Here is a 72,089-nt window from a genome sequence, read left to right as displayed (position 1 = left end):
TTTGTAAATGACATATCCAACAAGGGGTTTACATCCAAATTATATAAAGAACTCACATGTCTCAACACCCAAAAATCAAATAACCCAGTTAAAAAGTGGGAGGATGATATGAACAGACAATTCTCCAAGAAGAAATTCAGATAGCCAACAGGCACATGAAAAATGGTCCAATGGTCCACATCACTAATTATCAGGGAAATGCAAGTGAAAACCACAATGAGATATCACCTCAAACCAGTTAGGATGGCCTGTATTGAAAAGACTAAGAATAGTAAATTCTGGTGAGGATTTGGAGAAAGGGGAACCCTCCTACACTGCTGGTGGGAATGTAAACTAGTTCAACCATTGTGGAAAGCAATATGGAGGTTCCTCAAAAAACTAAAAATAGAAATACCATTTGACCCAGGAATTCCACTCCTAGGAATTTACCCAATGAATATTATTTCTCAGATTTGAAAAGATGTATGCACCCCTAATGTTTATTGCAGCACTATTTACAATAACCAAAATATGGAAGCAACCAAAGTGTCTATCAGTAGATGAATAGATAAAGAAGGTGTGGTATATATACACAATGTAATACTATTCAGCCATAAGGAAGAAACAAATCCTACAATTTGAACAACATAGATGGAGCTGGAGGATATTATGCTCAGTGAAATAAGCCAGGTGGAGAAAGATAAGTAACAAATGATTTCCCTCATTTGTGGAGTATAACAACGAAGCAAAACTGAAGAAAAAAACAGCAACAAACTCACAAACTCCAAGAAGGGACTAGTGGTTACCAAAGGGGAGGGGTGGGGGAGGGCGGGTGGGGATGGAGGGAGAAGGGGATTGAGGGGCATTATGAGTGGCACACATGGTGTGGCGGGGATCATGGGGAAGACAGTGTAGCACAGAGATACTCTGTGGTATCTTACTATACTTTGGGCAGTGACTCCAATGGATTATGGGGGGGACATGATAACATGGGTGAATGTAGTAACCACATTGTTGTTTTATGTGAAACCTTCTTAAGACTATATATCAATAATACCTGAATAAATAAATAAGTAAATAAATAAATAAATAAAATAGATAAAGTAAAAAAAAAAGAAACATATACCATTCTGCCCTTCAGTGACAACCATCCTTCAGCTCACTGACAAGAATCCTGCAGTGATGTTAACAATCCTCCAACTTCCTGAAAATAATTGCTTCCATCCATGTTTCCTCCAGTTGTGATGGAGTGGTATAAGGAGTGATTTATCCAAAAGGAGCCTTCTGTTTTCAGAAGCAGAAAGTTATAGTCCTCGTGATTTTCTCTGTGGCTTCCCTAAAATTTTGATGAACATCCTCTCTCCATGTCGGTTAAGATTGGATTCAGTTTAAGCATCTTCTTTTCTCCCAGAGGTAACGTAAGAGAATTATCCCAGTTTCTTAGGTTTCTGAGTGGTTTTCTCAGGAAGAAAAATGTGTTCCTGGGTTTTGGGTGTGTGGTACGAGAGGCCAAGTCACATGGTGTTTAAAACGTGGACCCTGGAGGAAGACTGCTTTGGTTTAATTATGTATTCTACTATTTATCTGCTGTATGGTCTGGGATAAGGTAACTAAGCTTTCCAGTCTTGATTTTCTTTCTAAGAATGGGGTAACAATTGTATTCACTTTGTGATGTTGAAAGAATTAAATAAATGAATGCAAGAAAGAAAGAAAAAAAGAATTATCCTGTGTATTAATCTCTGTGCAATTTTTAAAACACTATAGGAGGCACACACACAGAGCCTATCATATTGGTGAGACCAGTAGATATGATGGTGATTGTTTATTATCATAGTTATTATTATGATGATTAATATTACCTATTCTGATATTAAAAACATAATATTGAGACCAATGATACAAAGACCATGAAAATTAAATTCCTGTGACATTGCTGGGCAATTAAAGTTAAAATATATGAGTCCAAGAAAGATAGGTTATTAGTCAAAGTGGAGTATTACTGAAACATGGTCTGGTAGTCTACTAGCAGCATTTTAAACAATTAAAAAAATGTATTTTTAATATGTATTGTTTAATTGTAATATACATATCCAGTTTGAGGCAAAAGATAGATCAGAAATCTAAATGAGTAAAGCATTAAAAATTGTTAAATAATTTTGCAAATTTTTCCTAAAAATGGAAGTTTCTGGAAAGCAGAAATTCTTGTATGAAATAGTGTCATTACAATCTTGGAATAGCAGTTTAAAGGTACTCTGTAGGCCCTCTGTAGGTGCTACAGGCTCATTAATACAAATTGTAATTATGATGAGGAAATGTAATGTTTTTTCCATAAAAAACCTTAAGATTGTTCTGATATAAAAACAGAATAAGTTCGGAATGCAGATTCAAGATGGCAGTGTAAGAGGTGAGACTGAGAATTCCTCCCAAAACCACATATAGTGTGAAAATATACTTAATACAACTAGTCCTAAAACTGCAACAGGAAAGAAGGCTTCACTATACTGCATACAGTCCTCACAAACAGCAGACCTCAGGGTACCCTTTCATAAGAAACAGGGTAACGTATCAAAGCCTTGATCTGGCAGGACCCAAGCCCTACCCCCACCTAAGCTCACCCGTGGGAGGAAGAGAAACGAAGTGGGGAGGGGGTGGAAGCCTAAGACTGCTGAACATCCAGCCCTGGTGGTCTGCTTTGGAGCACAACCTACAGTGTGTGTGCTCTAAAGGTGGGAGTGGGGGTTGGGGAGCTGCGACAGGCAGAAAGCTTGAGACACTGAGATTCTGGCCGTATGTAGAGGATGGGGATCCACAGCCAGCCACTCTGGGACAAAGGAATTCCACTCCTAGGCATTTACCCTAAGAATGCAGCAGCCCGGTTTGAAAAAGACATTTGCACCCCTATGTTTATCTCAGCACTATTTACAATAGCCAAGAAATAGAAACAACCTAAGTGTCCATCAGTAGATGAATGGATAAAGAAGATGTGGTACATATACACAATGGAGTACTATTCAGCCATAAGGAGAAAACAAATCCTACCATTTGCAACAACATGGATGGAGCTAGAGGGTATTTCCTACCATTTGCAACAATATGGATGGAGCTAGAGGGTATTATGCTCAGTGAAATAAGCCAGGCAGAGAAAGACAAGTATCAAATGATTTCAGTCATCTATGGAGTATAAGAACAAAGAAAAAAACTGAAGGAACCAAACAGCAGCAGACTAACAGAACCCAAGAATGGACTAACAGTTACCAAAGGGAAAGGGATTGAGGAGAATGGATGGGAAGGGAGGGATAAGGGGGAAAAACGGTCATTACGATTAGCACAGTGGCTGGGGGGACGGGGAAGGCAGTGTAACACAGAGAAGACAAGTAGTGATTCTTTAGCATCTTTCTATGCTGATGGACAGTGACTGTAATGGGATATGTGGTGGGGACTTGATAAAAGGGGGAGTCTAGTAACCATAATGTTGTTCATGTAATTGTACATTAATGAGAGCAAAAAAATTTAAATAAATAAATAAATACATAAAACAGAATAAGCTAGAATAAGCTCAATAGACTTTAAAGAAAACGTAAATGTGAAATAAACAATCTTGATGCTAAATATTTCTTAATAAACATTTCAAAGTATACTACAATCATAAAAAATGTTATTGATATCTAAAATTGAAAGTATAACCAAAAAAATGTTTCATCTGGTATGTATAATCATTGAAATGCCAAAAAATATATAGGATTTCTGTAAGTAGTTTAACTCCAAACATGTTCTCTCTGTGGAAATAGGGATATGAAAATTTTGTTTGTGAGTTTTTTAAAATCGATAATAAATCTTAGGACTAGAAACATAGTAAAACATCAGATAAAATAATAAAAGAGGATATTACATAGAAAAACAAAGTTAAATTTTTAAATGTTTTTTTTAAAAAGAAAGTAAAAGTCAATATGATTGGTTACATATGTTCACAATATTGCGAGCATATTTACAAGATTTTGCGTTGAAGTATCCAACAACATAAGAATAAAAGTTCACATCTCAAGCAAATTTAATGATTCATGAATATTTTAAATACAAAACTATTTAATTCACTATTATTATTTAATACTGATAAGTGTGCCACAAAGCAATACTGCCATTGAAAAATATTATATTAATATTATAAAAATAACTTTGTATTATAGTATTTCTATAATAATGGTAAAATTTCACATATTTTATCATTGAATTATTGTCATTTTCAACCAAAGTGGAAATGTTGCTAACGTTTTACCTCAAACATTATCTGAATTTCTCATATTGTATCTTTTTTAGCTGATAGATAACTAAATATGTCAATATATAACTAAGTATATATAGAAAAAAAAGGAAGCAAAGTATTATGTGACTATTCTGTGACTATTCTGATTATGAAAAAGGCTTAAGACTTCCATTTAATTGAATTTTACATGGAATAGAAAAGTGAATATAATATGTACAGCAGTATAGAGAAAAGTGTAATGCCTGTTTGACTATTTAAAATAAACTGCTGTCCTCAAACACATTAGAAGTTCCCTGGAATAAAACATATAAGCAAATGAGTTGGATAATGGCCTTATTTAACATCTGATGCAAGCAGCACACTTTATAATAACAAGTCTAACGGAAGTGCTTTTAGTGGGAAAACTCTTGATTACAGCCATCTAGAGGGCTTTTGTGGACATCTGTTGGTGGCTTCAGAGACATTCTAAAATTGTTTACTACTGTATGACCCCAGCCTTATAAATTTGATGTGATAATTACTAGCTAGTTCATTAGCATAGAATTCTATGCAACCATCTACCAGAGCATGAAGTTAGATTCATTTATAGTTACATATCTCATTTCAGATCAAGAAAGATAGATAGATGGCAACCGAATTTGAACACATTGAGCTAATGAGAAAATAAAAATTACATTTCATTTTATGTAGGAATAAGGTATTTGCTGGTGCAATCTAATAAAATAAAAAAAAGATCATGCCAAGACTAGAGTAAAAACTTCAAAGAGGACATAGAAATTGATCTGGACCTTGAAGAATTAGTTACACTTTAGCAGAAAATAGTTCTGTAAAATAAATTCATTAAGCCAAAATTACTCTCTCAGAGTAATGGTACAGTTAAAAAGTTGCATCAATTAACTGTAAAATTCACTCCCCTTTATAAAGTTAATGTTAGATTTTTCAAAATTAGCCCAAAGAGGTTTAAATACATATAGGAAAGAACAAGAAGATCTAAAACACATCTAATAGTTCAAAAAGGAATGAATTGATTGAATGGGAGAGGAGTGATTTAAAGTAAAGAACAGGTCTGGAAGTATAGACAAATCATCAGAGTGAAGAAGCATACCAAGCCCCAGACCTATCCTAGATATTCAGCCAGACCATAAAAAAGATCTCATGACCAAAATTGCACATATTTTTAGAGCTGTACTCTCAAATATTCTGAACTCTAATCAAAACATATCAGTAGAGATAATGGAGACATGTGAAGTGCACCTGTGCCCTTTCCTCTAGGCGCCAATCATATTAGCAGGTGAATCAGCTGGTTTGTGAAATATGTAATATTTCAGCACTTTTACTTTATATACAATATTGCATCATTTCTTAAAGAACATAGAGGACTTAGTTCTAATAGAGCTTTATCAAGAAGTCATAAGTAGTATTGATAATGACCTGGCAAAGCGTATCGCTACTGCTGTGAAGTTGGTACAGGTGATACCTTCATTGACTAAATAATATTTTGCTTTTATCACTCACTGGGCTTTTTTTGAAACATCTGGTAAAGCTCTCAGGACTATGAAGTCTCATCCACATTATCCAGTGTTTTAATTAAGGGAGAAACAAAGAGATAATTTAGGATAAAGGGCTAAAAGGAAAAGAATTACTTTATTTATAGGCTAATTTTGAACCAAGAATTGGTTTCACCAATGTTTTAAATCTCCCTAATATTTTTGTACTCTCTTTCAATTAAACTTGCATATCAACTGTTTGGTTACTGTCACTGTATAACAAATTACTTGGACATGGGGACTAAGGACTCTTTTTTTCTTTTGGAAGGAATTGTGTAGGGAGAAATGGGAGCAAAGACATGTTTAGTAATGAGCCTGCCAAGTTATGGGAGAAATACTAACTACTTACCAAATATTTCAGTCCTTTTACATTTTCCAGCATACTTAGTAGTTAGTTTGAAGCCACCTGAATTCATGTGGTTAGTATGGTGAGTGTGCCACTTCTGAGCTGAGGCAGATAAAACTGTAGTTCTGGCCTCTGTCTTGTTGCTCCTTGCAGTGTCTATAGTGGCCATGAGACGGTGGAACCATTATTGTGAAACATTCTGAAAGAACAATTACTGCATAGAAAAGAGATGGTTCCTAGCACCTCTAAATATAAACCAGTTTTCTCTAATGAGAAATATACTTTGGTTTTGCTGTACCACTTAACATTTGTCTCTTAAATTAACACTAATTACCTTGATTACTACAAACCTTTAAAGTATTGAATATTAAAAAGTCCCAAGTTTTTCCACATTTATGAAAAATATATAAAAATGTTATTGTAATTTAAAGTTACCAATAACATTACCATTTTATAATATGTATATTCTTTCTAAAATTTAAATATATTAAAAAAATTTTGCTGCATTTGCCATTATGAATGTCCTAAAAACCAAAATAAATATACTTGGGTGGAATAAGAAGGAAAAAGTTATACGGTGTCTTTTATATCTTTATGAAATGTTTTTTATTTTGCACTCAAACATTTATCATTTATAAGTGGCTTAATCAATTTCTCCACTGGGCACTGTCATGTTACAGGCACTCTGGTCACAGCCTAGAACATTATTCAACATCCCAGAGACCCCTCTACTCCCTGCCTGTCACTAGCAGTCACGAAAGATAATGATTATCCTGATGTTTTAATAATGCAGATTAGCTTTACTTGTTTTTACAGCTAAGTACATATAATAATGCAGACTGTACTACTTGTGCTTAGATTTATTCTTCAAAGATATATTTAGGAAACCCATCCATACTTTTCTAGTTAATTATAGTTTGCTCAATTTCTAGATTTTACTTGCTTTGTAACTATTTTTCTCTATTAAATCATAGGCACTGGGCTGAAACTACATATCTCTAGTTAGGTGGAACAGGACAATCATTTGCTTTCATGACTATTCAAAATAATACCTTAGCATGTTTTATAGCATTTGAAATAAAACTACACTCCCCATTTGTAAGAATTTACCCTAAAGATACTCTGACAATACAAAAATGTACACATACAAGGTGATTTACTACAACACTCTTCTAATTGCAAAAATATTGGAAACAACTAAATTCTAATTACATAATAGGGTATTGAAAAAATAGGTTATATCCACATATTTTCTACTATAGAATTGTTTAAAAAGAAGAAAAAAGGAGAAAGGTGTGTAGATAGATATAGATACAGTAGGAAAACCCAAGAAGTTATTAACTTAAGAAAAGGAGAGAAATGGCATGTATTTGCAGTCCAAAGACATAAAGAACTATAAAAATAAACTTTACATGGTAAGATTACTTTTTGTAGTGTTATTAGTTTAACATTGTTATGAAAGTTTTCTAAGTAGTGTAGGATAATGTTGGGGGTAGTTTTCTCACTGTAGAAGAGTGACATACATGTAATATGGGAAGGCTAGAAAGTAGCTACAGTGCTATGTTAGAGATGGGAGTTTTATTATGGAATTTATGATTTTAACACCCACAGCTATATATATATATGTACATATGTGTGTTTTTGTATAATATATACATATACATAAGTGCATGTATATTCCATTATTCTGCTGAAAGGGCCTAGAAACAATAACTACGAGCAGAATCAATAACAACCAGAATACTTAGACCCTGATTTTTATTTCTAAATATAGATTCTTAATAAAAATAACCAAAATGCCTTGGAGAAATAACTGATAAATTTAGATCTCAGGCACAGAAAGTATGAGATTCAAGTGCAAAATCTTGTTGTGTCAAGAAAGTAAGAGAGTTGTCAAAAACTTATAGGGCATTGTCAAAATGACACATGAGCTAGATTGAAGGGGCCGTGTCTAAACTCTAGGACACATTGAACATCAAAACACATAGTGGCAGATGAAGATTACAACTCATTGATTAAAAAGAAATCTATGAGTTCATCCAGATAATAAACAAATGAGAACAATTAAATAAGAAATGGTTTATAGATACGTGCATACCTACCTACATACATATATAAGAGAGAAATAATAGTTTCCATTACAGCAGAATATTAACTATTACAATATTAAAGAAGAATGATGTTAAAATAGCTTTTTTTGAAACCAGGATAATTATTTGCTTATTAATTATGTACATATTTTAAAATTTGTCCATTGAAGATTAATGAGGAGACTATTTACATAGTTCAGAAGTGCATGTAAAGAGAGAAAAAATTATTAAGAAAACATCAAAACTTAAACAGGTAGATACTGTGGAGAGAAGTATAATAAATGGATAACCCTGCATATTTTCTGAGGTTTGAAATGGTTTCAAAATAAAAATTTTATAAAATCACTGTATGAACCTCACTTTCTTCAATTTTATTTTACTTCAGAATCCAGGGTCTAAACATTAAAAAAAAAGGAAACATAGAAAGCAGAAAGACATTTCCATCAAAGAAAATGAGTTGGATGCATCCCAAATTAAAATACTAAATCAGGGATTGTGTTAGAAATAGGCAAGAGCATGAGATGAATTTTTCATTTATACTCTGTGGATGATGTGTTAGGGAAGTTTTTCTAATAGGTATAAGCTATATTGATGACTTGCTCCCTGAGAACAGCAGTAATTTTCACATATTTGAATGATTAATATTTGCATTAAAACTACAGGTTCAATAACACACTCAGTTAATTTTGGGCTCCACAGGATTTTAGATTTACTTTACACCATAGTTTCTTTGATTTATTTTCTATTAATAGCAGTTTGTGACATCAAATGTAATAAAATGGATTAAGCTAGATATGCTCCTCCTCCAGAATATGTGCTTTAGAAAAGATTTATTAAAAGCCATATCTAACTGTCTTCAAATACATTTTTAAAAATCAGAATGTCATATAAAGAGTTATTTTACTCAAATTCTGTAATTCTTCAGAGGCTTAGTTCATTGTGTATTTCTTTTTTAAAAATTACCTCATGCTCAGAAATGTCCCTTTTTCATTTATCTTTACTGATCCACCACTCTTTCACATGGATTCTATGCCACCTTCTCTTATAATTTTCAATTCATCATATTCTCCCATCATAATTAAGTACATAATAAAAATATTCATATTGGATTTAAGTACAATAAGATCAACTCAGTTATTCATATGCAGAAGATTTTGGCATTTGAGAATTTAACATTTTCCCTCTTCCTTTTTAACTCTTTTGAGTCATCTAGAGATCACAATAAAATGTCCTTGTATACAATTTGTGATGATGTTTTGAACTAAATTATGTAGACCATAAAATTAGCAGGTATATGCTAGACAAATAGCCAAAAATAATTTTGTATATTGACTTTCTATTAGTTTACAGTATAATTACTAACCACTAATCACATGCTTTGTTGTTTAGTCCCCTAAGATAACCTATGAATTATCATTGTTTTTGTAAGGTAATGAACAAAACAAAATTTAAAAAGTGAACAAAATAATAAGGTAACAATCAAAAATAAAATATGCCATTGTTCAAGACAAGTGACAGAGTTGAGATCAGATTCAAGTTTTGTGGGTGATGAACGTGTAGTGCATTGAGATCAGGACTCTGGATCCAAATTTATTCAGGGACTTGATACTATATTACTATCAAACAGACAAACTCCTGATATTATGTATTCTCTTTCACAGGTCCTCCCCATATTGCCCTGGGCTTTCTTATCTCTAATAAAGTGTTCATCCTTCTACTTCCTGAATCTTCTTATTATATACTGTACTGTTCCCATGACAGGGGTTTAACGTTTTGTATGCACTATTACTGAATATTCCTCCTCTACCTTATTTTGAAAGTTGTGCTGAGTCTTCATTGAGAAAGGCGCTTCCACAATTCCTCTCCTGGCTTTAAGCAATGTATTTGCCTAAAACTCTGCAACCTGTCTCAAGTTATCCATCAAGACTATGTCACTTATTTCATCAAAGACTGGATCTTCTACTCATAGGCTTCCTTAACATTCTAATTTGAAACCACCCTGAAAGATTTCAAGATAAAGTAGATGATTCATCTGCTTTTGAGTTAAGGACCATCTTTAAAGTAGCCAATGTAGTAGGAGTGATTTAAAATAAGTTAATTTTCTGATTCTTGGCTGAATATCAGTCAGGAAGTGGACATCTGAATATAGTTAGTTCTATAATGGTATTCAGAGTAAAACTGTTAAAGAAAAGTCTCTTATCAGTACATTTCTCTAACTTCACATACTCAGCCTTGGTCCATCTTCCCCTCAGTACTACAACAGCTCTATTTTGGAAGGGGTATATCATTTGGAATGATAAATCCTTAAGGATGTCCTAAACATTATCCATTATAAACATCCTCTAATTGTTACCTATTGCTGATTAACAGATCATTCTCAAGTTATAAATTGAAAACAATAACCATTTATTATTTTTCCCAGACCTCAGCCAAGTAGGTAATGCTGATCTTCCCTGGGCTCCTCTGTGTGTATGCAATCAGCTGTTGGGTGGGCTGAGGAACATGGACTAGGATGGCCTTCACTGCCATGACTAGGCTTTATTTCATATGGTCTCTCCTATACTGGCAGACTAGCCTTGGGTTTTCATTATGACATTGACAGGGTTCCAAGGAGGGAGGTAAAAACCTAAAACCAATTTTCAAGTCTCTCCTTACATCAAGTTTTCTAGTCTCTACTAGCCAAAGAATATCACAAAGTTGTACCCATCATTAGTATGGTAGAACAGCACAAAAAGTGAGGGATTCAAGGAGGCATGAAAATTGAAGCCATTCTGATCAATGCTTTTAATGATGAGGTACTTTAACTTAGCTAGTATAGACAGATTTGAGTTGAATAATTGTATCTGCAGAACTAGAATTCTGCTACTCAAATCATATCATGTAAATATTATAACTGCAAACATTAATAAGTTGTTTCAACATTATTTGTTTCACCACAAAAAAGGTAAATAAATGAGTTTAGGAGTTCAGAAGTAGGGGGATTCTTAATTGACTCTGGTCTATTTAGCATTAACTGGCATCCCTAGTAAACCGGGAAGACAACTGAGAGTTAATATTACCAGATATTTTTTAATTAAAATATAAACAAGGAATGCAGGGAAAAATTACATTTCCTCCGTAATGCTTTAGAACAAGAAATAGTAGAAATTCCTTGGCTTAAATGTCTAATTTACTTATGTAAAGAGTAAGATGCTATGACATCCCAAATTTTGGAAAATCTCATAACAACCTTTCTTGTTTGTGTATGCATCAAAGTACCAAGTTGGAAATGTGTCTTGAGAACCATACTGAATGTTATTGGCTGTGACTACTATCATCTTTCTTAATGTACAAATGTTCCTTTTTACCTCTTTTTTGGATGTCTGAGCAAATCGTGGCAGTCAACTCTGTATTTTATTACTTGGGGTTGTCTCCCAAGTAACCATTGCCTGTGACTTCACCCAGAGATCCTAAGCAGCAACTAAGGTAAAGAAATTATTGTCAGATGAAATGAATAAACATTTACATAAGATACCTCTATCAAAATGAAGGCTCTAAAGGATAAAATCATCTAGAACTGCTTAATTCTACAATATCTTCAACAGCAATAGGATGAGGATCCCTGAATAAATAAGCAATTCTGATTTTATCCACAGTAAATATTATGCAAAATTTTGGTTCTTACCTTCTTAATCTTATCATCATCATCTTAAACTTCCAGAGTATGTCAGTACCCCAACCCATGATAGTAACCTAAATCTATTACTTGCCCTTATCAAGCCATTCAGTTCAGTTCAACAACCCTCTCTGTTTCATCTCTATTCTTATCTAACCTGCCTTTAGTTCCTTTCCCAGACTCTTTTAACATAGTATTTGACAATGTATAATTTACTCAACTCTTTTGGCATAGTTGTTTCCAATAACTCCCTATACAACTTGGTCTCGTTTACATGCCTGACAAAACCCTAATGCTGGCTCAGTCCAATTACTTTTCCCCCATATCTATACCCAGGCTGCATTCCACAACTGGAGAAAATCTTAAGACTATCAAAATGAGTTCTAAAAAACATGGTTTCCAAATTTAGTTGAATATACTGTGCAATGTAGCTATCCTTATACTGGTGTAGTTTCTATGAGATATACCAGGTATTTCCACAGTTTCCCTTTTTAACTGAATGTGTCTATGTGTAGCTAAGTTTCTTGAATCTTATATTCCATCTGTGAAATAAAGTAATAACATGGTCCTTTGTATTAATTATTAAGAGGTATTTGCAAGATTTTATACATAGTAGCATTTTTTTGTGTAGTGCTGAATTTTTTTCTAGGATGCAATCTTAATAAATGCACTGGAGATGACAATTGTGAGTCTATGAAGTTAGGGTGGATGCACTTAAATTATTCAAGCATAGAGATACTTCTGATTGAGAAGACAATGGAATGTATGGAAGGTAAGATTGAGATGGACCTGAAAGCCGGGAGGAGCTAAGTATTACAAGAACAGCTGGGAAGCATGTTTGTGATCGAGTTTGTTAAGAAAATACTAATAGTGATAATATCTACTTTTGAATTTTAAACATTTTGCGTGTCTGTGCAGTGCCATGGAGAAATTAAGCAAGGTATAAAGCAAAGATGTGAGAATTTAGCGTCAGAAAACCCTACGTTCCTCAATTTACAACCTAACTACATCATGGCCTTAAAAGCAAATTACTTAAAACTGTGCATCAAAGGAGAAAGTGGAAGTGAATATGTAATAAGTACTCTTAAAGGCTATATAAACTTTAGTTAATTTTATCTAATAACTTGACATCAGCTGAATTACAGCTGGGAAGAGTAAAAAGTTTATTAATTAAAGTTTAATGTATAGCTCTGTTAAGAAGTACACAAATGCTATTTGTTAGTTTACGTAAAAATATATGACTTTATTTCATAAGTCAGATGGAGAAAATAATAAAATCTGCCCATTATCTTTAAAGCTAAGAAAACTGAAGTAAAGGAATAACCTGTAGTAAGTAAAGAATATTACATTAGCTCAGTAATGCTTTTAAAAGGCAAAAAGTATTTTACAAATAATAAAATCAATAAACATGAAAACAGGTGAACAAGCAACAAATGTGCTAGCTTTCGTTTCATGAAAGTTTATCATTTTGTGTTTTTGCTGCTTGCAAACATAAATGCAGACTACTTATGCTGTGAAATGGAAGTGACTATTTCAATTATCTTACTTGATTTCTGGACTCATATTCCCTTCAAGAGAAACTTAGGCAACATAGCATAAAAATCATTAAAAATCCTTAATTTGCTTAAGTAGTAAGCACTTCAGAAACTTTAAACAACAGATAGAATGTAATTAAAAATATAATCCTGATAATCTTAATTGTAATGAGGAATTTGAAAAATTGTTTAAGAAATTAACTCAGGGTCAAATCCTTTTGGTAAAAAATGGTTATATAGTCAGCGATTGACAGGGATAGACAGGTTGTGATCCCAGTGGCTTTTTTTTATAGTCATAGCATTAACTACTTTATTCTACAAGTAAATTCTTTGGATCAGTCTTTCAGAAACCTTTATCAGGTCATAACTTGGTGTCCTGCCTAAAACAATTGCCTTAATACTTGAAAAAAATAGTTATTGGTTCATTTGTTTCTCTTTCTCTCTTTCCCTATTTCTCTCATTCCTATGAATATAGCATTACTTATTAATTTATTTTTTGATAACTTTGACTTTTGATGTATTTAGTTTGTTAGCTCCATCCTGGCCAATCAAATATCTATTATCTTGGTTCAGATAGGCAAGTAAAATAGCTAAGTAGGCCTGTATTTTCTCTACCATACTTAAATATAATGTGCCTTCTTAAAATATGTTAAATGCCTCATCCTTATTTATACTCAGATATTTCACGTATTTATTATATGCTGAAATCATCAGTTATTCTGAAGTCTGTATCACATTTACTGTTTTAAAAAGTGCATGTGTAATTTTTTTTTATTATTCTTTGGTTATATACTCATGTCTACAAATATATCTACTTTATTGCCATGAGAGAAGTCCCTTTAAGACATTTCACCTCTGGATTTCTCCCCTTTAAAAACCAGTTATAAATAGCTGTCAAGATTTGTTTTAAAGTACCGTTATTAGAAGTTAGATAAATTAGTAATTTAAAATAATTTTTCTAGTTTTCAAGTACTAATCAGGCTAAATGTGCACTTGCATAATTCTTTAAAAACACTTGGTAGCATGGCTACTTTGGATCAATTTTTCTGACAGTTCCCTTTCACCAATCTCAAAACTTGTCAGAAGCTGAAGATCACCTTGTAGAAGATAAAAGCATCATAGTTTTCTGTTTATAATTACTATAATGTACTTAAACTTTAGTTCAATTTATCACTCCAAAATAATACATGAATTTGAAGTAAATATGATCCCCTACTTCCATTAGTTTAGCTTTGAAAATATCCTGGAATTTTACTTCTTTCTCACATTCATTTTACATCATAATAACTCTTCTCACTTTATGTCATCATTTTTGAACAATGCCAGTGAGTGTTTGCTTCTTGATCAATAAATAACAACTGAGACAATGTATAAATTACACTGTGTCTTTGCATTACATTTACGTACCAAGGAAATTTAGAATAATTCAGACTGGCTTGAGAAATAGAATTTTAAATGTTCAATTAAGTGAGAAAACAATGCCTATTCTTGGAATAATCTAGCAGACAATGAAATACATGTTGTTACCCATTGTTAAGCCTTTCAACTTCTATATAGTTTAGGGAAATCTATTAAGTTTAAGTTTTCTGTGCATTAATATTTCCATATGTTCCAGTAAGTTACACCATTCAACCACTCAAATCTTTTAGAATAACATACCACTTTCTAATTGCTGGGAGATTTCTAAAAGTGTTCTTGAGTATATATATAACAATTTTGTTCATTTCTGTCATCTGATTAGCATAATCACAACTCAAGGGTTTAGAACTCTATATTGTAAGTCACGAAAATAGATCATATTACCTTTTTATTTCATGTGCATATACACCCAGTGAATGCAGGCTTACTATAAAAACATTGAATTGGAAGGCTTCCTCTACCACCAAAAGTATTTTTATCAATTTATACTATTTATAAAATCATGTAAAACTGTTTATATCCTTGCACATTGTCTGTACTAGATATTGTATAGATATACTAGATATTGTGAATCATTTTAGTTTACTAATATTAGTGAAAATCAGTATGATTAATATTATTTATAATTACCTGAATATCAGGGAGGTTGATAATCTTTTATTTATTTATTTTATTTACTTTTTTAAAATTTTTATTTATTTTGGTATCATTAATCTACAATTACATGAAGGACATTATGTTCACTAGGCTCCCCCCTTCACCAAGTCCCTCCCATATCCCCGTTCACAGTCACTGTCCATCAACATAGTAAGATGCTGTAGAATCACTATTTGTCTTCTCTGTGTTGCACAGCCCTCCCCGTGCCCCCCCCCCACACACTATACATGCTAATCGTAATGCCCCATTTCTTTTGTTCCTACCCTTATCCCTCCCTTCCCACCCATCCACCCCAGTCCCTTTCCCTTTGGTAACTATTAGTCCATTCTTGGGTTCTGTGCTTCTGCTGCTGTTTTGTTCCTTCAGTTTTATTTTGTTCTTATACTCCACATATGAGTGAGATAATTTGGTACTTGTCTTTCCCCACCTGGCTTATTTCACTGAGCATAATACCCTCTAGCTCCATCCATGTTTTTGTGAATGATAGGATTTGTTTTTTTCTTATGGCTGCATAATATTCCATTGTATATACATACCACATCTTCTTTATCCAATCATCTACTGATGGACATTTAGGTTGCTTCCATATCTTGGCTATTGTAAATAGTGCAGCAATAAACATAGGGGTGCATCTGTCTTTTTCAAACTGGAGTGCTAAATTCTTAGGGTAAATTCCTAGAAGTGGAATTCCTGGGTCAAATGGTATTTCTATTTTGAGCATTCTGAGGAACCTCCATACTGCTTTCCATAATGGTTGAACTAATTTACATTCCCACCAGCAGTGTAGGAGGGTTCCCCTTTCTCCACAACCTCGCCAACATTTGTTGTTGTTTGTCTTTTGGATGGTGGCCATCCTTACTGGTGTGAGGTGATATCTCATTGTAGTTTTAATTTGCATTTCTCTGATGTGGAGCATCTTTTCATGTCTCTGTTGGCCATCTAAATTTTTTCTTTAGAGAACAGTCTATTCAGCTCCTCTGCCCATTTTTTAATTGGATTATTTGCTTTCTGTTTGTTGAGATGTGTGAGCTCTTTATATATTTTGGATGTCAACCCTTTATCGGATCTGTCATTTTCGAATATATTCTCCATACTGTAGGATAACTTTTTGTTCTATTGGTGGTGTCCTTTGCTGTACAGAAGCTTTTCAGCTTGATATAGTCCCATTTGTTCATTTTTGCATTTGTTTCCCTTGCCCTGGGAGATATGTTCAAGAAGAGGTCACTCATGTTTATGTCTAAGAGATTTTTGCCTATGTTTTTTTCTAAGAGTTTTATGGTTTCATGACTTACATTCAAGTCTTTGATCCATTTCGAATTTACTTTTGTGTATGGGGTTAGACAGTGATCCAGTTTCATTCTCTTACATGTAGCTGTCCGGTTTTGCCAGCACCATCTGTTGAAGAGACTGTCATTTCCCCATTGTATGTCCATGGCCCCTTTATCAAATATTAGTTGACCATATATGTCTGGGTTAATGTTTGGAGTCTCTGTTCTGTTCCATTGGTCTGTGGCTCTGTTCTTGTCCCAGTACCAAATTGTCTTAATTACTGTGGCTTTGTAGTAGAGCTTGAAGTTGGGGAGTGAGATCCCCCCACTTTATTCTTCCTTCTCAGGATTGCTTTAGCTATTCGGGGTCTTTGGTGTTTCCATATGAATTTTTGAACTATTTGTTCCAGTTCATTGAAGAAAGCTGTTGGTAATTTGATAGGGATTGCATCGAATCTGTATATTGCTTTGGGCAGGATGGCCGTTTTGATGATATTAATTCTTCCTAGCCAAGAGCATGGAATGAGTTTCCATTTGTTAGTGACCTCTTTAATTTCTCTTAAGAGTGTCTTGTAGTTTTCAGGGTATAGGTCTTTCACTTCTTTGGTTAGGTTTATTCCTAGGTATTTTATTCTTTTTGATGCTATTGTTAATGGAATTGTCTTCCTGATTTCTCTATTAGTTTATTGTTAGTGTATAGGAAAGCCACAGATTTCTGTGTGTTAATTTTGTATCCTGCAACTTTGCTGAATTCCGATATTAGCTCTAGTAGTTTCGGAGTGGAGTCTTTAGGGTTTTTTATGTACAATATCATGTCATCTGCAAATAGTGACAGTTTAACTTGTTCTTTACCAATCTGGATTCCTTGTATTTCTTTGTTTTGTCTAATTGCCATGGCTAGGACGTCCAGTACTATGTTGAATAACAGTGGGGATAGTGGGCATCCCTGTCTTGTTCCCGATCGCAGAGGAGCTTTCAGCTTCTTGCTGTTCAGTATGATGTTGGCTGTGGGTTTATCATATATGGCCTTTATTATGCTGAGGTACTTGCCTCTATACCCATTTTGTTGAGAGTTTTTATCATGAATGGATGTTGAGTTTTATAGAATGCTTTTTCAGCATCTGTGGAGGTGATCATGTGGTTTTTGTCTTTCTTTTTGTTGATGTGGTGGATGATTTTGCTGGATTTTCTAATGTTCTACCATCGTTGCATCCCTGGGATGAATCCCACTTGGTCATGGTATATGATTCTTTTGATGTATTTTTGAATTCGATTTGCTAATATTTTATTGAGTATTTTTGCATCTATGTGCATCAGGGATATTAGTCTGTAGTTTTCTTTCTTGGTGGGGTCTTTTCCTGGTTTTGGTATTAGAGTGATGTTTGCTTCATAGAATGAGTTTGGGAGTATTCCCTCCTCTTCTATTTTTTGGAAAACTTTAAGGAGAATGGGTATTATGTCTTCCCTGTATGTCTGATAAAATTCCGAGGAAAATCCATCTGGCCTGGGGGTTTTGTTCTTTGGTAGTTTTTTGATTACTGCTTCAATTTCGTTGCTGGTAATTGGTCTGTTTAGATTTTCTGTTTCTTTCTGGGTCAGTCTTGGACAGTTGTATTTTTCTAGGAAGTTGTCCATTTCTCCTAGGTTTCCCAGCTTGTTAGCATATAGGTTTTCATAGTATTCTCTAATAATTCTTTGTATTTCTGTGGGGTCCGTCGTGATTTTTCCTTTCTCATTTCTGATTTTGTTGATTTGTATTGACTCTCTTTTCCTCTTTTAGAGGCTTATCTATTTTATTTATTTCTTCTCTGATCTTTATTATGTCCCTCCTTCTGCTGACCTTAGGCCTCATTTGTTCTTATTTTTCCAATTTCGATTATTGTGACATTAGACCATTCATTTGGTATTGTTCTTCCTTCTTTATATATGCCTGGATTGCTATATACTTTCCTCTTAAGACTGCTTTTGCTGTATCCCACAGTAGTTGGGGCTTTGTGTTGTTGCTGTCGTTTGATTCCATATATTGCTGGATCTCCATTTTGATTTGGTCATTGATCCACTGATAATTTAGGAGCGTGTTGTTAAGCCTCCATGTGTATGTGAGCCTTTTTGCTTTCTTTGTACAGTTTATTTCTAGTTTTATGCCTTTGTGGTCTGAAAAGTTGGTTGGTAGGATTTCAATCTTTTGGAATTTACTGAGGCTCTTTTTGTGGCCTAGTATGTGGTCCATTCTGGAGAATGTTCCATGTGCACTTGAGAAGAATGTGTATCCTGTTGCTTTCGGATGTAGAGTTCTGTAGATGGCTATTATGTCCATCTGTTCTAGTGCATTGTTCAGTGCCTCTGTGTCCTTACTTTTTTCTGTCTGGTGGATCTGTCCTTTGGAGTGAGTGGTGTGTTGAAGTCTCCTAGAATGAATGCATTGCATTGTATTTCCTCCTTTAGTTCTGTTAGTATTTGTTTCAGTTATGTTGTTGTTCCTGTATTGAGTGCATATATATTTATAATGGTTATATCCTCTTGTTGGACTGAGCCCTTTATCATTATGTGATGTCCTTCTTTATCTTTTGTTACTTTCTTCATTTTGAAGTCTGTTTTGTCGGATACTAGTATTGCAACACCTGCTTTTTTCTCTCTGTTGTTGCATGAAATATCTTTTTCCATCCCTTGACTTTAAGTCTGTGCATGTCTTTGGGTTTGAGGTGAGTCTCTTATAAGCAGCATATGGATGGATCTTGCTTTTTTATCCATTCTATTACTGTGTCTTTTGATTGGTACATTCAGTCCATTTATATTTAGGGTGATTATTGAAAGGTATGTACTTATTGCCATTGCAGCCTTTAAGTTTGTGGTTACCAAAGGTTCAGGGTTAGCTTCTTTACTATCTTACTGTCTAACTTAACTCGCTTATTGAGCTATTATAAACACGGTCTGATGATTCTTTATTTCTCTCCCTTCTTATTCCTCCTCCTCCCTTCTTCATATGTTGGGTGTCTTGTTCTGTGTTCTTTTTAGGAGTGCTCCCATCTAGAGCAGTCCCTGTAAGATGCCCTGTAGAGGTGGTTTGTGGGAGGCAATTTCCCTCATCTTTTGCTTGTCTGAGAATTGTTTAATACCTCCTTCATATTTAAATGATAATCGTGCTGGATACAGTAGTCTTGGTTCGAGGCCCTTCTGTTTCATTGCATTGAGTATATCATGCCATTCTCTTCTGGCCTGTAGGGTTTCTGTTGAGAAGTCTGATGATAGCCTGATGGGTTTTGCTTTGTAGGTGACCTTTTTTTTTCTCTCTGGCTGCCTTTAATACTTTTTCCTTGTCTTTGATCTTTGCCATTTTAATTATTATGTGTCTTGATGTTGCCCTCCTTGGATCCCTTGTCATGGGAGTTCTGTGTACCTCTGTGGTCTTAGAGGCCATTTCCTCCCCTAGTTTTGGGAAGTTTTCAGCAATTATTTCTTCAAAGACACTTTCTATCCCTTTTTCTCTATCTGGTACCCCTATAATGCGGATATTGTTCCGTTTCGATTGGTCACTCAGCTCTCTTAGAATTCTTTCATTCCTGGAGATCCTTTTATCTCTCTCTGTTTCAGCTTCTCTGCATTCCTGTTCTCTGTTTTCTAGTCCATTAATGGTCTCTTGCATCTCGTCCATTCTGTTTTGAAGTCCTTCCGGAGCTTGTTTTTTTCTGTATTCTCCTTCCTTAGTTCTTGCATATTTCTCTGCAAGTCCATCAGCATGGTTATGACTTTTGTTTTGAATTCTTTCTCAGGAAGACTGGCTAAATCTATCTCCCCAGGTTCCTTCTCAGGGGAAGATGTAGCAGATGCCAAAGCTGTCTGGGTTAGTCTTGTCTGGATCAAATTTTTTTGCCTTTTCATGTTGATAGGTGCAGTTGAGTGCTATTGACACAACTATCAACTTTCCACTTGGCTCCTGGCCTTTCTTTACTGGGACAACTGCGACCCCTAGTGGCTTGTTTTGGGCAATTGCGTGTAGACTGGGTCTTTGTATCTTGTCCGGCCGGTATGGGGGAAGCTCCCTTGATGAGGGCGTGGCCAGCCTCAGGCTGCTTCTCTGCTTTGGCCGCGCCCAGGAGGGGTAATGGACGGGGGGCTGTTTGGCTGTTTACCTCCGTGAGGGGTCTCAGAGCTGTTGCCCATTTTGTTGGTGCACCCGGATTTCCCTGGAAGTTCCAGCTGCTGGACTGTGACCTGGGTTGTTTCCGTCCAGCTGTGGCATCCCTGTCCCTTTAAGACTTTCAAAAAGCACTCGCTTTTCTTTGTCACAGGGGCATCAGCTTCGGAACCCGCTCAGAGGTCTTGCTGCCCTGTTTCTCTAGTTTCTAGCCCTCCACGCATGCACTGTGTCTGCGTTCTGGTGCTGATGACTGATGGCTGGGGCTGGGTGTTCAGCAGTCCTGGGCTCCCTCTCCCTCCCTGCTCCGACTCCTCTCCTCCCGCCGGGAGCTCGGGTGAGAGGCGCTTGGGTCCCGCTGGGCCAGGGCTTGTATCTTACCCCTTTCACCAGGCGCTGGGCTCTCGCAGGTGTGGATGTAGTCTGGCTGTTGTCCTGTGTCTTCTGGTCTCTCTTTTAGGATTAGTTGTATTTGTTGTATTTTCAAAAATATATATGTTTTTGGGAGGAGATTTCCCCTGTCCTACTCACGCCGCCATCTTGGCTCCGCCCTCAGGAGGTTGATAATCTTTTAATATGTAGGGTTCATGGCTTCCATAAAGTGGCATTTTGTGCATTTTAGTCATTTTACTTTCTATTCATTTTTCTTTCTGACTCACTTGTGTAAGTTCTTAAAAATGAAAGTTTTATTATAACTCATTTGGCAGCCAAAACCGGACAAATTGTGAACTGTTCTAAGTCCATTTGCTGTTTTTTTAAAAAATCCTCTGTTTTGCAAGTATTCATGGATTTCAATATACAAATAAACATGTTTTATGAATACATGATACTATGAACTTTGATGGTCACTATGCATAAAACTTTCTAAAGCCTACCTCTACCAAAAATACTTTTGAATTCCAAAACAAATTTTCCCTAGAAAACCACCAAACTCATCCAGGTTTTTAAACAAAGAAATCTTTTTAAATTAAAAAATTTGTGTTTCCTGGGTATTTCAGTCATTTTTCCCATTCTCACTTAGAAGTTTGTCAATTTTGGCCTTGTTTATTTTCTGACTTAGTAAATAAATGGGTTATCCATTTTAGTCATAATTTTTTTTAACCTAGGTCTCTGATTTTTGTAATTTTTTATAATTTTATTTTGATGGTAATCCTTTCCTTGGATCTGACATAAACTTATCTCTAATATTTGGGAATTTCATAAGTTGTCTGATTATTGCCTTTTTTCATGTCTCTCTCTTCTATGCCACAGTGAAATCAGGAGTATGTGTCACTATAAGGGTTCCATGAAATTGATACAGTCAGAATTTTAAGCTAGCTTTTAAAGGAAATTGCACTAGAGTGTGAACTAGTCTCAAAGCAAATCCTCCATTAAGAAGGAAAAAATATGTATATGTGTGTTTGTGTGTGTGTATAAATGTATATATTTTCACTGTATCATGATGATATAACCTACCATAATTCATGTGAGACATCTGATATAGACCTTTATATTACTATGTCCATTTGACAATAAGGAAATTTATGGTAGAGATGTTAGAACCAAGATTTAGACCTACTTGCAATGTGACTATTTACTTTACTAGAATTTATAGTTTAAATCAGAGTTCATTAAAGAGGATCAAATATACTTAAGAAATGATTTACTTACTCATAATGCATGATGGATAGGTATGAAAAATAACTTATTTCTTATACTCAGTGTTCTTAAAATCTATTTGAGCCACAAAAGGTAAATGTGCACCTGAAAATAAATATGTAAATTAATATTTATATAACAATTCTCAGTAATGATGGACTATAAATATAGAGGCAGAGTATGGCCAAATGAAATTTGTACTGTAAAGTGGATTCTAATCCTGAGTTTTCTACTAATTTTTTTCATTTGGCAACTTTTTATTTTAGTACCTATTATTTGCCAGGCACTTTTCTTGGAACTAGAAGTCTGAAATGATTAGTAAAAAATAAAAATATCTTACTCATTTACTTTCTACTGAGAAGAGAAATGAACAATGAACAAATAAATACAGAATATATCAAATGGCAATTGGTGGTACGAAGAGATAAATCAGGGTAAGTATATAGAGATGGTAAATACTCAATTTTATATAAAATCAGCTAAGAGGTTGCTCTAATAAGATTAAATTTGAGCAAAGTATTGAAGGTTGAGGAACTATGTATTTATCTGGTAGAAGAGCGTTTTAGGTAGCTGTACTACGGTACATTGATACTCTGAGCCAAACAGTCTGTGATCAAATTTTGTTTCTTTCATTTCTTGTGTTGTCTTGAAAAGGTTTATAAGTTTCTCTTTATCAAATCTCCAAATAGACAGGGCATTTAATGTTTTGCTTTGAGTATTGATGGATAAATAACTGAAAACTAAATACCTAGTACCTACTAACTCAGAAATATAATTTGATGCTATTATTGACAGAGAAAAGTGCAAGAGATAACAGCCCTAGAGCATCAGTGTACTCTTCTAGGATCAGTAAGGAAACTGCTGACAGAAAATGGGAATAGGAAGGGGAGATGGGGTAGGGGAAGAGATTAGGAATGAAGACAGAGAGTTTGCAGAAAAGCAGGTCTTTCAAAATCTTGCCAGCCAATATAAGAATTTAGGTTTAACTTTGAGCATTAAGGACAGCCACTGGGAAATTTTAAGCAGATATGCAGCATAATCTTTTCTGCTTTATGAATATGTGAATGGCTTCACTGTATCTTCAGTAATTGGAGTGCAATGTAGGTTCAACATGTCTAATGTTTTTTTCCAGAAATGTCCATAAGCTTAAATTTTTTAATCTCTCATAGGGATACAATATTATTAGTGCCCTATGGTTGATACAATGTTTCAATGATGTAATGGTTACAACTGTTGCCAATTTAAAAATTACTCTGAAATATTTTATGCCACCTCTGAAAAAATATGCCAATAAATTGGACAACCTAGAAGAAATAGGTAAAATCCTGGAGACATGCAGTCTCCCAAGACTGAACCAGGAATAAACACAAAATCTGAGCAGAATAATTACTAGTAATGAAATTGAAGAAGTAATTTAAAAAAATACCAACAAACAAAAGTCCAGGCTGATGACTCCACGGGAGAATTCTACCAAACATTTAAAGAAAAGGTAATATCTATCCTCCTCAAACTATTCCAAATTACTGAAAAGGAAGAAATTCATTCTGTGAGACCGGAATCACCTTTTCTTTTCTTTAATTTGTTTTTTCTTTTGTTATCATTAATCTACAATTACATGAAGAACCATTATGTTTACTAGGCTCTCCCTTACCCCAAGTCCACCCTACAAACCCCATTACAGTCACTGTCCATGAGCATAGTTAGATTTTGTAGAATCACTACTTGTCTTCTCTGTGTTGCAAAGCCCTCCCCTTTCCCACCCCCCACATTATACATGCTAATCATAATACCCCCTTTCTTCTTCCCTGCCCTTATCCCTCCCTACCCTCCCACTCTCCCCAGTCTCTTTCCCTTTGGTAACTGTTAGTCCATTCTTGGGTTCTGTGAGTCTGCTGCTGTTTGGTTCCTTCAGATTTTCTTTTGTTCTTATACTCCACAGATGAGTGAAATCATTTGGTATTTGTCTTTCTCTGCTTGGCTTATTTCACTGAGGATAATACCCTCTAGCTCCATCCATGTTGTTGCAAATGGTAGGATTTGTTTTCTCCTTATGGCTGAATAATACTCCATTGTGTATATGTACCACATCTTCTTTATCCATTCATCTACTGATGGACACTTAGGTTGTTTCTATTTCTTGGCTATTGTAAATAGTGCTGCAATAAACATAGGCGTGCATCTGTCTTTTTCAAACTGGGCTGCTGCATTCTTAGGGTAAATTCCTAGAAGTGGGATTCTTGGGTCAAATGGTATTTCTATTTTGAGCTTTTTGAGAAACCTCCATAATGCTTTCCACATTGGTTGAACTGACTTACATTCCCACCAGCAGTGAAGGAGGGCTCCCCTTTCTCCACAACCTCACCAACATTTGTTGTTGTTTGTCTTTTGGATGGCAGCCATCCTTACTGGTGTGAGGTGATACCTCACTGTGGTTTTAATTTGCATTTCTCTGATAACTAGCGATGTGGAGCATCTTTTCATGTGTCTGTTGGCCATCTGAATTTCTTCTTTAGAGAACAGTCTATTCAGCTCCTCTGCCCATTTTTCAATTGGATTATTTGCTTTTTGTTTGTTGAGGTGTGTGAGCTTGTTATATATTTTGGATGTCAACCCTTTATCGGATCTGTCATTTACGAATATATTCTCCCATACTGTAGGGTACCTTTTTATTCTATTGGTGGTGTCTTTCACTGTACAGAAGATTTCAGCTTGACATAGTTCCACTTGTTCATTTTTGCTTTTGTTTTCCTTGCCTGGGGAGATATATTCATGAAGAAGTCACCCATATTTATGTCCAAGAGATTTTTGCCTATGTTTTTTTGTAAGAGTTTTATGGTTTCATGACTTATATTCAGGTCTTTGATCCATTTCAAATTTACTTTTGTGTATGGGGTTGGACAATGTTCTAGTTTCATTCTCTTACATATAGGTGTCCAGTTTTGCCAGCACCATCTGTTGAAGAGACTGTCATTTCCCCATTGTATGTCCATGGCTCCTTTATTGAATATTAATTGATCATATATGTTTGGGTTAATGTCTGGGTCTCTAATCTGTTCCACTGGTCTGTGGCTCTGTTCTTGTGCCAGTACCAAATTGTCTTGATTACTGTGCCTTTGTAGTAGAGCTTAAAGTTGGGGAGTGAGATCCCCCCCACTGTATTCTTCCTTCTCAGGATTGCTTTGGCTATTCAGGGTCTTTGGTGTTTCCATATGAATTTTTGAACTATTTGTTCCAGTTCATTGAAGAATGTTGCTGGTAATTTGACAGGGATTGCATCAATTCTGTATATTTCTTTGGGCAGGATGGCCATTTTAACGATATTAATTCTTCCTAGCCAGGAGCATGGGATGAGTTTCCATTTGTTAGTGTCCCCTTTAATTTCTCTTAAGAGTGTCTTGTAGTTTTCATGGTATAGGTCTTTCACTTCTCTGGTTAGGTTTATTCCTAGGTATTTTAATTTTTTTGTGCAATTGTGAATGGAGTTGTTTTCCTGATTTCTCTTTCTGTTGGTTCATTGTTAGTGTATAGGAAAGCCACAGATTTCTGTGTGTTAATTTTGTATCCTGCAACTTTGCTGTATTCTGATATCAGTTCTAGTAGTTTTGGAGTGGAGTCTTTAGGGCTTTTAATGGACAATATCATGTCATCTACAAATAGTGACAGTTTAACTTCTTCTTTACCAATCTGGATTCCTTGTATTTCTTTGTTTTGTCTAATTGCTGTGGCTAGGACCTCCAGTACTATGTTAAATAACAGTGGGGAGAGTGGGCATCCCTGTCTAGTTCCTGATCGCAGAGGAAAAGCTTTCAGCTTCTCGCTCTTCAGTATGATGTTGGCTTTGGGTTTATCATATGGCCTTCATTATGTTGAGGTACTTGCCCTCTATACCCATTTTGCTGAGATTTTTTATCATGAATGGATGTTGAATTTTTTTCAAATGTTTTTTCAGCATCTGTGGAGATGATCATGTGGTTTTTGTCTTTCTTTTTGTTGATGTGGTGGATGATGTTGATGGATTTTCGAATGTTGTACCATCCTAGCATCCCTGGGATGAATCCCACTTGGTCGTGGTATATGATCCTTTTGATATATTTTTGAATTCGATTTGCTAGTATTTTATTGAGTATTTTTGCATCTACGTTCATCAGGGATATTAGTCTGTAGTTTTCTTTTTTGGTGGGGTCTTTGCCTGGTTTTGGTATTAGGGTGATGTTGGCTTCATAGAATGAGATTGGGAGTATTCCCTCCTCTTCTATTTTTTGTAAAACTTTAAGGAGAATGGGTATTATATCTTCTCTGTATGTCTGATAAAATTCCAAGGTAAATCCATCTGGCCCAGGGGTTTTTTCCTTGGGTAGTATTTTGAGTCCTGCTTCAATTTCTTTGCTTGTAATTGGTTTGTTTAGATTTTGTGTTTCTTCCTTGGTCAGTCTTGGAAGGTTGTATTTTTCTAGGAAGTTGTCCATTTCTCCTAGGTTTTCCAGCTTCTTAGCATATAGGTTTTCATAGTAGTCTCTAATAATTCTTTGTTTTTCTGTTGGTTCCGTCGTGATTTTTCCTTTCTCATTTCTGATTCTGCTGATGTGTCTTGACTCTCTTTTTCTCTTAATAAGTCTGGCTAGAGGCTTATCTATTTTGTTTCTTTTCTCAAAGAACCAGGTCTTGGTTTCATTGATGTTTTCTGTTTTGTTCTTCTCAATTTTGTTTATTTCTTCTCAGATCTTTATTATGTCCTTCCTTCTGCTGACTTTAGGCCTCATTTGTTCTTCTTCTTCCAATTTTGATAATTGTGACGTTAGACTATTCATTTGTATTTGTTCTTCCTTCTTTAAATATGCCTGCATTGCTATATACTTTCCTTTTAAGACTGCTTTTGCTGCGTATCACGGAAGTTGGGGCTTTGTGTTGTTTTTGTCATTTATCTCCATATATTGCTGGATCTCCATTTTAATTTGGTTGTTGATCCATTGACTGTTTAGAAGCATGTTGTTATGCCTCCATGTGTTTGTGAGCCTTTTAGTTTTCTTTGTTCAGTTTATTTGTAGTTTTATATCTTTGTGGTCTGAAAAGTTGGTTGGTAGAATTTCTATCTTTTTTAATTTTATGAGGGTCTTTTTGTGGCCTAGTATGTGGTCTATTCTGGAGAATGTTCCATGTGCACTTGAGAAGAATGTGTATCCTGTTGCTTTTGGTTGTAGAGTTCTGTAGAAGTCTATTATGTCCATCTGTTCTAGTGCGTTGTTCACTGCCTCTGTGTCCTTACTTATTTTCTGTTTGGTGAATCTGTCCTTTGGAGTGAATGGTGTGTTGAAGTCTCCTAAAATGAATGCATTGCTTTCTATTTCCTCCTGTAGTTCTGTTAGTATTTGTTTCCCATATGCTGGTGCTCCTGTGTTGGGTGCATATATATTTATAATGGTTATATCCTCTTCTTCGACTGAGTCCTTTATCATTGTGTAATGTCCTTCTTTATCTCTTGTTACTTTCTTTGTTTTTAAGTCTATTTTGTCTGATACTAGTACTGCAACACCTGCTTTTTTCTCCCTATTGTTTACATGAAATATCTTTTTCCATCCCTTGACTTTTAGTCTCTGTATGTGTTTGGGTTTGAGGTGAGTCTCTTGTAAGCAGCGTATAGATGGGTCTTGTTTTTTCCTCCATTCAGTGGCTCTATGTCTTTTGATTGGTGCATTCAATCCATTTATATTTAGGATGATTATCAATAGGTATATACTCATTGCCATTTCAGGCTTTAGATTTGTGGTTACCAAAGTTTCCAGATTACTTTCCTTACTATCTAAGAGTCTAACTTAACTCACTTAGTATGCTGTTACAAACATAATCTAAAGGTTCTTTTCTATTTCTCCTCCTTTTTCTTCCTCTTTCATTCTTTATATATTAGGTATCAAATTCTGTACTTTTTGTCTATCCCTTGATTGACTTTGGGGATAGTCAATTTAATTTTGCATTTGCCTCACAATCAGCTACACCACCCTCCCTACTGTGATTTTACTACCTCTGGTGACAGCTATCCCACCCTTGGAACACTTCCATCTATAGCAGTCCCTCCAAAATAGACTGCAGAGATGGTTTGTGGGAGGTAAACTTTCTCAGATTTTGCTTATCTGGAAATTGTTTAATCCCTCTTTCAAATTTAAATGATAATCTTGCTGGATAATGTTGTCTTGGTTCCACGCCCCTCTGCTTCATCACATTTAATACATCATGCCACTCCCTTCTGGCCTGTAAGGTTTCTGCTGAGAAGTTCTGATGTTAGTAATGAGCTTTCCTTTGTATGTGATCTTATTTCTGCCTCTGGCTGCTTTTAACAGTCTGTCCTTATCCTTGGTCTTTCTCATTTTAATTACTATGTGTCTTGCTGTTGTCTTCCTTGGGTCCCTTGTGTTGGGTGATCTGTGGATCTCCATGGCCTGACAGACTATGTCCTTCCCCAGATTGGGGAATTTTTCAGCAACTACCTCCTGAAAGACACTTTCTATCCCTTTCTCTCTCTCTTCTTCTTCTGATATCCCTATAATGCGAATATTGTTCTGCTTGGATTGTTCACACAGTTTTCTCAATATTCTTTCATTCTTAGAGATCCTTTTTTCTCTCTGTGCGTCAACTTCTTTGTATTCCTCTTCTCTAGTTTCTATTTCATTTATTGTCTCCTCCTCCACATCCAGCCTGCTTTAATACCCTCCATCTTGTTCTTTAACGATTGGATCTCTGACCTGAGTTCATTCCTGAGTTTTTGGATGTCTTTCTGTACCTCCATTAGGGTGTTGATGATTTTTATTTTGAACTCTCTTTCAGGAAGAGTCACAAGGTCCATATCTTTTAAATCTTTCTCAGGAGTTGTATTAACAATTTTACTCTGGACAAGTTTCCTTTGGTGTTTCATGTTTGTATATGGTGCCATCTAGTGTCCAGATGGTCTATTCTGGAGCTGCTGAGCCTGTGAAGCAATGTCAGGAGTTGCAGGGGAGCGGTACTGGTGCCTGTGGGGAGGAAAGAGCTGTTCCCTGCCTCCTGTCTGCTGTGCCTGTCTCTATTGCCTGAGCCAGTGGGCCGGTCACACACGTATAAGTCTTTGTCCCAGAGCCGCCGGATATGGATCCCTGCTTTCCACAAGCAGCCGGAATCCCATTCTCCCCAGGAACTCTGCCTGTATTAACTTTCCAACCCAGTAGTCATTTGAGTCTCATGAATGCACCATGAAATGTAGGTTTGTGCTCCCAGAGCAGATCTCCAGAGTTAGGTATACAGCAGTCCCAAGCCTTCCACCCCCTCCCTGCTCCATTTCTCTTCTTCCCGCTGGTGAGCTGGGGTGGGGGAAGGTATCAGGTCCCGCAGATCCACAGCTCTGGTACTTTACCCCATTCGCTGAGGTCTGCTCTTTTCTCCAGGTGTGTGCAGTCTGATGCCATCCTCTTTCCTGTTGCTCTCTCAGGATTAGTTGAACCAATTAAATTTTCTAATTGTATCCAGTTTTAGCAGGAAGCCTCTGTCTCTCCTCTCACGCCACCATCTTTGATCCCATCTGCCAGAATCACCTTTATTTCAAAGCCAGACACTAACATTACAAACAAAGAAAATTACATTTCAACATCCCTAATGAATGTAGATGCAAAAATTCTCAACAAAATATTAGCAAACCAAATTTTAAAAAATGTCAAAAGAATCATTCACCACAACCAAGTGGGGTTTATTCCAGGGATTCAAAGATTGTTCAACATCTGCAAATTAATCAGTGTGATATACCACATTAACAAAAGAAAGGATAAAAACATATGATTATCTAATAGATGCTGAAAAAGCATTTGACAAAACTTAGCTTTCTTTCATGATAAATACTCTCAATAAAGTGGGTATAAAGGGAACCTACCTCAACATGATAAAGCCAAATATCTATCACAGGAAATCATCCACAAAGTAAAAAGGCAACCAACTGTATGGGAAAATAGATTTGCAAATTTTTTATCTGATAAGGGAGTAATATCCAAAATATATAGAGAATTCATGCAATTCAACACCAAAACTAAACAAATAATTTGATTAAATTTTGGCAGAGGCCTTGAATAGACATTTTTCCATAGAAGATGTTGTAGATGGGCAACAGACTTAAAAAGATTCTCAACATAGTTAATTAGGGAACTGCAAATCAAAACCACAATGAGATATCACCTCACACCAGTCAGACTTGCTAATAGCAACAATATAAGAAATAACAGTTAGGGAGGATGTGGAGAATAGGGAACCCTTGTACACTGCTGGTGGTATTGCAAACTGGTGCAGCCACTATGGAAAGCAGTATGGAGTTTCCTCAAAAAGCTAAAAATAGAAATAACATATAATCCAGCAATTCCACTTCTGGGAATTTACCCCAAGAAAACAAATCATTAACCCAAAAAGATATATGCACTCCTGTGTTTATTATAGCATTATTTAGTCCATCAGTACATTAATGGATAAAAAAGAAGTGGTACATATATAGAATGGAATATTACTGAGACATAAAAAAGAATGAAATGTGGCCATTTGCAACAACATGGATGGACCAAGAGGGATCATGCTAAGGTAAATAAGCCAGGCAGAGAAAGACAAATACCATATGATTTCACTTATATGTGGAATCAAAAAAATAAAACAAAATGAACAAGCAAACAAAACTGAAATAGACTCATAAACATAGAAAATAGACTAGTGGTGGTTACCATAGGGAAGGAGGTTGGACAAAATAGGTGAAATAAGTGAAGGAAAAAAAAAGTGAGAATGTTTAGTATCTTGACTAGGAAGATGACTACATGAGTGTGAAAAAATTCCTCAAGCTGTACACTAATATTTGTGCATTTTATTGTATGTATTTCAATTTAAAAAATAATGAAATGACACAAGCCATACAACTGGATAGCTACATGCAAGAGAATGAAACTGGATTATTGTTTAACCCAATACACAAAAGTAAACTCAAAATGGATCAAAGACTTGAATGTAAGTCATGAAACCATAAAACTCTTAGAAGACAACATAGGCAAACATCTCCTGAATATAAGCATGAGCAACTTTTTCCTGAATGCATCTCCTTGAGCAAGGGAAATAAAAGCAAAAATGAACTCATGGGACTACGTCAAACTAAAAAGTTTCTGTACAGCAAAAGACACCATCAACAGAACAAAAAGGCATCCTAGAGTATGGGAGAATATATTTGTAAATGACATATCCAACAAGGGGTTAACATTCAAAATATATAAAGAACTTACATGCCTCAACACCCAAAAAGCAAATAACCCGATTAAAAAATGGGCAGAGGATATGAAGAGACAGTTCTCCAAAGAAGAAATTCAGATGGCCAACAGACACATGAAAAGATGCTCCACATCACTAATCATCAGGGAAATGCAAATTAAAACCACAATGAGATATCACCTCACACCAGTAAGGATGGCCAGCATCGAAAAGACTAAGAACAACAAATGTTGGCGAGGATGTGGAGAAAGGGGAACCCTCCTACACTGCCGGTGGGAATGTAAGCTAGTTCAACCATTGTGGAAAGGAATATGGAAGTTCATCAAAAAACTAAAAATAGAAATACCGTTTGACCCTGAATCCCACTCCTTGAAATATACCCAAAGAATACAACTTCTCAGATTCAAAAAGACATATGCGCGCCTTTGTTTATTGCAGCACTTTTTACAATAGCCAAGATATGGAAGCAACCTAAGTGTCCATCAGTAGATGAATGGATAAAGAAGATGTGGTTCATATACACAATGGAATACTATTCAGCCATAAGAAAGAAACAAATCCTACCATTTGCAACAACATGGATGGAGCTAGAGGACATTATGCTCAGTGAAATAAGCCAGGTGGAGAAAGACAAATGCCAAATGATTTCCCTCATTTATGGAGTATAACAATGAAGCAAAACTGAAGGAACAAAATAGCAGCAGGCTCAGAGATTCCAAGAATGAACTAGTGCTTACCAAATGGGAGTGGTGGTGTGGGAAGGTGGGTGGGGAGGGTTTAGTACACATGATGTGAGGGATCACGTGGAGAACAGTGTAGCACAGAGAAGGCACATAGTGGATCTGTGGCATCTTACTACACTGTTGGACAGTGACTGCATTGGGGTATGGGTGAGAACTTGACAGTATGGGTAAGTGTAGTAACCACATTGTTTTTTCATGTGAAACCTTCATAAGAGTGTATATCAACCATACCTTAATAAAAAAAATGATGCAAACCATGTAATGAGCCAAAAGTCTGTGTTACCAGGCTTCCATTACTGTTTTGGTTATTGATTGCTGAGGTTGCTACAAAACTTAGTGACTCAAAACAATAATACATTATCTGGACTAAACTAGATAGTTGTGTTGTTTTTGCTTTGGGTCTTTCATGCAGTTGTAATCAAATGGTGACTGGGAGGTGCATGATGACTCTGCTCACTTGCCTGTCTGCAGAGCAGGAAGGGCTCTAAAGTAGGATCACCTCAGAAGCTGAAATGAATGGATCTGTATCCATGCAGTCTCATGGCCTCTTCCTCTCCATTTGGCTTCTCCATACACTATCCACATGTGTTTAAAACAAAAAATTGGAATTTCTCATGGGGCAGCTCAAGGCTCCAAAAATACAAAAGCCGAAGCTTCTTGTCATGCCTCCTTAATATCTAGTCCCCACATTGGCACTATGTTACTTCTGCACTGTCTGTGGGTTAAAGTAAGTCTCAGGGCCAGACCAATTTCACTGTGGGAGGAACCACCAGAGGAGGTGAATGCATGGAGTGTAGTTCATTAGGGGCCACCTTGGGACAGGAGCTACCAGAGTCACGGGCATTCACCCAAGTTCCCATCCTTTATCCAGGCATATTCAGAATCTCCATGTTTCACTGAATCTAGTATTATAGAACACTGGGAGGAGGTTAAACACCCATGAGTCTTTTATTTTATCTTATTTTAATTGATTTTATTTTTGCATATACTTCTTTGATAATCAGGTAAACTCAGAAAAACAGAAAGTATGTCAAAAAACTGTTTGGTAATTATACACAAAATTATCACAAAAGTCAGAGTAGTGACAGTAAATCAAAATAATTTATAAAAAGAAATACTTGTATTTGTCTCCCCTACTACACTCTTCCAAAAGGTATGCATATGATGCATTTGTCAGGATCAGCCCATATGTTAAAGATCATCTGCTTAAAATGATATTTTACTACAACTAAAACACAGCCGGAATTGAGAAAAAGCAACATGGCTATTCTCTTTTATGCTGTACATTAGTTGCAGAAAATTTTAGTCAATAAGTCTTTTTTGAATGTGTCAAAATTATTCACTTATGTACAGAGATGCAATCTAATTTTAATTTTTCAAGAAGCCTTTTATTTAAAAGCATAAAATGGTGCCCTGGTTTCCTGACAGAATTTTTTCACCTTTTGTAATATCAAAATGGTCTTTCCAGTAAGTGCATTAGCCCAGCTTGCCAAATTACTATATCAGATAATAATAATGAACCTTTATATGATCACCCACAGTGAATTACCTGTGCTGGAGAACAGCTATGTAAATGTATTCTCTTCCCGGTGGGCTCATATAAAAGAAAACTGATATCTGCAATTCCTCATCAGAAGACCACTGCTGACTAATGTGATGAAGGAGGGAAGTCTGTAGAAGAATGATGATTGAAAAGGGAAAGTACTCAGTAGGATGTGCTCTTCCCTTTAAATGTCAGGAGAGAGACTAACACATTTATTTTTCTTGTGGACCAATATGAGAGAATGTGAGCAAATGGTGACTGATGCAGATATCCTATTTTTACCATAAAAATTAGAGGTTTGCTTCAGCAAAGTCCTTTTGTTCTGAATGCTAAAATGCTGAAATCTTAAAAGAAAATAATGGCTATGGTTTTTACAATGCAGTGGTGATATTAGTAAGAACTCTGCATTCATTCATGGTATAATTTGTAATGAAAAAATAGATACAATCAAATGTTTAACAGAAGAAGACTGGTTATAATAAGTACATGATGGGATGATATAAAGTAACTAAAATAATAACTGAGATATGAATGATATTAGAAATTTTCAATTGATATCATTATGGACAAAAATATATTTATGTTGTTAAAATAAAATGGAGACCAAGCTTGAACATCCCCCAAGTAGGCAAAACCAGGTAAGCCACATCAGCAAAACTTAGTCTAGCATATTTCATGTTGAACATAGCAAAATTTACTTTGATCATTTCTTTTAAACACCTCTGATGTTATAAATGAAACTTAAGTCATCTTCCTAAAATGATATAAGCCCTTTTAACCCATTGCCTGCCTGTTAAAAACCTGCATTAAGATAACCAATCATTGTAAAGGTTAAACAACTTTCTCATTTCTATTTTATAAGCTATCACATAATGTCACGCTGGTTTTGAAAACTCCTATTCTTGAGTTTGTTTCTTTCTCAAGCAAAGATCTATGAATTTTCTCTTGAATGTATGTTATATCTCGCTATATATTACATTATTATACATATACATATAGATATATATTTAGAGAGAATTACCTTAAGTTTGGAAAAGGAGAAAGATGTCCTGTTAGAAAGGTTAGACAAGTAAATATATGTATGATAAATGGCACAGTGGCATAATCTGTGGACAAGAATTTTCAATAAGATAATTAAATAACTATTTCTCATGTTAATTTTTAAGTATTTACTTTTATATTCTCTAACAGAAAATTTGACACAATCAAAACCAAAAGCTTTTATTGCAATTTCCTATTGCTGTTGTAACAGATTGACCACAAATTTAAAGCCTTTTTAAACAACACAACTTTTTCTTACCATTCTAGCTCAGAAGGTTGAAAGGGGTCTCAGTAGGTTAAATCAGGGGTTGGCAGGTGTGCATCCTTTTCTGGAGGTTCCAGGAGAGGACCCGTTTGTTTGCCTTTTCCAGCTTCTAGAGGCTGTGCACATTTCTTGGATCATGAACCTCTTGTTCCTTCAAGGCCTGCAATCCCATTACTCTGATCTCTGCGTCCATCATCGCTTCATCTTTCATAATCAAAACTGTATATCCATTGAACAGCAATGGTAGATTGCTGTTACAAGACACTGATATTTACTCATATTTTCATCTCATTCAGTAAACTCCTACTGAGCACTTAATATGTGTCAGGAGCTGTTTAAGCAATGGGGATAAATGATTGAACAAAGCAGGTAGAAACTCTCCATTATGAAGCTTGTATTTCTGTGTGCAGACATATACACAATTAGCAAATATCATATACTTTAGAGGAGGATAGATTCTATGGGGAATAATTGCTCTTGGTAAGGGTGGATGTGGAAGAAGGAGATTTGCAATTTAAATCGAGTATCTACTGTAGGCCTTTTTTTAAAGTGACACTAGATTTAGAAGAGATCAGGGAACTGTATTGATTTATGGGGAAAGATTCAGGAAGAGGAAACAGCCTCAGAACAGCATTCACAGAAAGTGTGAAGGGCAGAGACAGGGCCAGTGTGGTGGGGCAGAGTCAGCAATCTGGAGAGAAATAGGGTGTGAGATCAGGGAAGTAAAGGAGAAGGGCACAGTGCCATGGAGACTCGTAGACCATTGTTAAGACCTTTGGATCTAGGTTAAATGCGGAACTGTAAAGTGAGCAAAGGAGTGACATTTTCTGAATTAAGTTTTAGAATGATTCTGGCTGCTATATTGACAATAGGATTGAAAGTGGGTTTAAGGTTGGAAGCAGGGAGGTCACTAGGAGGCATTTAAGCAAATCCTGAATCCTGTCCAGAAATAATAGTGGCAAGGACTAGGGCAGTCACAGTGGGAAGAGTGAGACACTGTTGAAATCAGGATAACTCTGGCAAAAGGATCCACAGTTTCCTGAAACAGCATATGTGACCTGAGAGAGAAGGGATTCAAGAACAGCCACTATTTATTTTTTTAATCTGTGTAACAGGAAGGATACAGTCGCTATTGATTAAAAAAGGGCCACATTAAAGGGCAGATTTGGGAAGGAAAATAATTTGTTTAGTTTTTCATATACACATTTTGAGATATATTAAACTCAATATAAACAAAGTCTAGAGTTTAAGAGAAAACTCTGAACTGATTATATAATTTCAGAAGTATTTTATCATATAAATAGAAAACAGTGCACTGACACTGACTGATATCTTTGGAAGACCAAGTAGAGATACAGAAAACAGTGTTAAGGGACTGAGATTGGAGGCACTCCAGTGTTTACAAGTCAAGGAGTAGAGGATAAAGAACTACAATACTGAAGAACAAGAAAGGGCTGCCCATTATGTAGGAAACACAAACTATGTCCTGTCAGCAAAGAATCAGAAAGATGGGGAAAGTCTGCTGACTAGTAAGATTTCTGACACTGGACAACTGAACTTCCAAAGGCTGTTGCCACTGATGTTGACAAGAGCATTTTCAGTAGGATTCATTAGAATGGGTTTATGGCAGAAAAAGAATTTTTTGAGAAGAAAAATGGAAGTAGTGTAGAGAAATCTTTGAAGAAATTTACTGTAAAGGAAAAAAGAAAAACAGGCCAGGAAAGGGAGAAATAGTGTCAAAGGAACAAAAAGAAAAGGTGTTAGAGATACAGCAAACTGACATGCTGATGGGAATGGCTTGCTGCCTTTTGTTCTAAGCCATCTCAGCTAAGTTCTTGTGCAGTAACTTGTGCCACGTATTGTTCTGTTCTTTTTATTTACAAAGAGCATAGAATAAAAGGAAATACTGATTTATCAGCCTTAACCAAGTAGAAATTGAATATTTACCAAAGTATATGCTGAAGTATGTCTGGTATATTTTAAGTCATTACAATTAATGAGCTTGCATTCTTTATTATAATTACAAATTTAGTTTTGAGAAAATTAATTTGAGTCTCAAATCTTACACTAAATACGTTTTAGCCTTTAAAAGTCATTTAGATTAAATTCCTCATCTGCCAAATAAGAATAATGCCTGTTGCATCCATATAACTATTTTTTAAAGGGAAAGTAATATAAAAGATATGATAGTACTTTGGAAAACTGAAAGCAAGGTATAGACAACATGTTTTCCAGAGGTATTTTCTTTTTGTATTTGCCCAATGATTAATCCAAAGGCTAAATAATAATCAAAGGAAAAATTTTAAATACCCACAAACAACTTAGGAAAAGTACATATGTAAGTATATTTCACTAATATTTGTTTTATAAAAACAAAGTAAATTTGGTCTGAACTATGAAGACATTAGTAATATTTTTCCATTGCTAAATACAAACACTTAACAAATGACAGAGGCATTTTTTCAAATTTCTAATACCCTCCACAGTACTGCTGAATCAGATCCCATATAAACACTGTCAAAGTGAGCCTATATATAACCATACAATAACTTACTGACAGATACAAAATAAAATCTCTATTAAAAGTCAAGTCATTATATATTAAGTGCTTATCGGGAAATGGTTTATTCCCTGCTTCCTATTATTACATAATAGAGTAAAATGGAAATAAACAAGCATTAATGGTCCTCAATATAATAATGAATGCAAGAGAAGCAGTGGTTGAAATAGGTGAGTAGGAGTAGAGGCCGTTCTTGGAGGCCAAACAGAGCATTAGAAGTAGATTTGAGAGCCCTTCCCCCCTTCATTGAACCTGGTTTCCGGATCTTTGAAGAACTTCAGCCCTTACTGATGGGACATTACTGTTCTCACTGTGTCTAAGCCGCATGTACTAAGATGTCCAGGTGTCTTTTCTGAGGTGCCCAAGTGTGTGAAGGGCACCTTGTGGTGAGCATCCTGTTTTATTTTAAGATGTTTTCTTCAGGAAGGAACCTGCAAGAAACACGGTGTTTCTTTCTGTGTGTGTGTGTGTGTGTGTGTGTGTGTTGTTTTGTTTTTAATTAAGACCTACTAGTCCTCCTGCTGCAAGGATTTCTGTAACCGAGGGCAGCCTCTGAACTCTAAAAAGGGCGCTCTTGCTCATACTTTCTCTTGTCCTAAATGATGTATATCCTTCATTCTAGCTCTGGCCCTAATTGGTAAGCCAGAAGGAATTTCCCAAGGTAGAGAAGGATATGTACAAATCCATAGATTCACAGATGTTTTTAAATCTAGCTAAGCTCAATCTATTAATTGATCATTACACTCAAGAATTTTTCTCTCTCACATACATACAGACACACCTTTCAGAAGGTGCATAAGCCTACCTGTGTCCCATATGGATGGACTTACCTCAGAGACCTTCTCCATTTTATGCCCAGATTAATTTTTATCATAACATCCACTAGAAATAAGCTCCATGAGGAAAACAATTTTTACCTATTTTTTTCATTTCTATTACTCCAGAATTAGAACAGTGTTTGATACATGATAGTTTCTCAGTAGTTATTAACTGAATGGATTGATGAAGGAATTGAGCTCAAAATGATGCATCTTGGAGTGTGGAGGGAATGTAGAGGGTGAGAATTCTATGAGCAGGGAATCAAAAGAATGTTTCAGAGAGCAGTTTTTAGAGATTGATTGGCCCCTTAACATATACTTAAAGCTCACATTTACTGTTTTACAATTACTTGTATGTCTTTATTCCACTCTTAACTGTTGAAAGCTTCCTCGTGTATGAATTTTTCAAGCATCTTATATCTCATGAATATTCAGACTATTCAAGTATAATCTGCAGTAGAGGATGTCACCAACATTTACCTTAATTCAAAGTGCAAAGTGCTTGAAAATTGCATTTCATTCCTTCACCTCTCCACTCCTACTCCATATAAACTACCCACTCCTGCTTGCTGTAGCTTGATTCTTGTCAAATATACACTGCATTAATCCAAGAGTCCCAGTCCCTTAGCTGAGGCCCTCTGACCCCTTAATAGAACCTTCTCTGGATCCCCAGAGAGCCTCAGAAGTGACCCTTGATGGCACTGGTCTGTGGGTGGGAGCTATTGGCTTGTTAAACTCTCTGAGGTTGTAAGTGTGATATTTGTGTGATATTTGGGATATATTTCAGATAAGGTTATATTCACAGAATATACATTCAGCATTATCTTATTACCTGTAATTCTCTCCCCAAAAGAATTGTTAGTATCAGCTGCCTCCCTGTAAAGCCTAATTATGCTATATAAGTATATGCAATTTATCAGTGAAGACTTTACTGTTTATACTCACTCTAAATGCTGTTTTATTCATGTACCTCACAGAATTCAACAATTTAGAGAATATTTATCTACCTATTAGCTGAATTGCTTTAAAGGCCATATGATATACATGAAATAATTCATACCTTTGTGGAGATTTACAAGATAGTTTTACTTTTATGCATGTTTTTCCACAAGGAAGGAAGATTGAGAAGAAAATATGAATAATATATTAAATATATATATGCACACATATATTTCGTTTTAGCCAAATATCATCATGGAGGTTAATTCTTAATGTTTTTTTTTTTTTTCCTGCGGTCACTTTCTTCTAGCTTTTTAAACTCTTTATTCAAAAGGAGACTCAAAGTCATAAAGAAGTCAAAATTCATTATATATTCTTCAGATATCAGTTAATATCCACTTTAATATCCATTGAGCCATCAGTTTTCATCTGTACCTCTCCAGATGTGGGGAAATAAAAATCATTAAAAATTAAATATTGTAAAGTGTGACTTTAGTTCATTTTCAGTTCTTTCCTTTTGAATGAATTTTGAAATGAGTCAGTTATAAACTATTTCATAACTAATAAGTGGCTAACAGGTATTAAAAATAAAGCAAGCATAAGGATTTTAAGCAAATAAAAAGTGAACTCACTTGACATAAACCACTATTTCTTTTAACTTGTTAAAAGTTACTGGTATTTCAGTCATCTGTGTTTGGAAGTGAGTGAACAAATTAGAATTATGTTTAACAGATAAACTAGACAACTATAGAGCCAAAATTTATGTCAATGGTAGTCCTGAAATGGTTTTCTAAAGGGAAAAACAAATGAAGATTTGACTTTACTGCCACTTGCCTTTACTGTAGCTAAGACTCCTGCCTTATTGAGAGTCAAGCAGTTTGAATTAATATCTTCCTCCATTCTCTGCCCATGTTTCAACTTCCCTGCTCCCACTACTCACTAAATTCCTGTCCTAGATCTTTCCTATATCGGAAAAAAATCTCATGTACAGTCAACTTTTAATGAACAATGAACTCTTAGCTTTAATGTTGTTTACTTAAATTTGCATGTGTTCCATGGATATACAAACAATAGAAAAGTACACTAAAAACGATTTGAATTAAGTCAACATGCAAACAAATTAATTTAATGCTTTTCTAAAATCTAAGCTCTCCAAATTATCAAAATCAATAATAGTAACAAAGATATTCTGTGAAAATATATAGGAGGGATTAAGCGAGAGAACACCTGTTAAATAGAAATAAAAAAGTAAAAATATTGTGAAGTTATTTTTAACTCAATAAAATACACAACTTTTCAAAATGGTATTCCATACTAATAGTGCATAGTAATAGTAATATTTCTATCATAATAGAGTTCTACAATGGTACTTTCATATTGATTTTATGTTAACTCATGAACCTATGATGATACTATTTTTCTTCAAATTGTTAGGCTAATTTGCTAAAGGAATCTTAAATGTTACTTTTGGTTACATTTTATAAAAAGAAAACTGTTACATTTTTCTCATTATAATTAATTGAATGAAAATAAGAAAAAAGTAAAGACCCCTGTGAATAACCCACATTTTCAAATTAGAACCTTAATTAAAAATGTTATGGTCCAGCAATTACAGACTCATTAGTTAAAGCCCCCAGAGTGTTTTATAATTATATTGAGGTTATCATATTTATTTTATGCACTTAATATCTCCACATCATGTTCTCCATTTAACATAGAAAAATAATAAGAATATCATGTTTCCCTTGAATTACAACGATTCCCACATACAGTTCACATATGCAGTATTATTTTTTTCCTCTTTTATAAGGAACAACACTTTAGGCAACCGAACTGCTCTGAGCAATTGAAAAATAACAACTAATTATTTGGAAAAGGGCCTTCAAAACAATTAAATATTGTAAAAATTTACAGGGATGTGATACACCAAAAATACCCCCATTTTTGTTTCGTAAACAAATGGAACCATTTACTGAGATCAGAAGAGAACTGGAGGAAAAAATTATATAATATCTAGATCAACTCTTTACATAAAATTGCAGGTGAAGCAATCAATAGGTTTCTGAAAAGAAAAGAACTGAAAACATAAACATAATTCCAACCACCCTAGACAATTCTGTTTTTTGTAGGAAAAATAATAAAAGCTCTGAAGATACTCATAATAAGGTATGGAATTAAATGAATATAAACTTTAGGAGTCCTTGAAATCATAGCAATCCTTCTCATTTTGGAATATTAATGATTTTGAATCTGTGAATTATACAAAAGTTTTCCTGGTCGGATGATAGTACCAAGGCTAGAAAAAGAATTCTGTTGAAATGAAGAAATACTTTGATATGATTTGTTATGATCAGTTACTATAACTGTTGTAGGTGGTTCACATTTTTTTACTATCCACTTTGCTAATCTGCTAATAACCAACTTTTGTTGATTTATTTAGATCATTTACATTAAAGGTAATTATTGATGTTAGAGGTAAATTTTCTCATTTTATTATTTGTTTTCTGTTTGTTTTCTCTTGCTGTCATTACTCACTCTTTTCTAACCTTTCAGTTGGATGACTTGAATATGTTTTTAGGATTCCGTCTTGATTTATATTTTTTTGAGTATGTATCTTTGTGTGTTTTTTTAGTATTTTCTCTAAATTTTAGAATATGTCTTTGAGACTTAGAATTTATTGGTAACAACATTTTTCTATTTTGAGCCTTTGTATGCATATGAGTGTGAGTTAGAAGTTTGGAACTCTTAAGTTCAATTTAGTTTCTTTTACCTTCCCTCTTTTAAATAACATAGTCTAAAGACTCAGATAGTATTATAATTTTTAACTGAAACATCTATATGATATATAAAACTTATTAAGAGGAGAGTCTATTTATAGATCCATTTTTTGCCCTTTTGTTTTTTCTTTCATCCTTCAATGATCCAATCTTCCTGCTTTTATCATTTCCATTTGGTTAAAAAAAAAATTTCCATTAGCCAATCTTTAAAGGAAGTATTTTACTTTTTCTTTGTTTGAGACTATCTTTATTTGCTCTTCCTCCCTGAAGTAGAGTTTTTCTGGATATAGAATTTTCATTCGACAAGTCCTTTCTTCTACTGTTTGAAAAATATTGTGTCACTTTTGTTGGCCCCATGGTTTCAGGTGAGTAATATGATGGCATTTGAATTGGTGATTTCCTATAGGTAAATGTTTTTTTTTCTCTATGTCTGCCTTGTAGGTTTTTTTCCACCTTTTCCTTAATTTTCAAAAATTTAATTGCAATTTGTCCTGGAATGGTTTTACTTTCAAGGAAAATCTTCAACAGTCATTTAGGTGGTAAAATTTCTGTGTGTGTGTGTGTGTTTAGGGAATGAACATTTTTTACATTAACAAAAATGAAATTTAGGAAAAGTATAACCAAGATTTAGATCACTTTTTTTTGGAGAGAGAGAGAGACATGTATTTGCTGAAAGATTTTAGAAAATATGTTAGTATATATTTGATAACATATAATCAGTTAATAACTTTTAATATTATTGAAATTTCAATTTTCCTAAGTCTATATAGTTACAGTAAAATAACATAATTATTACAGAGCTCTATTATTAAGAAAACATGATCTGAAAAAGGGAACCAGCAGTACAGAACAGAAAACCAGAATTCAATGTACTCACATAAGCGAACTTCAGATATGACAGTACTGGTTTCAGATTTCTAATGAAACTATAACTATTTAATAAATATTACTCATACTTTTGAGACCAGGGTTGTTGTTCATTGAGATGAATAATGAACTTTGCAAACACTCAGGTAGGAGAGCAAGGAAGAGGCTTTTATTTAGAGATAAAGTGAGAGGACAGAGCTCCTGGCTTGCACCAGGAGGGGACAAGAGAGCCTGTCGTGGTGTGTTGTCTAGGGGATTTATGGGTGGTTGAGGATTTTTAGGAATTTGGTAAAGGGCTAAGGGTGCAGACTTATTAAGTGGTCCTAGAATGCTCATTTTTGATGAGTAACAGAAAAAATTTGCTGCTCTGATTCCTTCTCAGGATAGCAGCTTCCCTTTGGGAGCATGTCAATTAAGACTGCCTGCACTGCCCCCAAGGTGGGCTGGGTTGTTGTCTTGTTTGCTAAAGACTGTTGAGAATCTTACTTCTGAACTTCTTAGGCTATTTATAGCTGGGCTTACTTACCAAATTAATATTTTGCCTAGGTTGCAGATTACTTGATTAGGGTTAGAGAAGGAAAAACAGCATATAGGTGCAGTTAAAAATAAGGTCGGCCTTTTATCAGGCTAAGGTAAATTTTACAGTGTCATGATCTAATTGACACAATGAAGGCATGGGCTATGCTGAGATACTTTTCTTTATCTGGGGAACACTGAAACATTCCAGGTCAAGCTGCTCCTGGCCTTTTGAGCTTTAACTGATTTCACTGAAGAATGCCTATATTCCTAGTTTGGTGTCTTTACCTTAGAGAATTAGTGTGACTCTGACCTTGCATAATGCTTAACAAAGAATTTCAGTAGGTGCTTCTTTGCACATTGGTACATTGCTCTGACTGCAATTATCCTGCTTTGCTTTTTTTCCGGAGGCCCTCACCCTACTCTGCCTAAACCCATGGCCCCTGTCTCACTTTAACAAACTTTTTGTATTGCTATCTATGGCTCTATTCTTTAAAAATTCTATTAAGAGAACAAAATTATGTTTCAAATATTGGAATTTGATATGCCCAATCTGCATAATAAAAAGCATTGTTTCCAGAAATAAAAAAAGTATAAATCAACCAGAAAACTAAAAACTAATAGGAAAGTATTTAAAAAGCATTTGAATAGGAAGAAACATCTATGGAAATAGCCAATAACTATATTAAAAAATTATAAACTACATTAACAATTAGGTAAATGAAAATAATGTACCCAGTTATTATAGTTTCCACAATACTACTAAGTTATAGCAAGTTTGATGCCACTAATTCTTGCTGAGAAGTAAAGTAACATACTTTTAAATTAAGCCAGATGAAATTTGAGCTATTATAATCGCCTCCAAAAACCAATTGACATTACTAATCATGTTGAAAATTCATGATTCAGTAATCCCACTACTTAGTTTGCAGTATAGATAAATCCTTTTACTAAGGGACAGGTAAGAGCCATTTGTTGTTGGAGTGTTTATAGCATGCAATAACAAACTGTCAAAACTAGAATTGAGATAGCCATACTATAAATATCATGTAGCAATGATATATGCTCATCAAGAAGAGTGAGTCAAAATTATGCTGAACAGGATAAGTCATAGAAGAATACATTGAATATGATTCCATGTCATCAAGATAAAAAAACATAGGATGCATATATACATCATAAAATTATAAAAAAAGTAAAGGATGACTAAGTATCACATGTGGAAAAAAGACGATGATATGAATGGAAGCAGCATTTAGGGAGCTACACAGATTCAGGTAATATCCTATTTATCCTATGTTGTGAAACTGTAATAAAATTGAGTTAAAAAAACGTAAATATCATTATTGCTGCTACACTTACAGAGAAGGATTGTAACTGAGAAAAGTAACAAATATACTGGTAATATTTTATGGCTTAAGTCACAGAGATTTGCTTATTCATTTTATTTATTAATTTCTTTGATATATAGGCATCCCTATAATCTAATTAGTAAAAATATCTATTCTTATTGATTCTATAGGGACTTGTTTTCTTTCTTATTGTGAAGAGCTAAATTAGTTGTTCCTATCACCATGTTATAAATAAAATTCCTTACTGTTTTAGATTTTCTCTATGTATTTCCTCTGTGTTTAAATATTCAGTCTCATACATACTTTTATGTTTTTAATACTGGTTGTAAACAAGCACAAATGGCTATTTCTTCATATTTGTAAATGTGAAAATGATCTTTATCCTCAATATTGGTATCTGTGTGTGCCAAAATCAATTTTGAATTTTTCGATAGTGTCTTGAAATGAAAAATGATTAGCAACATGCAATATGGCTACACTTAATCATTTCTGTTCTGTGTTACAGCTATTATAACTCACAGTTTCATATAACATATTTTAATAAGTCAGCTCAATTATTATGTGGCCAAATATAAAAATATGTTAGAGTGACAGATATTAAAGTCTGATGTAATGACCTTAATGGATCCATAGGCATTGAATTGAAATACATTTGAATCTTGAAGAGTAGTAGAAATTCTAAAAAATGAGGCATTGACAATTAATTAATTAATTAATAGACTTTTGAACTGAGAATGAGAGCAACATCCCTGCCTAGTTAGAAACACAATGTAAGGATGTCCCACTGCATTAGTACAATGAACAAGAGATTCTAAATAACTGATGTGTAGCAAAATAGTAAATATGTAGGGAAAATGACTGTATCACTGAACAGGAAATAAATAAAAGAAATGCAGATATCAAATATATGAAAGTTGAGATCTACAACTGAGGTAAGCACCTCAGACACTGCCAGCTATCCTATAGAAAAATGAAAATCTCTGAAAACTTGAGTTTATTTTTCTTTTTTTGTATTTGAAGGAAGCAGGTCCCTTCTCAGATGGAGATAATAAAAGGAGATGGAAACATTAAACCACCAAATCCAAACCCTAAATCCTTAGTTAAAAGGTAAACTAGAATAAAAGTGAGTCCAGAGGGAGATATCACAAGAAATCACCTGTGTCAAACAATGAGTTGTTGGAAAGTAGGGGAAAACAAAACAAATCAAAACCTAGAAAATTTACAACTGTAAACCACATGTGAGTTTGCTACCCAAAAATAAAACAAACAAACAACAACAACAAAAAACCCCTCAGATCCAGCAATCCTGGAGGCAAGGAATTATTTTAAAACATTCCTTGGTTGTTAGTAAGGCAGGTATCTAGCAAAGCAAAGTCCTCTCTAGAGGACTTCCTTCTTGCAAGAATTGCCACAGGTAAAGTTTGATTCACACATGGTCACACAATAAAAAATCTCAAAATGCACAGGGAGACAAGAGTCCACAGTGGAGTACTGGCAGAAACAATAACCAGAAAAAAATAGTTATGGGATCATCAGATACAGAGTAAAACACACACACACACACCCTTGAGAAACTCACATGTGCCAAAATAAGTTATACAGATAAAAGTGTTTATAGCAACAAAAATATAATAGGAACTATGGCTCAGAATTTAGTAACAGCTTGAGATAGAGCTATTTCCTCTTGTTAATGACCACTAAGAGTCTGTCTTCTTGGTTTTTGGACATACTGTGTCAATAATTTTATTTCATATTGCCTCAAATACAAAATAATTTGCTTTCTTATCAATCAGGACTGAGCATTCAGTGTTTCAGAGCAATAGAATCAAAATATTTGAACAAATAATAGTTATGGTAATTTTAAGGGGTTTGAGTTTCTACAGTAATATCAGAAAGGAATCCACATTTTATCTTCATAACTTGTCTTTTTAGAAAGAAAAGACTAATAATTTGTGGTCATGGATGAGTAATTAAGAAAACTGATGATGATTGGCTTGGTATGTAATCTTACAGGAATAAATCCTGGAAATACACTTCAGGAAAATTATTTTAGATCTCAAACAAAAAAAGGCTCCAGTATAAAATATACCTGAATTCATTAAAGGGTTAAATATTCTATGAATGCAAGCTTTTCTATTTTTTAAATTAGTAAACAATAAACATACATTTAATGTTCTTCTGCTCTTAAATGTTCCTGAGAAAATTTTAGGTTACTAGCAAGGGATTTTTTTAAATCTAATTTTGCATTTATGTTTTTATTTTAAATTTTAATGTGTTATGATAGACAACTTTTAGAGATTATTAAATTTCTCCTTGGGACATTTGTATTTTTCTGATAGTTTTATATTATAACATAATGTATATATATTTATATCAAACATAACATAGTATATATTTATATTAAACTTTAAGTAAATATAAGTATATACTTTTCTTTAATACAGGGATTTTTGTTCCTTCAAATACTTTTATAAATATTTATGTTGTTTCTTCACTTTGTGTGTGTACTTCTGTGAATCATGTGATCATGTGTGATTGCTGTTTGGTCATGTATGTATATTTGCTTGGCTTGTATGCATATATTTGTGTGTTGTATATATTTGTGTGTGCACACGTGATATGTGTGAAATTTGTGTGCATGTATACATATTTTTGTGTAACTATGCATCTGGTACATTTGTATACATATGCATTTTTGTGTATTTTAGTTTGTGTATGTGTGAGGGTTCATTTGTATGTACACACATGAGTTGATGAATAAGTGGTATGTGTGCCATTGTATATTTGTTAGTGGTATTTATGCTTCCTTTAAGTTTTATGTTCCTGCTTTGTTCATGATTATGATTATGTTCATGATTTGATTCATGATACTCATGTAATGAGCACATGGCTCAACTTTAGATTTGGCAACTTTGCTTTCACATAATATTTAAGAATTTTTATTGCAGGTGTGTCCTTCCCTGTGAAGGTTAGATCTACTTTGTCAGAATAAATTCTTCTTTTTTTAAATCTTTTTGCAGATATGAATCACACATTTTCTGCATTCCTATCCTGCTCTAAACAGTAAATCCAGTACAAGAAGTTTTTTTCTCTGATCCTTTAGACTAGTCTTCTTATATATCTTTCAGTAGACCATTCCTTTTACTTTTTATTTCCAGTTTTACTGCTTTGGCTTTCTGTTTGTTATGTGCTTTTCTCTGCAATGGAAAAACACCACTAAAAAGTTTCATTTTTTTCCACCGTAATTGTCTTTTTTTTAATTGGGATAAAGTTGATTTACAATATTATACTGGTTTCAGATGTACAACATAGTGACTCGATAATTATATACACTACTAAATGCTCACCATGGCAAGTGTAATTACCCCCCTTTACCACACCAAGATACTATAATGTTATTGGTCATATTCTCTACATTGTACTTCCATTCCTAGAACTAACTTATTTTACAGTCTGCATTTTGTACCTCTTTATACCATATTTCACTAACCCACTCCAACCCCTCCCATATGGTAGCCAACAGACTGTGGGTCAAGTTCTTTTTTGTTTGTTTTATTTTTCTACATATACTTTATATGGTATTTGTCTTTCTCTCCCTGGCTTATTTCACTTTACATGGTACCCTCTAAATCCATCCATGTTGTCACAGATAGCAAGATGTCCCTTTTTATGAATGAGTGACATTCCATTATGTATATGTACCACTTCTTTATCCATTCATCTATCAATGGACACTTGAATTGTTTCCATATCTTTTCTATTGTAAATAATGCTTCAGTGAACATAGGTGTGCATATATCTTTTCAAATAAGTGACTTTGTTACCTTTGAGTAAATTCCTAGGAGTGGAAGTACTGGATCATATAGTATTACCATTGTTAGTTTTTTGAAGAACCTCCTTACTGCTTTGCATAGTGGCTGCACCAATTTACATTTCCATCAACAGTGTAGAAGGATTTCCCTTTACTTCTTCCTCACCAACACTTGTTATTTACTATCTTTTAGATAGTGGCCATTCTGACTGGTGTGAGGTGATATCTCATGGTGGTTTTGATTTTCACTTCCCTAATGATTAATCATGTTGAGCATCTTTTCATGTGCCTGTTGGCCATCTATATGTCTTCTTTAGAAAAATGTCTCTACATGTCCTCTGCCCATATTTTAATTGGATTATTTGGTGTTTTTGGTGTTGAGTTGCATGAGTTCTTTATATATTTTGGATTTTAGCCCCTTATCAGGTATATCATTTACAAATATATTCTCCCATATAATTGATTGCCTTTTCATTTTGTTGATGGTTTCCTTTGCTGTGCAGAAGCCTTTTAGTTTGATGTAATCCTACTTGTCTATTTTTGCTTATGTTTCTCTTACCTGGGGAGACATATCCAGAAATAAATTTCTCATGTTGATGTTAATAAGATTCCTGCCTATATTTTCTTCTGAGTAACATGGTTACATGTCTCACATTTAGGTCTTTAATACATTATGAATGTACTTTTGTGTACGCTATAAGACAGTGTACTAGTCTCATTCCCTTACATGTATTTGTCCAGTTTTCTCAACAGCACTATTTAAAAAGATTTTTTTCTTTTCCCCATTGTATAGTCATGCCTCATTTGTCATTTATTAGCTTACCATGAATGTATGGGTTTATTTCTTGGCTCTCTATTCTGTTCCACTGATAAATGGGTCTGTTCTTGTGCCAGTACCACACTGTTTTAATCACTGTAGCTTTGTAGCATACAAATCTGAAATCAGGGCACATGATACCCTCAACTTTGTTCTTCTTTCGCAAGATTTATTTGGCTCTTCAGGGTTTTTTGCGGTTCCATACAAATTTTAAGATTTTTGCTTCTTTTCCTAGCCCCTTTAGCAATAGGGTTAGATTATTTATTTGAGATTACTCTGTTTTCTTGAGGTAGGCATGTATTGCTATAAACTTTACTCTCATAAATGTTTTTTCTGCATCCCACATATTTTGAAATAGCCTCATATGTTTCTTTTCTCCTTTTTCTCCATATATTGTTTGATTTCCTCTTTGATCTGTTCCTTGATTCATTGATTATTTAGAAGCTGTTGTTTAGCCTCCACATGTTTGTGTTTTTCCAGTTTTTTTCTTCTAAATGATTTCTATTTTCACATGATGTGGTCTGAGTAGATGCTTGATACAAATTCAATCTTAAGTTTTTTGAGACTGGTTTTGTGTCTTAATATGTAATCTTTTTTGGAGACCTTTCCATGCACACCTGAGAAAAATGTATATTCTGTTGCTTTTGTGTAGAATGTTCTGTATATATTTTTCATATCCATCTGGATATAATGTGTCATTCAATGCCTCTGTTTCCTTGTTTTATTTTCTCCCTCAATGCTTTATCTATTGATGTGGGTGGGGTGTTAAAGTTCCCTAATATTACTGTGTTGTCATCAGTTTCTCCTGTTAGGTTTTGACTTACATACTTAGGTGCTCCTATGTTGGGTACATAAATGTTTAAGATTGTTATAACCTCTTGTTCTACTAATCTCTTTATCATTATGTAATGTCTTTCTCTGTCTCTTGTTATTTTGTTTTGTTTTGTTTTGCAGTCTATATTGTCTAATAGACAAAATAGGTTTGCATGACATATATTTTTCCATCGCTTCAGTTTTAGTCTATTTTTAGGTCTAAAGTAAATCTTTTGTAGGTGACAAATAGATGAGACTTGTTTATTTTTATCCATTCGGTCACCGTATGTTTTGATTGGAACATTTAGGCCATTTATGTTTAAAGCAATTATTGATATGTATATCTCTTGCATCTTATAACTTTGTTTAGTGATGTTTGGTTCTCTTCTCTTTCTTTTTTGTATATCCATTATAAGTTTTTGGCTTGTGGTCACTATGGAGTTCTTACATGACATCCTATGAATTTAACAGTCTACAATAAGCTGATGGTCATTTAAGTTTAAATGCATTCCAGCATAGCTACATTTCTTACTTCCCTTCTTCCACATGTTATGTGTATAATGTCTTCACTTAATGTCTAGATATATTAAGAGATTCCCATAACTAATTTTTAGATGTAACTGCTTTTGTACTTTTGCCTTTTAACCTCCATGCTAGCTTTTAAGTTATTGATGTACTACCTCTGCTATATGTTTGCTTTACCAGTGGAAATTTTTCCCTTTCTTAAATGTCTTTCTTCTATTTAGGGTCTTTTTTCTTTCCTCTTACATAAGTCCCTTTATCATTTCTTGTAAGTCTGGTTTAGTGATGTTTAACACTTTTAAGTTTATCTGTGAAGCTCTTTCACTGTTCTTCAATTCTGAAAGATGACATTTCTGAGAAAAGTATTCCTGGTTGGAGACTTAGTAGTCTCTTTCTAGCCCTCTCAACTCACTGGTCTTAGCAGAGTTTTATTTTATGTCTCATGAACAGTCCTTCCAACTATGTTGCTATGCCACTAAAAATAGTGTTGCCAGGATATTTTTTTTCCTTTTATTTTTGTTTTTGTCTTTGTTTTTTATGTGATTTGTTGTTCTGTTTTGTTTTTTGGTTAGGTTCAAATTTACTAAGGATTTTGTCATCTCATTTTTTATCAGAATTAAGGAATAGAAAGAATTAGAAACCTTGTGTCTATTATGATCTTACAAATGTTCAAATATCCTAGAAAAACTAAAAAATTATTATGTTTTTTATTTATAGGGAGAGGATTGAGTCTATACTTGATATAGTAATACTTGATATAATCATGGTTGAAAATATTATCGTGTTCTATTGAGGAAAATATCCCTTCTTGTATTCTGCTGTGGATTATCATATAATGGTCCATAGTTGATGTATAAATGAGCTTTCATGTCACTGTTACCCAATGCTCCAATTCTACTTCCTGAAAACCTCTTTTTTCTTCCTGGAACATTATAAACCTCCTTAGAAGTCTATATTTGTCTTCTATTTTATGTCAATAATATCAGCTCTTCTGTGTTCCATAAAACTGAAGAGTGCAGTAATCAAGCCAGTGAAGTAGTTAATGTAGACCAAGGATTGAACATAGGGAATATTATGAAAGTTCCCACCCAAAAAAGAAAGAAAGAAAATAAGAAAGAGAAGAAAGAAGAAAGTGAGGGAAGGAAGGAATGAAGCAGGGGAGGAAAGAAAGAAAGAAAAGAAATCTTATCTATCAATGTGTTTTAGAAGGCAAAAGAGAGAACAAATTTAAGAAATTATTATATCAAAGATATTTAGAAATAATAAGTGTTAAGTTAATTAACTGACACAGAAGTAAAACAAAGATGTGGAAGAGCAGGTATTTCTAATTTTGACATATTAATAAGTTTGGGATGCCAGTCATATATCAACTGAAGTTGATTAAGAGGAAGTGCACAAAGGTTGAACTGCTATTCAGTAGATATGACTAGATTAAATACAGTTTTCAATTTCTGTTTCTTAAATAAAACTTATCTTTGTACATTCTCTATAGATTTCAATATGCCCTAACAATTTTTTAAAGCAAAATAATCATCTAAGGAACAACTGTAACACAAATATTCTGGTGTATGATTTTGCACTTAACATTTAGTTAACATGTTAAAAATAATAAATCCATATATAAACAAAACATTCTACCAAGATCTTTCAATAAAGCCAAGGCTAATTAAGCATCTATATTAGTGGGAATAACTGAAGATACTTGTGATGGTCAGGACAGGAAACTCGTGTCTGTCCTCTAATGGTTGAGGCCAGAAATGCTTTTTACAACTTTTCAACTCGTAAGACACCCCCACCCCCCAGAACAAAGAGTCACACAGTTCAAACTTTCACTAATGTTGAAGTTTAGAAACTTCTATTTATGCACATTTAGAAAAAAAAATAGTGGAAGAAAAAGAAGAGAGAGAAGGAGAAGAAAGAGGCAGGGGAGGAGGATATGAAGAAGAAAAGAAGAGGGAGGAGGGAGGAGGAAGCATAGGAGAAACAGGGGGGAAAGGGAAAAAAAAGGAAGGAAGAATAGAAGAGGGGTGGGGAGGAAGTGAGATATTCTATTGGTATAGTAATGAAGGAATCAAAGGCATTCCCAGTCTGATTCTAGCTTTCTTTTTACCGTCTCTGTTTTTAGAAATATTCCAATCCAATCATGATCTAATAGAGGCACTTTACATGATTAAGTTCAAATCTCTGAAAATTAAGAGGAAAGATTGCATATTTTCCTAGACTATCAAAATCTTGAAGTGTACGTTAAATACACCAGAAAACCAACTATAATTATAATTATAGGAGGATATGGAAAAAAATACTCCTAGTAATCGTAAGTGAAGTGGAGTATTCCAATTGTGCATAAATATTAGGAAAATGCCCAAATGCTGGCATGTTTAGAAACTTCTTGACTTCTGAATAGTCTTCTCCATGTAGCTAATGTGACTGATAATTATATTTGATTAATTAAATTTCGGGTAATGAATTAATAAGCATATTTCATACAGCATTAACTATGTATATTGTTGGCACTTGTTCATCAATGGAAAACTAACATAGCTCTGTTTTTATCTGGGAGCAAGTGCTATTTTGGTTAATGTATGTCTATGAAACAACAAACAATAGCATGAGAATTTTTCTGAGATAACATGAGATTGCCATGGAGAAACTATCAATTTTATATTGGTTATATTTCATGGTTGTCATAAATAATGCAAGCTGATCTAAATAATTCAAATAAATTTAAAACCTTACTTCAAGACAATCTCTGATCATTGTATTAATGTGATGGGGAATAAACTAAGCACTTTAAATGACTGGATACATTGAATTTTATTAAATTATTGAAGTTACAAGTCCAAAGTAGGGTTTTGGTTTATTCTCTTAACTTCATGATATTCATATTTTAAAAATTATATTTAAATATACTTAAGTAAGTTTTATTTTTAGGGAACAGTCTTTAAATAGACTGGTTTCAAAATGAAAATGATTATATATTTCTAGACTTAGGATTTTTTTCAGCAAATTAAAGTGAAAAAGTCTTTTACACATAATTATAATTTAAGATCTCCATAATTATGGATGCTAATGTATTATCATCTTCAAATGATGAATGTATTACCATTGATCATTGTGATCACCCAATATTCTCCTCCTCAGTTCTTTACTGTCACCTATCTAAAAATAGAATAAAATAACCTGCAGGAACATAAATTTAAAATGGTTCTTGTTTAGAAAAATAAAACTACTCTTCCACTGACATCAATGTTTTTCTATTAAACACACTCCTTTTAATTAATATATAAAAACTGATATATAAAAACAGAATTCTTGCTGAGTCATATAATTGTTACATTTTAAACTATAAACTAAATGTAAAAACATGCTGCTATTTTTTTCATTATAAAATATAGAAATACACTACTTTTAAATCTTGTTGTAAGAAAATGATTGGGACTAATGATCTCAATAAAATCATAAACTTAATAGTGTTAACATTTGCAATCCAAAGAAGCCATGCATCACTTTGTTTATAGTAACTCTTCACTCTTTTTTTCTCTCTCTCTTTACCTTTTTAAAAAATTAAGACATTATGTAAGACCACCATCTGCCTTTGATAATTAAGTCTATCCATTAATTAGGGTCACTACTTTTTATGGGCTTGGAGTAGTTTGGTATTTATTTTTGGATGATATATGCATTTTAATTGCTGGAGAAAAGGAACAATTCAAACCATATCTTTGATTCTGATATGAGGTTAGCATTAACATTTGATATTATTTCCTGACTCTTAATTTCATGCAAATTATCATAAAAATGACATCCTTTCAGAATTAACATTTGCCAACAGTAGCGTATTTGGATTGTCTTTTTCCCTCAAGTTCATTCCTATCAACAACGAGGCTCCTCTTCCTAGAGCTATATCTGAAAGGCAAGTTGATCCCCTAATCCAATCCCCGGGGTCCAGCAGCCTTTCACTCAGTCCACCTTAGCTCAGTGACAATAGTGACTCACTTATTTTAACTGTTTTGCTGTGTTTCTGATAAAGAAGTATAATATATGCCAACATTTATTGGAAGATTAAGGAGACTTCAGGCAGGTTGCCACATATTTAGTAAAAATCCAGTGAAAGAATATTTAAGTATGTGCAATAATCATGAGTTAGATAAAAAATAATGTAATGTCCTGTTTTATGGAAAAAAAGTAAAGGATTTTGATTCATTTAATTAATCTTCAGATGTAGTACTAATTTTTCCAGATTAATTGGAGATAAAAAGCCTATCCTAAGGTATGTTTTGAAGTTTAAATTAAATAAATTGCCTTTAGTGCTTAATATAGTAGCAATAATGTGCCCTACTTTTTTTCATCATAAGTCCATTGTCTTTTGTTTGTCATCAGTTTAATCCTGCCCCCATATAGATAGATACCTATAATCTGCATTTGTTGATATATATAGATATACAGATAGATAGATAGATAGATAGATAGATAGATAGATAGATAGAATCTTCATCTGTTGAGAGAGAGGAAAGTTAAATGGGTGATAAAAATATGTGTGCATAATTACTTATTCAATAAACATTTCTTGATAGCAAACCAAATTATAAGAAAAATGTGCTCCTTATGTAAAGTATGTATAATTCATTAAGGGCAGTGGGGCATTTATAAATGGACTGATATTTCCAGGCATTAAATAATGAGTTTCAGGTCTGTGCTACATAATTTCTCAAGATTTTCTTGAACTTAATGTTCAATACATCACTAGGGATGGATATGCCCTTTGCTCACAAAAACAGTGCTGAAGTAGTATCTGATATTTGTCATCATTTAACATCTCCCTTTATTATGATGATAATAAATAGTAACTAACTTCAATTCCTGGAAGCATAAAAATTTCAAGTTAGAAAAATTCTTTGAGGTCAACCGGTCCAATTCATTCATTTGAACAATAGGGAAATAAAATACTTTTTCACTTAATTTCAAAATAGCTGAGAATTAAGGTTAAAGACATATAAGACCACATAACTGAACTCCCACATAAATCACTCTGCTTCTATTTTCTGTAATTCTTTCACTCAACCTTTATCCTCAGTAGTTTTCATTTGTTTCCTCCTCCTATACTCTTTTCAGAACTTCCATAGGACTTTATTTCTGAATCTAGAGTGGACTAATGCTTCAGGTTCATTCTTCAATATGCTATATTCTTTCCTCTCTCTTCTAATGCCATATTAATAGAGACATATAGAGAAACAACTGGAAAAAAATGTTCTATGTATGTATTTATTCATATAGTATTTTAGCAATGATTTGATTAAATATGAGCCCAATTTCCAATTAATGATCATGTAAAATATAGAATAACTGGACATAAAAAATCTTGAAAAGAATGCCATTGATCTGACTTTGGAGACCCTAGATATTAAAATCTGGGTTATATCAGTCATTTGGTATTTAAATTATTTTATACATCTATATATTAAAAAACTGAAGGGATTCTTTAAATTTAAAGTTAATAAAGAGCTTCTTTTTAAAATAAGAATTGTATATCAAATTACTGCATTATAACAAATCTGATTTATTGGAAAAACATTGAAGTGGACACACCATTTGAATGTCTTTGAATATAAATATATATGTCATAATATTAATATTATATAATAGTTTTATGGTTCTAACTTCTAACTTCTTTTTACTAATGTAGTTAAAGGAAATTTGGACAGGATACTCTATTCTACCTATCAGGGATTTAGATAAATGTAACTCACATCCTCCAATTTGATGTAACTAGAGTATAGAGATAATCACAAGACTTCAACAAATTAGGTGTTTCTTCTTCCCTATGATCCTGAGTGTTCCCTCACTTGTGTGTAAGCAGACCATTTCACTTTCATCTTAACTACTTGAAGGCCAAGTTCAGTCTGGTTTCTACAAAAGTCCACTAATCAAAATAAATTAAAAGATATTACTAAATGTCATTTTTAATGTGTTGCTGTTAAAGCATCATATCAAATAGGCTAATTTGTGGCTGTCCCACTTGTAAATCCACTAGATCATGCCTCCTTCCTTTTACCTTCCCAGGATCATTTCCCTAACATCTGCCTAGGCTTGGAATTCTTTCATTATTAGCTTTTTCTAAGTTAGTTTATAAAATAGTTTTAACAAAAGTTTAAAATATCCCAATAAGCAGAATTCTGATACCAATTACTGAGAGTATAATATTTCCCCCATTATCATATAGAAAAGATTGGCATGAATCCTTAAACCGATTTTAAGTGAATATTGAGAGTTCTTTCTGCCATAGAGAATTATGGGTCCTATTGGAATGCCAGTATTTTTCCTCAGTCTCAGGTACCTGCCATTGAGTTAGTCACCTCCTTTATGAAGAACCTTTCTCTGAGCCTCTGTATAAGGCATTGCACTTACTTTCATTCTAAAACAGCTCTTAATAGATTTTTTAACAAATTATTTCCAAATATTTTGCCTTTATCCTATACATATTACAAATATTACCTACCAGTTGTTTTGGCTTTTGCAGTTTCTTTTTTCCATATTGTTCTGTGTTGATGATATGTGTGCTTTAATGTCCACTTTTATCCTTTACATCACCAGCATTCTCTGGGCACTATGTCAGTAAAGGGCAAAGTTTCAAAAGTTCTTTTCACAAAACGAGTCACTTGCTGATTAAGCTATCATCTAAAAAGTTAATCTATCATTTTGCAATATTATTTTTTAAATATTAATCACTGCCGGAGTCCAGCTCCAGCCGAGGTGTGGATCATGAAGGAAAGGACAGCGTCGGCGAGTGAGGAGATGAGTGAGGAGACGAAACACCCGATCAAGGATGTAACATCTCCTGACATTAAGCAGCAGGGTCTTTATTTTTATATCTTTTTAAGGTTTACATAATGTTACACATTTTCTTTGATCATGGATGGTACAATGTTTTCTCCTTTCAGTTTTTGTATAATTCCGGCTCATTACAGATGTTATCACTTTTTTGAGCAGCTTTCTTGTAACATTTAATGTTTAACTTTCCCTTAACCTTTTTGGCCAGAGATGTAGGTTATGTGCTAGGTGCTAGACAGGAAAATGGCGCGTGGCAGGGTGTGGTTTATAATGTCTGCTTTTAAGCATAATGTTTGCTTTTAAGCATAGAGTTTCAGATATGTGTCTAAGGCTATATAAAGTTTAAGCAGGTTATATAAATGCAAGCTATATGTCTTTTTGGTTACTAAATGTAGTACTAATTAAATCTTATCCTACACATGTGGGTTGAGGCTTACATTTAAAGTCTAGGGATGGTACTCCTATCACCTATAAGTTTTAACATTCCTCAACACTTCTACGAATACAATAAAAACACTTTATTCTTTCATAATATTCATTCTACAATTTCATATGTTTATACCTTTCCTCCTGCATCCACAGGCACTAGGGCCTTGCAGTCCTCTTTAATTTTTCATATAATGACACTAAATCTGCTCTTACTACTTTACCATTAATATAATAATATTTTGTCATAAATTTATCATAAACTTATATATATGGAATATTTATAAATATAAGTCTTCCTATTTTACTCATAACTTCTCTCTTCAAGGGGGATACTCTTCTAATATTATAAGCAACATAAAAGGGGGCTGTGGCAGTGAGGACTATTAATCCCTTTTACTTGGCTGTTTCATATAAATTTCTGGGGAAAATGTTTTTTTCTATGGGGGTTTTTCCATGGTTCAGTTTCCTATAACTCCTGGTTAATCATGTTTCAATTGTTACAAAAGGAGGAACAAACTGCATCTAATTTTGAGAGGCCTGGATTTTTCTGCCTCACTTATTTATGGCAATGTGCCTGGAAGAGTTAGTCCCATAACACTCCTTTCGTTTCCGGAATTGCTGCTTTGATCAATATTTTGGGTTATGTTATTTACTAAAGATGAATCAGTCATAGATACATAATATTTCCCATATATGAGCCCAATCACCAACATCATAACTGCAAAAATAAGTGCGGAAATTAGCAGGGGCCAGCTATGAGGTTTCCTGTTTTCAGGATTCCTCCTCGTGCCTGGACCTTGTCAAACAGCATGAGCAGCATGGCCCGCGCCAAAACACAATACTGAACTTTACTCAAGAATATTCCCATTTAACTGCTATATAATTCACATCAAATAGCCTTTCAATGAGGAGCTAAAACAAATTTGTAATTTTCAATATTGTCCATCACATTGTTAAGTTTATCAAATAGTTCTTCAAAGTGCTAATGTTGAGTAAATTAACACTTTGCATGTACATAGTATCTAATCTTTTAAAGACGTTTTTATCTTTAACTCCTGTTTTGTCTAAACTGTAGATCCTAACCAAGCAAGATCATGAGTGAACTAAATATTCCTCAGTCCAATGGACACAATAGTCATTATTTTGCTTGCTTTATATTGCTGTATTTTACCTTCAGCAAAAATACATCCTCTTGATCATTCTCTCCTTTATAGAATTTTTTTTTTTAGTTTCATGGCTTTTCATTTTTGTTACATTTCCTTACTTTGTTACATTGGCTACTTTTGAGAGTTCTTTATAGTCTACAGTTCCTGTAGCCAATCCTTAGTTGTTGAGAAGAATGAAGATTAAATTTTAGTTTTCTAATTCTAAAAACCTTTCATGGAATATCATTTATTCCCTTTTCCTCAATTACCATCCAAATTCTTGTCTTCTGATCCATTGTCTACTTCACAGAAGTTAAAGCCCAACATATCCACAATAAGTTGACTATCTCTCTGGGGATATCTGTGTCTTTTCTAGTACAACTTACCCTGCACAGGTCACTATCATCCATTCATTAGCCCAAATATCCATAAATATTGAGTTATTTCTAATCTATCTCTCTGTCCACACATAGTGATTTACTAATTACTGCACTACTATTTACTTCGTAATTATATTTCAAATATGTTAATTCTTTGTATCACAATGTATTTGTTAGTGTCCACCACCTTCACCTCAATGAAATATGGCAACAGTTTCTAAACTGTTTCACTTTCTACTTGTCTTTCCTTTCTTAAAACAAATTTTAAGTTCTCCAGGCAGATACACATATCACTACCACATTCCTTATTTGAATTATTCCATTTCTTCCTCTTGAACTTCTAAGAAAGTCTATAATCTTTGTTTAAAGGGCTTTGACAACATGACTCTATCATCCTTTCCTGCATCATCTCTCAACTTTGACTTCTCACACATTATACTTGTAGCAGATTTTCTAACAGATACTTGAATGTAGCATGTTCTTAGATCCTAGACTTCTGACGTGCTGTTTCCTCATTCTGGAGCCACTACCCTGCTTACTCTATCTGACTGCCTCATACTAATTTCAGCTTTCCATATGAGTACCTTGGAGAGGTTTCCCTGAAGTCTAATTGAGCTACATCACCTGTAGGCATACCCATGTCAGTGTCCCACCATCGTATTAATCAAACCTATGTTTACTTATTTATGTCTTTTTTAATTAACTGTGAACTACATAAGATCAGAAATTATGACTGCCTTGTTTTACACCCAAAATATCAAGTAGAGAGATTGAAATTTTGTCATATATTGGACATTCAACAAAAATAATTGAATATTTATATTTAGACACATCTTTATTGAAACTATAAAATAGTTTGGAAATAGAGATTTCATTTTATTAAGTAATAATAAATTTCTCAACATATTATATTAAAACCACCACATATTACTATACATGAATGAGGTAACAGATACCTATCTTCATATATTTATATTAAGATCAGAGAGCAATTTCCTGATACAAAACCAGTCCTAGCAGTTTTATTCTTGAGAGGTATACAGTTGCATTACCACTAGAACAGTTTCTGTGTTTTTCATGTATTCATTTTGAAGTACGATTAAACAACCATTCCTTTCCTAAACAATCAACGGCCACAAAGGAAATGAAGTTGTGTGTGTGTGTGTGTGTGTGTGTGTGTGTGTGTGTGTGTATGTGTGAGACAGAGGATGTTTCAGGGGATGGAATTTAAAGTTAATAGAGCTTTTGTAAACTAATGTTATTCTTAAAACCAAATATAGCCATTAACTTACTAAGTGACTTATATCTTATTATTAAGAACTTATTATAGGTCTGTTACTGTTTCAGTCATTTTAGATCTAGTCACTCCTATCTATACCTTATGAGATGGCTACTAAGGTTTCTTCTTTCTTTTTAAAAATTATATCCTTCCTTTTCCATTTGATCATTGAAAAAACTGGAGGTTGGAGAGATGTTAATCTTCCCATGGCCATACAGGTAATAAATGGCATGCTTCATGAATGGCAGTTAACTCTGTTGAGTATCAAACCCAATGCCATGATGTGTTCACTTATTTTTATGATACAACCTAGCATTTTTGACATAGAAATTTTCAACTGGAGGAAAAATATTCTGTCTTCTTAGGAAAAGCCAAGATTTTACAACAAAAAAAAATGATTATAGGCTATGCATGATTATAACATTTGGCTAAATTGTGACACTATTTTAAGTTTTAATACTGATAGCTAATTCCTACACTAACTTAGGGCAAGAACAATGTGAATTTTTAAGCACAAAAAAATCTTGAATGCCTGGTTATACACTGATCAACATATTCTGAGACCTCTTACTGAGCTCTCAGAACATGGAAGGAATTGTGATATAAAAATCTAGTATGTTAGGCATTAACTGGCAAATAACATTTAACAGTTAGAGTTATAACACTTCTACAGATAGAATTTATTATTTTTTCAGATGAAATATATAAATTACAGAACATTTAAACAATATAACCAAGATCATACATTTAAAAACATTTCTCAAATTTGATCCTTAGGGTATGATACTCAGAAAGCTCATTTCTTTCCCTTACACCAGGCATCTTCACACAAAATTGGTAGAGATAATTACAGAAAGTTTTTATCTTACAATTTAGCCTACACCAATATTGAGGAAATAACAAACATTGCATAATGAGTATGCATGCCAGTATTTAATTATAAGACCATCAGTAGTTTAATTTTAGTTCCAGCTTAACATCTGAGAAATGAGGAGTCTGGCCTCTTATTAGAAGTTCTGTCCTCACTCAAATGCCCTAGTTCATAAGCCATTAAAATAATTATAAGTGTTTTTTCAATGAAGTATTTATATTATATATTCTTAAAGACTAAAACCCAACTTCCAGTTTATGAATAATCCTGTAAATGTTTTTCTTGTTCTCTATTCCTTGATTATCTTTCTCTGATTACGTTACTTTCTACTTTGCCCTCCCTCCTTAGCTATCAGCTTTTGACAGCTGTAATGTCCCTATGTAGTTATTTTTTGACCTCCAGTCAGAAACCATTTTCCTCAAAACCCATTGTTATCTCCATATGGTGAGAGTTTGACATTTTAATTATCTAAATGTTGACTTCAATATGTGTTGATAGAGGCCCAAAGGTGCCTCCATTGTAGCAATCAATAAGCAAGTAAATGAATGTTACTGAGAGATCCACCATTCAATAAATTGTATCTATCATATGTTACTGGATATCTCCTACATCCTTCTTAGAGTCAAATACAATTATTTTACTTTGAAGAAAATATCTGTTTGATTTGTAATATACATGGAGCTTAAAAAATTTAAAGTAAATATATTTTTCACAAAAAATTATTTAAAGATGTTTAATGATAGGAAGAAAATATTTGTACTTACCTTATAAAGAAGTAATTAACTATATTAAATATATGCCTAATCATGATAATTTTCTTCAAACAAATTAAATTTAGATTGCATGACCCCACACTTTTATATGTATGTGTGTGTGTGTGTATATATATATATATATATATATATATATATATATCACTATGCAAACACAAACATTTTAACTAGTATTTCTGAAATAAAATAAGTATTTTGTTTGTTGTTTAGTATTTAATCATTTGTAAATATGAATGCAGCTAAAAACAGATTTGTTATTCTAAGCTTTGATTGACTAGCAAACATTTATTTTGTGTTTTCCTTGCTATTAACACGAACATGTTAAGTTCTTGTGAAATATCTACACTGATTTACAATAAGAAAAATAGATGATTTAGTATTATTTTGTAAAAGGTACTGCTTTTCTGTTCTCCTCACTAATGATATATGATGATACTGAGGGAACTCCATTTTATAAATATACCTTAGTTTTGCCTTTTAAAAAATCTGCATTACTATGGAAATGTGCCTCTTTTAAAATCCTAAGTCATTCCAGATACAGCTACATATCACACTGCCTATGGAAATGGAAGCAGAATTAGTAGTATTTTGTATTATCAGGCACAAACAAGCTGCACACATTACCATTCTAATATCCAGCATTGGATGGATGAATGCATACTATCTTTCTGAAACCATTTTCATTCTCAAATGCTATAAATGTATGTACATTTGTAGAATACCCAGGAGTATTTTCAATATTTCCTACTAAACTATTAAAAAAAAACAGGAAGTAAATATAGAAATGGAATTAAATTGGTATATGAAAATACAGATAAGAAGTATATTAAGACTGTCTTATTCTTTGAATCCATATAGTTTTACTGTAGTACATTAACCTCAGTCAGAGGATTCTAATTTATGTTCAGGTATTGTAGAAAAGACTCTTGTTTGTCTCATTAGTGTGTGTGTGTGTATGTGTGTGTGTGTGTGTGTGTGTGTGTGTGTGTGTGTGTGTGAAATGAAAAAGCAGATTTCTAGCAATCCCTGTTGTTATTAAAGAGGCTTAACTTCATTCTGTTAGAGCCAACAGTTAGGTATTTATGGTATCTGTCAGTGACTGTAAAAGCATCTGGAATACAGTATAAACACACACCCAAGCACATGCAGTAAAATCCTTCTATCCTGTAGCTTTCTATCAAGTAAGAGCAGTCAGGGGCATAGAAAACAATAATAAACAGAGAAGGAGAATCTCATTTAGTATATAAAACCTAATACCTACTACAGTGAAAAAAAAGGTGGGAGGGGAGGTACTGGCGAGTAGAGAAAAGACACTTTTCGAAGGATTTCCGGGAAGATCCCACTGGTTTTTAGGTAAGAGCCTGAAAATGAAATGACACTGAGATGGCAGTTAAAGTGCACATCAGAGACCTCTCTAGGCAAAACATTAATTCCAGGAGAAATAAAAAACCAAGGAAAAAGCCTGGGAAAGTTCAAAGAGCATCAAGATTACATGAGTCCAGAACAGACTGAATAAGAGAGAGTGCAAAAGTGAGACGAGTTGGGCTATTAGGGCTGTTATGAGGGTCCTTGTAGCCATTACTCTGAGTGAGTTGTTTGGGAAGCAGAGCAGGCATGGTCTGATTAATATTAAAATGATATGTATTGAAAATAGAGGCCAAGAATATTATTATATAAATCAATAAGAAGGTCATTATGTAATATGTTAAGTGGCAAACAATGGAGATCCCAATCATAGTGGTCTTGAGGAGGGTGAAAAATGACAAGGGATGAGAAAAGTGTTAGAGTCTGGGCATAAGGGATGAGCAGAAAGTCTTGGCATCATGTGGTGAGCACCATAAACAAATGCCATGCGCATAATATGACTTTTGGCACAAACCTATAATGGGCTTTTAGAGGTAATGGGGTATGAAATCAGGTGCTTGCAAATAAAATTTAAACTAATCTCTGTATAACTGTAGATGCAGCTTACAGTGACTCACACGTGCAGTTGTCTATAACGTAACTTTGTTTCTTGACAGATATCTTAGACCCTAATTTCCTGCTATTTTGTTAATAGTGAAGAGAAGGGTGTAAACCACCACTGTTTAAGAGACCAAGTTTCAGTCTCCTCAACTGTTCATTATTGAGATTAAACCCAAGAAATAAATTTAAGACCCAAATGCTGATTTTGAGAGTAAGATTATTTTAGAAATTTAGTAGATTTGTTATTTCATCTCATTTTATTAACCATCTTTTGAAGCCATTCAAAAGTAGAATAAAGTAAATCATGCATTGATTTTCTGTGATTATAAGTTAGATATTTGTTCTTTAGTATATAACTTAGGAGGTTTCACTGTGATTAATATTTCCAAAGCCATTTATTTTATGTGGAAGTACTAAATAAAACATTGACAAAGATGTGTCTGTTAAATAAAAACCTGGAAAATAAGTAATTTGCATAATATTTAATCTGCAACAAAACAAATCGCTAATAATTGGTATGTAAGTTCAAATAAATTACATACTGTTTTAAATATTACAAAGGTTCACTCATGAAGTGACCTATTGGTTAAACTGTATACATTTTCAGTAAGATACCACTTGACATTACAACTCATATATTACTAATTTCTAAGTTACTTTCAATTCGCTAGAAACATTATGATGAAGCTTGAGCATTTCTTATTTTAATATAAACTCAAATTAGTATAGTAATTTTAGAAATGATAAATACTTTGAATTGCTTTTTAGCAATTTTAATTCATTAGTTCATTGCTTAACTATTCTATCAATCATACTGTTTTTGATGGTGTATCTATTTTGATTTTCTTTTTTTTTTTAGGATTTTAGATTTGCCTTTGGCCATTTCCTAAAGACTGTGTGATGTAAAACGTAATTATTTTTGTCAAGAATCACTCATGTTCATTTGTTTTCCATATTTCGACATGCTTACCTGAAGATCTTAAGGGATGTGAAAGCTTTGCTTTAAGTCACACATATTTTTCATCCTATCTAAATAGGAGACATGTGTAATGTAAAGTCTGTGATACTAATGATCAAAACACTTCAATTTTCATTTTCTCACAATACTTGCAAAACAAAAGTGTTATGTAAATTAGTGTGTGCATGTTTAATTTTACCTTGTTCTTATAGGCACATAAAGCCATTACCTCAGGTAATCCTCTTCTTTTACAAAACATTCTTATCTATTAACATTAACAGAAATGTCATTTTAGTAAATGCATGGAAGCCTTTCTGATATTTTCACACCAAATAAACAGTGGTTGACCCTTTCTTTGCTTAAATGTATGTATTCACTAATTGGGAGGACTGGAAGAATTCATGAGACAGGTAAAACCAGAATCCCTTTAAATTAAGTTACTAACCATTTGACATCCTGAGCCTGAAGCTATGTGATCAAACAGACTAAACTGTAATCCTAAAATTCTGCTTTGTTTTAGTTTATAATCCCTATCCTATTTGTTATCATACATCCAATACACCACAGGAATGTAGTTGAGTATGTGGCAACAGCATATACTTACTCTTTTTAACACTAAGATAAGGTCAATTACCCACCAGCAGGTAACCTGTCAAAATAATGTATATCTCATTCAACTTATTCTAGTAATATCTTATTATACTTAAATTTATTAAAAAGGATTCCTTATTACAGCTTAGTGCATGCAATTTCCTGGATACAAAATAACTAATAGGAATGATTAATATTTTCTTATCACTATAAATATATATCAGGTGAGTAGATTAAATTGATGCACATGTCAAGGTTGAAAATATTATAAAGCCTACACACTTCTTTTTTTAACTGAACAAAAAGATCATTTGGCATAGAGAAAAATTTTTAAAAAACTAAAAAGTGTATATATTTATAGCTCTCACTCAAATAAAATATTTAATTAAAATTTCAGAAATGAAACTGAATTATTAGTAACATTTATATTTTCTTTGGAATAAAATCTGCAAATTAATACATATTTTCCATTCAGTTTGACTTGTTTCAAATTTTTGGGCTCCTTGTTAACTATTATTTCCCTAAAAAAATCTCTAGGCTCATATCATTTTATTCCTATGATAGGAAATGCTATCAAAATATTTTAAGTTACACATAATCAAGTTCAGTTGACCTAGTAAGCAGACTACCAAATTTTTAAAATAAAATAATAAAAATAATGTTGAGCTTTAACTATACTGTGGCTGGTGATCTAGAAATTCCTGAATTTATTTGATAAGATAAATAATAACACTAGCCGTTTTTCATAATTTCTGACATGCTTTAATGAATTTGTAATGTAATGCTGTGTAGGAGGCTGTCCTAATGGTGGTAATGTTCAGTTGGTGTTCATGGCAGAGGCATCACCTTCTGGGCCTGCTTGATCCCAGTCCTTACTGTACCAGCTCAGCCTTCTGACACAGTAAATCAGATAAAATGTAATCCTAATAGCTCAGGATGCACGATAACTGAACATTCCATTATTGTCATCAATCTATACTGTGAACATCTGGCATACCCTATATATTTTTTTAGAATTGAGTATTTCTCAACTGTAGAACTCATGATAACTTTGTTCTGAAACTCTAAGATAAATGTAGTAGGCAGCTACCAAGATGGATATGAATGCCTTCTGTCTCCTGATATTCCCACAGTTGTGTAATACTCTCCTGTTGAATGTGGGCTGAATCCTGTGACCATTTATAATGAACACACTGAGTGAAAGGTGATTGGATATAATTTCTGAGATTAGGTTAAAGGGAACTCTGGCCTCTGTCTTATCTGCTGTCTCTCCCTTGTGCTGTGTGGAAATTATCTACCATGTTGGAAGTTTTTTTAAAGAGAAATCAAAGTGTAAAGGAGGTCTCTCGCTTACAGCTAGTTAGGAATTGAAACCCTCAATGAACAGCCCGTAAGAAATTGAACGCTGACAAGAGCATGAAAATAAGCTTGGATGCTCTCTTCCAGCTGAGCTTTCAGATGATACTCCATCTCTTGAAAAAACTTGAAACGTAGGTACCTAGCAATGCCATGGCCAGATTCTTGACCCACAAAAGCTAAAAGCCAGAAGATAATAAATATGTTGGTTAAAGCACAAATATTTGAGGTAATTTTTTACACAGCAGTAGATAACTAATACAAGTTCTGAACTTTAGCTCTCTTACTGGAGTTTGTCAGAAATAATCCTGAACACCTTACCTCTGAAAGGTCAGGAAGTTCAATAAGCATTGGGTGCCTTTCTTAGTGGTAAGATAATACAAAATTCAGCAATGTGCCTTTTACCTAAGCAGGGATAACATGATGTGCTTCTGGTAACTGACCTCTAAAAGCTTCATCAAATGGCCAATCTCCTAATCTCCGTTGATTTATTTCCAAACTTCTGTCAAGTTTTAACATAAATTTAAAAGGGCTTTAGTTGGTCTTTATTTATCATGCCTCTGGGAAATCATGGTCTATGAACAATCACTCCAGTATTAATCTCCGTTGAGTTAATTATATCAACCTTGCCTCTGACAGTTATATTTCTACCTGGCTTTAAAAATCATATAGTATATTAGATGATAATGTGGAGATAGCTTTATCTCTATCTATCTTTATAATCTATCAAAAGAGAAAGACAGAAAGAAAAATATGTCTTTTTAGTTCTAGGATATGGACTTCTGAGTGCCATGCAGAACAGTCAGGCTAAGAATCATGAAAAAAGTAGCATCTGAGCAAAGATGGAAGAAAGGGATGGAATTAAGAAATTTATCAAGTGGATAAATTAGTATCTGGAATTGCAGGCTTCCCAACAGAGGGAGAGCTAAAGAAAAGGTCCCAGGGCAGGAATGTTTCTCATATTTGATGACTGCTAGCAGGCCCAGTATGACCAGAACGGAATAAGCAAGAAAAAGAATAGTAAGAATAGGTGTCAGTTTCTGTAGCACCTTTTAGGCCATTTTAAGGATTTAGGATTTTATTTTCAGTGAAATTCAAAACCACTGGGGGAATTTAGGTAAAGAAGACATGAGCTGTGTTAGGTTTTAAAAGGATCACTGATGTGTTGTGACATGAATATAATTAATTGCACACCCACTTAGTTAATAGTAAGAATCATTACTTGTACAATATCCAAATTATTGAAACATACTTCTGAAATAAAGATTTATAGATAACTTCCCTTTATCATCTTCCTTGACCACCAAACATGATATTCCATTCTATGCCACCATATATTATTTTCTTCACTTTCCCTAATGTAATAACATTGATAAAATTATCTATTATTGAGAGCACCTATATGGGAGACTGTCACATTGTTAAGTCAGTATTCAATTGTTGTATATACGAGTACATATCTTTAACCCACAATTATTTTAATTCATCTATCCATGACCCCTCTAGGGCATATTCGTCTGGTAATTTTCAATTCAAGCAAGGCAATTGCACCATGTAATAATTGAGTTGATACATACAACATTCTTAAAAGGAAGTCTATTACTTGGTACCTGCTAATAATCAAAGCAACAGAAATTGCTAGAAAAATAAATATTACAAATATAATTCAAACTGTGACAATACCCAAAGACAGCTAGAGATAAAAGAATCAGAAATAAGCAACTTGACAGGTTTCATATTTTTAATTCAGAGGCACACACATAAAAATCATTTGAATGTATAGGAGCACTTCGGAAGAAAAGTAGTTGTTTGCACGGGAAGAAAAAAGGGAGTTGCTTACCAAATACAAGACTTTAAAATATCCCAGGCAGCATTAAACATTCCCTATCAACATTTCTAGGCAAGACAGACATTGCACTGACTACAGATCACAGAGACCATATTTCTAGTCTTGGTAGGTTTAGCAGTAGAGCAGAGCAGCTGATGCAGAAAAAGACAGTCTAATTCTGATCAGAGCAAATTCATATTTACTTCTTGCAGAAATGGCTAAAACTGTTTTCCCTGTGTAATTGATGCTTGTAAAGCCATTGAGTAGCTATTATTGGAGTCTACTTTTATTTCAGAGGGATAAAGGATAAGAAAGAATAATAGTACAAAAGTAAATTTATCTTCAGTATAATAAAATCAGAGATATACTAAGTATTTGATTTTGTTTCAGCATTTATAACACAGATATGAGTATATTTTAAGGGGGTATTTATATATCTAATATACATACATATATTAAACATAAATTTGATATAGCAATACAATATTTAGTATTATTTAATTTGTACTAGGGCACTTAAAATTAAGTGTAATAATACAAAAAATACATTTTTAATGCTACATTTTCATAACATATCAGTAAATAAATGAGTACCTTACTAATGTCATCTGTTCTAAAACAGAATAATGCTGTTTTAGTTTATTGTTGTGCAAAAAATTAAGTTCAAATGCTTTCTGTGATTATATGTTTAGAGTAATTAATTACTATGTTAGAAATTTTCTTAAAACTTTTCCTTTTATCATGTAAGGACACGAGTAACATCTATGTGAGAAGCAAGGAAAAAGTAATAAAAGGCATCTTTATGTCAAAAGACTCATTTAGCTGTAGGTTTAGTAAGAAGCAATAGTATATTAGTCACAGCAAAGTGGAGATAAAGAATATTATATCTGTGGTAAATAAATTAACATCTATTGAATTCATAATCAGTGATAACTCATATCTGTGTTTAAGATGATAGATGCATATGACAAAGGGCTGGAGTTACATGGGATATAAGATAATTTATTTTACTGTGTCTTAGCTACAAGTTCATAGAAAGCAATCAGTCTTTTATCTACTTCATCTTTTCTCTTTACATTCCTGGCTTTTGAAGTTTGTAGGATTATAAAAATGAACTTGCACTCAATTGCATACAATTAACCTACTCTGAGAATTGTCTGTACATTTTATGTCCTTCTCCCTTAAAAAGAAATGACAAATATAATTTTTATTCCTTAGTCACTTCCCTACATTTCTATTTCAAGGAGAATGCTTTAGGTGTGCACTTAATGTATTCATTTCTTCCTTCATAAAGCATCTAGCTCTTGGTAACTCACTTGATTTCACATCTCGTATTTTTCTTGAAAATCACAAATTATAAGATATCACCCATACACCAAAGAGCTGAGAAATAATGATTTAATTACAATAGTATTTTCAGGAGGAGGGCGGAAAGAGAGAACTCAGCTTTTTCAGCACCTAGTATATGACAGGCATTCTGCTCAGAGATTTGCAAATGTTCTTTGGTATACCCTTGATAAGTAAGTAATTTGCTGCTGTTCTAAATGTGTAGATGAAGAAACTAAAAAAAAAAGTAAGAACCTTCTTCAAATCCCAGAGCTAATAAATTGTGACCCTGAGTTTTGATAGTCTATCTACTTAAAGGCAAAATGAAATACTGAGTAAGAAAGAGGCCATGTTAACAGTATTTCATATAACTCAAACCTATTTTCTTTCTTTCTTATTTATTTGACTTTATGTTAAATAATTCATGAATTTCCTTTTACCTTTTAATTAATCTATTAATTAAAATACTTTTCAGTAAATTTCATCATGTATATCCTGCTTTTTATTTCATTTTTTTATTAAAGGATATGTTTAACATTCTTTTTTAAGGAGCTTTGTAATTATTAGTCATAGACTTAATCATGATACTTCTATTTAATACTATATTGAATACTGGAAGTTTGCAAGAGAGGAAATTTCATGTGCTCTCCTCACACACAAAAATATAAGAAAAATGATATTCTAATTAGCTGGACTGTAGTAATCACTTCACTATAAACATCAAATTAATATACACCTTGAATATGTACAAATTCTATTTGTATATATCTGTGGTAAACTAATTAACTAATACAAATTCTATTTGTATATATTAAATAGAAATTTTTTAAAAATGTAATTCATTGATCCAATAACAAATTTGACATATGGAAGAGAGTATTGGTGAAGCTAAAGATAGTCATTAGAATATAATAAAACTGAAGTGCAGAGAGATAAAATAAACAAAATACAGGGAAAAATTTAGCTATATGATTGATGCACAATGTTAAAGGTCTAACATGCATATAATTGGGGTCCTAGTGGAAGAGGACTTGGCAAGTGGCTCAAAAGCACTATTAGAGAAAACTGAAAATATAAGTAAATTAAGAACAGTGACTAACAGGGTAGGATAGATAGGGGAAATGGGCGATGTTGGTCAAAGGGTGCACATTTGCAGTTATTTGGGATAAACGTCTACAGAGCAATGCAAAGCAATTA

Source organism: Manis pentadactyla, chromosome 17, assembly GCF_030020395.1.
Source record: "Manis pentadactyla isolate mManPen7 chromosome 17, mManPen7.hap1, whole genome shotgun sequence".
In the NCBI taxonomy this organism is placed as follows: Eukaryota; Metazoa; Chordata; class Mammalia; order Pholidota; family Manidae; genus Manis; species Manis pentadactyla.
The sequence above is the reverse complement of the archived record's forward strand: the minus strand, read 5'-3'. Positions refer to the sequence as shown.